Source organism: Helianthus annuus, chromosome 13 (genome assembly GCF_002127325.2).
Source record: "Helianthus annuus cultivar XRQ/B chromosome 13, HanXRQr2.0-SUNRISE, whole genome shotgun sequence".
In the NCBI taxonomy this organism is placed as follows: Eukaryota; Viridiplantae; Streptophyta; class Magnoliopsida; order Asterales; family Asteraceae; genus Helianthus; species Helianthus annuus.
In genome coordinates this window covers 172,920,724-172,992,107 of record NC_035445.2, presented here as the reverse complement: position 1 = coordinate 172,992,107, position 71,384 = coordinate 172,920,724, and the positions used below count along the sequence as shown (strand labels likewise).

The window sequence follows — 71,384 nt, the reverse complement described above, 5'->3', positions numbered from 1 at the left end:
AAAGGATTTATTCAATACATGTAGAACATATATATTTTTTATACATGGTATATTTAGAATCCTATTTCTAATAAAGGATCCCACTATCCCGTTTTACACTCCAATGAAATAATTAAATCATGATATCCAGCTTATCTCTTGTATATTTAATATTTTTACTAAAATATTTCTTTTCTTTTTTTTTCTGCTGATTATCCAACAAAGTAAAATATTATAAACCATGTAATACACAACTCTCTAACCTAATAAAAAATAAAGTGAGATGTTACAATAAGTAAATAGCACCTCAAAGTTCTTTTTGTTAGAAAACATATTTTGATGACTAAATGTTTTAACGGATTACATTATTTGTGTAAGACATGTGTTCATTCAAATCGTGCAATACACGAGTTTTTAAAAGATGTAACTATTTTATTACTTAGTATATAAAATTATATTTATTCAGCCCGTGTAATACACGAGGTTCTAACCTAGTCAGATGGGGGCCCACCAGTTAGCCCCGTCTCCATCGTCCAAATTGTGACGGAAGTGCCACGACGGGCCCTTGAGGGGCGGTGTGCGACGGCCCAAATAGGGGGGGACGGTCCAGCGACGGGGCCTGTACCCAATGGTCTAATGGAGATGTACCATATTCCAATGATTAAAGCTGAATATTCCCTGCAACATTCCTGACAAAGGCTACTAGAATAAAATCGCCATTCAAAATGGAGAAAGCATTGCTTGTGAAATTGTTTTTAGCATGGCATTATTTGTGAAAACTCTAATAAACATCCATTTTTCTATTCTAGTTTCTCCAAAAAGAAAAGAATGTTCACATCCAAATTGTTAATTGGTAGAATAGAATATATAGTGTTTGATTGGTGAGTCATAAGAATGTTGTTTGATGAAGCAGGAAAAGCAGGTGGTCATGGATTCAAGATCTAGAATGAAGAAGATGATACTTATTTCAGAAAACAGATTATAATCACAAAATCAATAATACACCATGGCATACAAAAACGAATCACACAGCAGCGTAAATCACAAAGGTTAGGTAAAACGCGAAGATTTATATAAATTTAAATCGAGAATTTTAAAAAATGAAGATTGACAACAATCACCTGCTTGACGATGAAATCAAGGGCAAGAAGGGTGGCTGCAACGCCCCCCACGACAGTAGCAGGACCCGTCAGCAAACTCCATTTCCTGTAAATCATCCTTCTTTTCTCTTCCAAATTGTTCTATCGATCAAAAATATATAAAAATGGATCACCTGGGTGGGTTACACAAATGTGCCCTCAATAACAACCACCTTTTAATTTCAAAACAAGCTAACTTTTGTTTTGGTGTAGGTTTATTTTAACAATTTTGCTCCAATTATTTAAAAAGTGTCATTTTGATGTTTCACTTTTGTCGTCATTCAGTTTGCTCCTTGACTCAAACTCAATTAAAAATTTTGGTAATTCAGTTTGCTCCTTGACTCAAACTCAATTAAAAATTTTGGTAATTTTACTTGTAATCAGAATGGTACTTTTGTAATTTTATACGTAAGCATATAAAAGTTTGATTATTTATTTATCACCAAACACTCTCTCTACATACTGTCTTCTCCATCATCAAACACCACCACCACAACAACGTTCCCCTCGCCTGAATCCAAACTAACCCTCGTCCACTTCTCCCTTGACCTAAAACCTCCATCACCTCGCTTAAACCAAATTACAAGCATGTATGGCATATAAGCAAATCATAGCTGTATTTATTATTTTGGTGTACTTGAAGTAAAAAATAAAGCTAACAGTGATATAAACGAGTTTTTAATTACAAAAAAAAAAAAAAAAAAAAAAAAAAAAAAAAAAACTATTTAGGAATCATACGGGCTTATTAAAAGTCGAGTTAAGTGATGTAAGGCTTTCATTTTTCTTTAGAGATGCAGGTTCAACTCTCACTTGATGCAGAGTCGGGTCACAGTAACTAATTTATGTAGCCCATTACAGATCCAATTTCTTAATTTGATTTACTCATTAATTGGCAGCTAAAAAACCCACGAGGAAGCCGAAGAGAAAACAAAATTGAATGGTTTGGGTATTGGACTATTACCATATTATAAATTAGGAAAACGTTTGTGCATTATGACTTATACTTTTAAGCATGGGAGGCTTTCAAAAAAATTTTTTGATTTTTCATTTCTAACCTAGAGGTTTTACTTTTTGCATTTTAACTTTTTTGTTTTTTTTTACTTTTAACCAAAAACTTTTCATATTTTGCAATTTAACCCCAACACATTTTTATTTTCAACTTTGATCCATGTATGTTTCATCTTTTTCAAATTCTTCGTTTTACGTTTTGTTCTACTTTTGCGAGTAAACACGCTGTAACGTACGTGTGGGTTTCAAACTTTTTTCGACTATTTTTCCCGTTTGACAGGACGGTCACAACGCGTCTATTTTTCCCTGTTTGACAGGTTCGTCGCAACGCGCGTGGTATTAGATTGACTTAGTTATTCTTTTCTATTTTTACATTTCAGTCTTATTTCTTCACATTAACATGTCGCAACTGACATACATGGTTCAACGATTTTACGTATGCTTTTCGTTCGATGTTATTTTTTCCTTTATATTTATTTTATTTTTACGAGCTTTTTCGGTGTTGTTGGTCGCTGGTAGTTGTGTAGCATTAGTGCTACTTGGAACAGTCTATGCCCCCCCCCCCCCCCCCAAACAGCAACGCGGAGGCCTTAATACTAGTTATAATAAAAAGAAAATATGTTGGGCTATGAGTTGAAGTGGTGTAGGCCCAAAAGCAAGACAGACAGACGGCTAAAAGAAAACGGCAACAGTTGGATCGCACAACAGATGAAGAACGGCAAGGGCCTCACAGTTACCTTGGGAGTGAAGATGGCTGGAAGCAGAAGATAGTTGTTATTTTGGTTTTTCTTTTTATTTTATAGTTATCGATCAATTAATTAATTGTTGTGTTTTTCTAATTACAAGCAAGAGTGTAAGTAAGATTTGTGGAGCCATTATCACTTTTTAATATGAATATATTTTTGTTACTTTTACTAGCTAATAATTTAAGTAAATTCATGTGTTTGATATGTCTATGTGTTTCTCAAAGACACTAGGATCACTTTATGTATATATCGGTGTTCATTTAAGCTTATCACGTTCATTTAGATCTTTCTAGGCGAATTAAATAATTTATGGGTATCTAGATGCTAGAACAATATTAAAGGTTTAGTCGGAAATGGTCTTTCGATCAGATTCTGGCTCGACCCGTGGGTTTGTAATCAGCCGCTTAAAGACCGGTTCCCCGCTTTGTTTCGTTTGGAAACTCAGAAGAAGTGCTTGGTGGCAGACCGATTTGATGAGTCGATACAAGCTTTCTTAGGAAGATGGGTGTGGAGTCGAACCCCGGATTCTCAGGTAGAGCTAAATGAGTGGAATGGTTTGATCCAATTTCTAGATCAGGTGGTGCTTTCAGATTCGAGTGATAGGTGGGAATGGATTGGGGGCGATAACAAAGATTTTTATGTAGGAGCTGTGAAGTGCTTTCTCAGAAGTAGTGAAGACTTCAGCAACTGCTTTGTTTTCGAGTGGTCGAAATGGACCCCGAAGAAGGTGAATATTTTTATGTGGCGTGCCCAAATGGGTCGGATTGCTACGTTGGATGCCCTTAGCAAGCGAAATTGTTTTAATGGGGATGAGACATGTGTCCTGTGCAACGATGGTAGCGAGACCGTGGAGCACCTGTTCTGTTCTTGTGCGGTGGCAGCTGAGGTTTGGTTTCTTTTAAGCCGCTGGTGTCGCATCGACCCGATATACGCCTTCTCATTGAATGATCTTCTGGAGGTGCACAAGTTCGCAGGCCTCGCTAATAAAGCCAAAGAAATCCTCAAAGGCGTTATTATGGTGGGTTGCTGGTGCATCTGGAGAGCGAGGAACGAAAGAAGATTCTCTAACATTCAAAGATCGGTCGCTAATATAGTTATGGATGTCAAATCTTTAGGCTATTTATGGTACAGTAATAGGTCCAAAAAGAGGGATATCACCTGGGATAGTTGGATTTCTTTCTCTGGTGTGTAAGGTTTTGCTTCTTTGGTTGCTGCCCTTGGTTTGAGGGTGGTGTGTTTGTGAATAATAGTTACCTTTCAAAAAAAAAAAAAAAAAAAAAAAAAAAAAAAAAGATGCTAGAACCATCGTAAAATAATGTTGACCAAGTATATAAAATAGTATCATTCTAGCTCATTTAATGTATCATCAGGAAAGGGTTTCTTATTTTTTTTTTTTTACATAAACGACAAGTTTCTTTTAAAACTCCTGACATCATGTATGCCCGGTGATGGGCTTGTCGCCTTGTCTTCATTGTTGTTTGCAATAAGTTACATACATAAAGGACGATTTTTGTAATTTACTCTTGTTATATTTGTTCTAGTTTGAATGCTTCAACCTCCAAGGGTATAATATACATACATAATATGTAATAAAGGGTTAAGCCATTTATGGTTAAGTAGTTGTATATTTGATTGTTTAACACATACATATTATAAAGAGTCTCAGATTTGGTGAAGAAAGATGGATACTAGTAGCCCTACAAATGAATTTTATTTAATTTGTTGGCAACATACAATTATCTTGAAAAATAATTTACATTCAAGAAAAGAAAAGAAGATAGCAGAGTGCATAAATTACTACACTAAACATATCATCTAGAAATTGCTTGCAAGTAACCCAACCAACCAAACCAACAAAACAAAAACTTGTACATCCTCCCTCCCTCCTATCTACTCTCTTCTCTTCCATTAGATGAGGTAGCAATCTGAGTTCTACACGAACATCTCAGAGTCCGAGACATCAAAATCCACATGTTCAAAATCCAGATCCAAGTTCAAATCGCAACCCCCGAAAGGCGAATTTGTGACCGAGTTTGGTGTTGAGTTGATGATGTCACTAAGATCAGAATCTGAAGTCTGCAAATTGGGGTTAAAATCACAGAAAAGGTTCTCTAACTTCTCTGTTTCAATTGGCGTGGAGGCAAAGGAAAAGCAAGGGAACAAGCCTTCCTCTCCCCCTTTATAACCCGCCTTAAAGCTAAACGCGCGATCCATACACTTTTTTTCTTCTTCTTCTTCCTCTTTCTTGGGCTTTTTGTCCAACGCTTTTGATAGTTGAGTGGCCTGGATGCAAGTATGTCTTCCCCTATAACTTACTTCAAACACCGATGAATCTTCATCCGATCGTTGTACTTGTTTTGTTGCTAAACACCCTTGAACGTTTCGATGAGTGCATCGGTAATAAGCCCTACAAATAATTCATCCAACAATTCATTTAGTGCCAATCATAAATTTGAAAGCCAACTTTATGTGTAACAACAGAACATCCATCAACTTGCTTTTTCAATTATTATTATTATTATTATTATTATTAAATTACAAAAGGTTGGTTTGTTGGTTGATATATCTATATTGAATGAATATTGATGGGCCAAGGCAGTGAATATAAACAAGTGGCAGATTCCATGTAGATAAGATCAAGTACTATGAGACTCTAGTGTAGATAATTCAAATAAACCTAACTTTTTATTTTTTAAAAATAATAATAATTCTTTAAGCTCCCTCCCTCCCTCCCTCCCTTTTAATCTTAAATATTTAATTATAGTTTGTAAAATTCTAACCTTGGATGACTAGCACCTAAGATATCTTTTTGTCCATATTTCCTCCAACTGTAGCCATCATTAAGAGGAGCTTCCACCATGTTCCCTGAACATACTTTCACTTGTTCACTCCATTTATCCATTGTTTTCCTGTAAAACAACAACACCAAATCTAATCAAAATTAAAATCCAAATCCTCAAAGTGTAAGAAGAGAAGAAGAAAAAGAAACTGACCTTTTCTTGGTGCTGGTGCAGTGATTAGGGGAATATGAATCTGCTGCAGCAGGTGCTTCATCAAAAGGGTTGTTGAGCATAGAAAGTGCTTTCTCATAGGAAGAAAGTATCCTTTCAACAAGAAACTCACAGGTTTGAGCTGCTGATAAGGTTTGATCAAGATGGCCTTTAAGTTGGTTAGCTAGATCTCTGCCTTGAGTTAGCTCATTCATCAAAGGCCTTTTTTCCATTTGGTTAGGAAGTGAATGTGTGCAAGTGATGTTGATCTTCCTTTGGTTTTATTGTTATTGCAAAGCACAAATGGACAATAAGCATATATCTAAAGTTGAGCTTTTTTTTTTTTTTTTTAATATGGAATTAAGTAGTCAGATTGGATTGGTTGGATGGGTTTATATGGTTGGTTGGTTGGTTGGTTGGAAGAGGAAGTTGTTGTATTTGTAAAATGAGGGAGGGAAAGAGAGAAGTATGTAAAGTGAAGGTGAAGATGAAGGTGAATGTGAAGGTGGGAGGAAAGAGAGGAGAATAGAGATATTTATATTATAATACAATCAGTCAGTCATATAAGGAGTATGAAAGGAGCCCCAACATTATTTTGACTCTTTCACAATATAACTTCATGTGCTTTTGTTATAAAGTTTCCCAAAAAACAATCCTTCTTTCCTTTCAACTTTAAGCAAGTGTGAAGTGTTCTCTAACTTCAAATATAGGAGGTTATGCTAAACTACCTCCTGTAATTGTTATTACTAAATTAGTCACATTCTATCTCTACTTATGGAAGCATTTAGCATCAAAGGAGTACGTTTAGTCAATCCCTTTTAAAATCACATCACCTGACTGAACATTACTTCACAAAATTTATTATGTAAACTAGTTTAGTACCCTCCCTATAAGTAATATGTTTGTAAGATTAGGCATAAGGAAAATGGAATTAACACTTAATTGATTGATGTGTTTTAATTAAAACCTGAATGAAAAGAGGATCTTGAATGTAGACCATTTCAAAAGATGTATTATATCATATGGGGGCTAGAATTTAATTTGATATATGTGTGGACATTTGGGTGGCAAAAGTGAAAGTGCACTAACTTTAACGTTATTTTACTAATTTCGTGAAAATAACGTTAAAAGAGGGGGATGGTTAAACATGCATCATGTGGTGGCGTTAATAGTCGAAAGACAAAAGGGTACATACACTAATCGGTCTTTGTCCCGATTGTTGAGTGTTATGTGCCTTGTTTCCAAGGCTTGATGCAAAACTACTATCAAGCCGGGTGTCTCACTGGAAGTAGCCTCTTTAATCATACGGGATAGAGGTAAGGCTGTCTTTGCTATTGATGGGATTTATACGATGATGATGAATTGGGTAAATGCAAACCAAGTATTGAATAATAAAAACGAAAACAACAACAACTAGATCTTCTTCATCTTCATCAGTTTTCCCCAAACTTAAAACCAAAAAGCTAATCTGATGGATGACGTAAACTCACTCCATCTATCTAGAACATGACGTCAGACTCAAACCCACACATTGTGCAATAATGAAATTTCCAATTATTATTATTTAATTTAATAAATGAAAATATTGGTGAAGTCAATGAAGATGTGAAGAATGTTCAAAGGTGCTTCCGCGTTATTGCGTTCATCAATATCACAAAAAAAGCTGATAGAGATGTCATCATCAGACCCGTTGCTTACGCTCCTTTTAATTTAATTACTTAAATATTTAAAATTAACAAAATAATAATAATAATAAACCTAGCTTGTTTGTATATGACCTTCTCCACGTGGCAATAACCCACTTGGTGAACAAACAAACAAACAAACAAATGTAATTTCATTTAGACTATCTTTAAGGCATCCGAAATCAGGTCATCCGAGCCACGTCGGAGTCGTCCGAAGTCGGGCGTTGCGTTGGAGCCGGCCGCCTGAAGATGTCCGAAGGTGAGGCGTCCAAACTTAAGGGCTTGGGTTGCCTCGGTTGTTGAGCCATTTCGTTTTCTTTTTCTATATTTCCAACGAAAATCTTTCAGTTTATATATGAACTTTTAATGGAGAAAAAACTGAATATTTTTCAGCTGTGAAGACATGGAATTATGGAAAGCTTTATTGGTGAAAATTGCGAGGAAGATGAAGTGTAAGGGTGTCCGGGGCACCTTAGGTGACCCCTTTAGGTGACTCCATTCACCTATTAGGTGAGCATTGCCAACACTTAGGCGAGTTAGAGAGAGAGTAGAGAGAGAGGGTGAAATAGGTGGGGAGTTGCCGAGAGAGGGGAGGAGAGAGGGAGGAGAGAGGGAGATCTTGACCAATCAATGCTTTTCTTCTTTTTTTTTTTTTTTTTAAAAAAAAAAAAAACCAATTCACCTAAGAGGGGAGTGCCGCCATCAAAAAGGGGTATTAGGGGAGTGTTAGAGGGGAGTTGACGTGGCATTTTATGGTTGGTTATGTGTAAGAGGGGGACTCACCTAAGAGGTGAGCACCCCTTACACCCTAAAAGTCAATAAAGAGATAAACCTTTAATTTTAATATTAAAAGTTTTATATTCACCCCTTTAATTGCAGTAAACTAAATTTTAAACCTTTAGGTTTGATTTAAGTTAAAAAAAACCATTTTAAATAAATTACAAATTCTGAAAAATCCCATTAAAAAGCAAATTCGAAAAATCCGATTAAAAAAAAACCAATCTATTGCATGTATCCTGCAGTTCAGATGTATTAATATTTTTTTAAATCTAGTTACTATTTTATTTTAGATATCACCTATTTACTTGTATTAACTATTTAATTATTTAAATACATTTTAATAATTTAAGTAATTGAATTTAAAGAAAAAATGGGTGATGATGTGGAAAACGTAAGGATGTTTGTATGGTTGGAGGTGAAGTTGGGTGATTTAAGGATTTGTAACGATTTTTAAGGATTTGTAAGGATTTATAAGGATATGACGTGGCGTCTGATTAGGCAGCTAAGGGCGCCTAAGGGCGCCCTTAGCATTAGAGATAGTCTTATAACTGTTATTATTATAGTTACAAGTATGATCAACTGAAGGAAAATAAAAGCAATGACCCATTCAAGTACCAGGCACATCGAGTTAACTTATTTTGAAGCCTTATTGTGTATTCATTCTTTAATTACTTCATCTACAAGTCAATGTGTTTAAACGTAACTGAAAAAGATGATTACACAAAATTCGTCAATGGTCGTGCGATCAATGTCCAGCAAGTTGACGACGTTTGGAAGCGTTGGCAGTTAGTCTGTTGAAAGTCATTGGTTGTTCGTTGACTATACACTGTTGGAGGTGGATGCACCACTCGACCATTGTATTGTATTGTATTGACCATGGAGGTGGATGGATATATCTAATCTCTGCTTTGGTTGGTTACCCAACCCATGACAGGAATTTGACTAAGAACATATGTAGCTTGTATATTCATTATTCAACTCACATGTTTGTATTTTATCATCATCAAAAGATATATATATATTATAATTGGGAACTAATTATATATGTACCAACAACTTACAATACAAGTATCAAAAAGTATGGAACAAGTAAGTAAGCCAAATACAATGCCAATTAACAGTTTAAAGGCACGTGCTTGCTTTGGCTTTCATCACAATATACATGAGAAGTACTTCAGAACCTCTTATGTCTTCTCCATGCAGACCATGTGCAGACGTTTGAGTCTGCAGCTTGTTTATTTTTTAGAAGAGGTTTCATTAAAAAACCTCTTCCCCACCTCTTCTCCACGCAGACCTGTCCTATGTCTTCCAAACAAGACTCTTCTCCCTCTTCAAAACACCCATCTGGTCTCAAAACCCTAGCACCTCCACTTCTCTAGCCAACACCACCTCCTCAACCACCACCACCACCACCTCCACCTCCACCTCCACCTCCGACACCACCTCATCCGTCGCCCACCCCTGCTCCGCCACCTCCGACACCACCTCCACCCCCGACACGACCTGCTCCAGCCCTACTCCACCTCCACTCCGCCACCACCTCCACCAACGACACCCATCTCCTCCGCCACCATCCTCCACCTCTGCTCCAGCCGCCACCTCTGCTCCGTCCGCCACCCCATCTCCTCTACCCACCGTCGACCCCTCCACCATCGATTTCAGGCACGATTCAAGCATCATCGATTTCAGGTACATTTCAAGGCATGATTCAGGGCTGGATTTGGTTGTAGTGGGAGAGGATTAGATTTTGAGTTGGGGCAGTGGCGGAGCTTGACCAAAAGTTTCGAGGGGGCGTAAAGTGATGAGACCTAAATTTTTTTTCCTGTCGTTATGTTTCGGGTCGGGTTGGCTATCGATTTGGGTCAGGTCAAATAATAATAGTTCCAAATAAAACTAAAAAATTTCATTCATTCAAAGGAGCCGTTCTTAAATATAAAAACTTGTGATTAAGTTTATTGTGTGGTAGGTAATCTAGGGTTAAACAAATAAGAGTTAAAATATATTTATAAAATTATCCATCACTTATATACAAAGTGGTAACAAACTTTACTTTTATTTATATATTGTATAAATATTTAGGATATACAACGTGATAACAAACTTTATTTTAATTTATATAATGTATAAATATTTAGGAAAAATAATTAGGGGAGGCGATCCTATATAATTTTTAAAATTTCCGGACGAAAAATCGGAACCTATACACTTCTAACCGAAACATTGGGGTGGGCGGGTGCACCCCCGGGCACCAACTAACCTTCGCCTCTGAGTTGGGGTTTTGTGATGGGCTGTGGTGGAGATACGGTGGTGGGTGGTGGAGATACGGTGGTGGGTTGGGTGGAGAAGTGGTTGTAGGAATTAGGGTTTTGGCAAGAAAGACAGTGCAGACGTTTGCAGATGTTATATAATCAAACACTCTTTTTATTACACTCTACAGACATTTGATCCACCTCTTCTCGTGCAGATGTTTACAGATGTGGTCCGCAGACTGCAGACCTTTTACATCTGAAAAAACAAACACCACCTTAGAAAGTATACATCAACAATTGATACTGAATATATGGGGGTTTATAACAACAACAACATAGATAATAGACAATTAATCTAAAGATTACGCTAAGCGTACGATAGTTGCATATACTTATGATTTTATCAATTTTGTTCTCTGAAAGATTAATCTTACCAACTTTTCTCTTATGTCACCCTTAATGATACTTTTAAATTTATTATTTTCTCTTTTTTGTATTCAATTGAATTGTTTTGTTTTTTCCCTTCTGTTTTTTAATTTTCGAAGAAACTCCAGCAAGGCCATAGAGAGAGGCCACAAGTCTCTTTATCGCTTTACTCTCCTTTTTATATTCAAGGGGCCATTAGTGTATCATCATGTCTCCCCTAAAACAAAATAAAATAAAATAAACGTACAAGATGACATATATCTTCTTTGACGGGACAATGACTTTACGCTTTAAGTGCTACCCTTCACAATCAACCAATTCCTTTGGGGTCTTAAAAATATAATAACTGCTTCTTTAAAAAGAAACTAACTTTTTTTTTTTTTTAATTTGATCTATTTAAACATCTCCATTAATACACAAAACCTTAAATTACCCAATAAGAAAGCTTTGATCATATCACCATATAAATTGATATATTACATGGTACATAAAATCAATTCAGAGGTGTTATGAAAATCAAATCTTAGCTTGGAATGACTTAGATCTGTGAGATGTAAATCTTCCTGTTATTTTTAGTAGATTTGGTTAGACGTCACTATCCTTCATGTGAGATGGTCCCCATGGATCTAACAATTTTGGCGACAACTATCATGCTCCTATAGGTGGACAACACTCCATGCCCAAGGTGTGCATGGGTGTATCGACGTCATCCTTGCCCTGATTGGTGGAAAAGGGAGCCACACTCAGGATGTGCATGGGGGATGATCATCTGTGCACGGGACCATCGTAAGATAGAAAGTGTGACACTTCCTTTATCTTCGTATGACTAACCTTTTGCCATGTGTCTGTGGTGATACGATCATGCGATCAACGGCCTATTTCGGTACATTCCTCTACAAGTCCCCATAGTCTTAGTATGTGTACACCTTTTTGCGTGCGTAGGCCGAGACTATTGATTCAGGGGAAAATTGTGCTATGGAGGATGACGTGTGCTAATGATGACTAAGGTAAGGATAGTGTAAAAAGGGCCTAAAGTGTGAGAAGTGTATTATAATACTATATATAATATTATATAACACCATACAAACACCGTATAACAATATGTAACACCATATAATACCATATAACACTATATAACATTATATAACAAATATAACACTATAGTTTGTCTGATAGCATGTCTATGATAGATGTATAGTGTTATATTTGTTATATAATGTTATATAGTGTTACATAGTGTTATATGGTATTATATGGTGTTACATATTGTTATACGATGTTTATATGGTGTTATATAGTATTATATATAGTGTTATAATACACTTCTCACACTTTGAGCACTTTTTACAGGATCCTCTACCATGATGACCATATTAAATGTTTTTTTTGGTCACTTTGTGGTGTCAAATTGTAAAAAAAAACATCTTTTTTGGTATTGCGATTATGGTTATGGCGTTTTTCTCTGGCTAAATTTTCGTATAACTTTGTGGAACATGATCTTTCCAAAGATACTTGTGAGTTTGAAGAGTTGAATATAGCAGGTTCTATTCATAATCCTTCTTACAGTAATTCAAAATGTCGAAGGCAACCTTGTTACGATTCTTAGCGATGACTATGCAGAATCCGAAAAATACAACATTTTCATCCAACGTGTTAGACGTCGTCAGAGTGTGCTTGTAGGTGCTGAGGTTAACCAAGGTCAGACAAAGGTAGTTGATGTGAACCTCCCCCGTATTCAAGTGTACCCAGTTCTTCTTCATCTTCAGAAGAGACATGGGTTGGGGTCGCTGATGAGACAAGCTTAGGGTTGGTACTCACGATTTCTTAGAAAAAATTCCACTATATACTGAAAAGACAGTGAGTTGCTCGTTCTAGAAGAAAGTCGATGGCGTCAATGAAGAATCAAATCTTCAAATCTGTTCCACCAGCAGAATACTTCTAAGATGGGTTCTGAGAATTGTTCACCAGCAAATCTCCAAAAGAAGAACACGGTTAGGCTCATCACAGGATGAGATTCCTCCCTGTAACCACCCTTGGGCGTGAGAATAAGTATTCGTTCAAGGAATTAGGGTTTTGAGTAAAGTCAGAGAATGAAAGAATGTCTACCTGTGAGATGTAAATCTTCCTCCTATTTTTAGAAGATTTGGTTAGACGTTGCCATCCTTCATGTGAGATGGTCCCCACGACTAACCGTTTTGGCGACACATGTCATGCTCCTATAGGTGGAGAACATTCCATGCCCAAGGTGTGCATGGGTGTGTCGATGTCACCGTTGCTCTGATTAGTGGAAAAGGGATCTACACTCATGGTGTGCATGGGGGATGATCATATGTGCGTGGGACCATCGTAAGAAAGAAAGTGTGACGCTTCGTCTATCTTCGTACGACCAACCTTTCGCCACGTGTCTCTGGTGATGCAATCAACAGTCTATTTCGGTACATTCCTCTACAAGTCTCCCCAATTTTAGTATGCGTACACCTTTTTTGCGTGCGTGGGCTGAGACTAATTTGGGATGTATAACACATAAAGCACACAGTGCGGTAACTACATAGTAAGCTTTTTTGGCATATAAATCCACAAAGTTAATTATCCAACTCACATCTTGGATGTGACCTTATTTTCTAATCTTCTTCACCTATTTTTGGAACAAGATTGTCTTTGGATATTACAATTACATTGTTAATGTTATTATGTTAAACATAGGTATTTTCATAACAAAATAAAAAGTTTTGGAATGGTGCGCGTAACCTATTCCAATGTTGATGATAGATTGAATTGCTTTTTTTTAAGTAGATTACCTACCATTAGAAACTTTTGGGCACACACTAGTTACTAATATATATAAGAAGTGAATTATATATAATTAAATTAAAAATTTTGTAATATTGAGAAAATAATATACAAAGACCCATAGGGTATAAAGAAATAAAGATTAAGTTTAGCAGTATGAAAATCAATACCCAATATGAATATGTGCGTGATGATTATGATGGATTTTCTTGATTTGGTCCAATTTTTCTTCCCACGCTTTCAAGAAAATTTAAAGGCCTAGGGAGGGGTCCACCGTAATTGCACGGAAATATTAAAAAGTTGCATTTAGTTAAGAAAATCCATTTGACCCTTTTAACTTTTCAATTCATGAATACGTGTAAACTATGTTTATATTTATAAGTTCCTATCTGATAAAATAAAAATAAAAATAGCTATTCTTTTATGTCTTATACATGTATGATAATGTCATAAAAAATTGATATATCATTCGCGTTAATGATTTACCACTTGTATGTTTGGTTTGTGCATTATCATTTATGCCGTGTTGCCGTAGATGAACAAATTTGATTCACGTATAATAAATTATACGGAAAAAAAAAAACCAAACACTTTTAAGAATGCATAACCATCAGGGCCGTCTCCAAAAATCACAAAAAAAATTTTGGCCCTGTTCGAGATAAAAAATTTGGGCCCTATTCGCAAATCTTCATATAACTGAAACTCATCAATCATTCAATCATATATATATATAAATACTAAAAATTGATAATACTACGATAATTGTTATGAAATAGATAAAACAAATTAACAAAAATAGTGTAGCAAAAATGATCAAAGTATCAAACTTACTTGCTAAGCAAACAGTGTGGTTCTCCTAGCGTTTTTTGAAGCAAAGCTCTCGATCAACTCCTTGTAATCCATAGTATCTAATATTTCACTTTCAATAGATATTGTCGCCAACCCGGATAGGTGTTTGTATTTAGGAACGGGAGGCATTATTTCTACATATTAACGAATAAAATCCATTCAATAACAATTCACACGAAGTCTAATACATTTGAAGTATAATTAATAAAACATAAATAATTATTATTATCAAGATTTTACCAATTTACCTCAAGATGAAGTCACTTTAGGCTTCGGCAGTGGGCTTAAGAAGACGGATAGTCGGAATGTCGGATATCAACTGCAAAAAAAAAAAAAAAAAAAAAAAAAAAAAAAAAAAAAAAACAATTCACATCATTCATATTTGATATTTCATAACAGATGACAACACTTGGGTGGGCTTAAAAGTGGCAAAAGTCTAGAAAAAGATAACCGGCTATGAAAAAACAAAAAAAATCAATAGACAACAAACAAATACCGTGGTTGCAATCAAGATGTAACTCAGTAACTCGGAACCGTAAATCGGAAAAAACAAACATCATTCATCTTTGTTGAAATCAAGATGTAACTCGGAACCGTAACTCGGAACCGTGGTTGCGACTCGTAACAGATAACAACAAGCAAACATCAACAGACAACAAACAAATACCTCGGAACCGTGCAGCGGTGATTCCGTGATGATGATGACTATTATCTGCGAGAATGATTATGATGTCCTGAATCGCGATGATGATGACTATTGTTGTGTTGAATCTCGATCGATGATGATGACTATTGTTGTGTTACACAGTGTTCGATCAGAATTCAGATTTCAGAAATCCCTAGCGCAGAGAAGAACCGCGTCGTTTGATTTGCAGCGAAAATTGTATTTTTGACAAAGGATGGGGCCTGTAATCTGTTAAGGGTTTGGGTTTGTACAAAGCTTTGGGCCTTTAAAAAATTTTGGGCTATATATAAAGAAAACTTAAATTTTTTTGGGCCCCTTAATTATTTGGGCCATGTTCTCAAGCCCACCCAGCACTTGGGTATAGCCGGGCCTGATAACCATCAAAACTAGATTTTTGCCCTCGGCCGCGCGTTGCGGCGGCAACGGCTTAGTTGTTTATAGGTGGCAACACATTATATAATCCATTAACTATACGAAAACGCGTGTGTCGATGTATCCGGTCTAAAGCATTGCGTTTACAAAAGAAACGGAATCAAACCCGGGTTGGTTCGTTTAGTGAGGGTTCCACCTAACCACTACACCGCCCTTACCTTCAAGACTTAGTAATGTCAAACGTACAGGAACTCGAATTTGTAGCGTCGAATGAAAGTGTATTATATTTGACCCGACTCGTTTGCGAACAAAGTTGACTTCAAAACGTAAACCAAACGAAAACATACGTAAAAATAAGCATGAAAGCATATTATATTTGACCAGACTCGTTCCGAAAAAAAAAACTATGTTGAAACATGAGTTTTGTATCATTAACGCAGAAACGTGAAGCATGAAAATGCATTATATATAGACTCGTTTTCGAAAAAATTATCAAAATGAAAGAATGGAGGGTTAGTTCTTTTATCAATGAAAAATTACAAAATATTTAAAAAAAAAGAGAATATGGAAATTGAAAGAATGCAACCATTTGACCATATCAACGTCTCATTTAGTAACAGCAAAACAATTGAATATTAAAAGAAAAGGGATGCTGAGGGACCAAGGCTAACAATCAATGGAAACTATGATGGCCAAAGTGTAAAAGAAAAGGAGGATCAAAAAGGTAAAAGTCACCGACCTTTAAGTTTAAGATTATATAAATTAGATACCCAACAGAGGAATACATTTTTCTAAAGATAGATGAGTCTAAAATATAAATACTTGAACCTGATTCTCATATCATATTTATTACGATTTAATTATGGGTGGGCAAAAAAGTATTTTTAGGTAGGGCTGCAAACGAACCGAACGAACACGAACAAGATCTTGTTCGTGTTCGTTTGTTAAGAAATATATGTGTTCGCCAACCGTTCACGAACACTTATCGAACGAGATTTTATGTTCGTGTTTGTTTGTTAAGGAAATGAATTTGTTCGTGTTTGTTTGTGATTGTTTGTTAATTGTAGGCAATGAACAAAAACAAACGTTGACAAACACAAATGAGCACAAACTAATGTTCATGAACACAATGGAAACAAACGAATAAAAACAATCGTTCATGAACATAATATATAATACACTAACACTTATTAGATATTTAATTTGTCAGAATTTTGAAGTATTTAAATAAATATAAAAACTAAAAACACTAATGAACTATCGAACACAAACGAACACGGTACCGAACGTTCACGAACATAAACGAACGAACACGACCTCTGTTCATGTTTGTTCATTTAACTAAACTAAATGAACGAAATTTCTTGTTCGTGTTCGTTTGTTTATTAAACAAACAAACAAACGAACTTCCCGCCGAACGGTTCACGAACTGTTCGTCGAACGTTTGATTCGTTTGCAGCCCTATTTTTAGGTATGTTGAGTATAGAAAGTATAATTTTGTTATCTCTTTTATGTTTAGGATAACTAAAAATATATTACATAATGTACAAACTTTATCTTCCACACTTTTAACTTTCGAAGGTTTTGCTTAACATTCTGTAACAGATAGGTAATAAGGAATTAACAACAGAAAAGTAACAATATCAATGGAGGGAAGGATTGGGTAATTTCATTAAGAACGGTGATGAGAAACAGAGGATTGGGTGGGAAAGAAGAAACACAATGCTCATACAATTCACATAATTAATTAAATAATTCTACTCCTCTTTTATAGCCCTCAAGAGTTTGTTAAGAGTTTGTTGGATCTGGTGCTGAGGTGTCATTCCATTCATAGCCTTGCATTCTTCTCGAAGGTTGTCTAACTCGTTGACTTCTCCTTAGCTGTGTTGACCCGATATCCGTAACAATAACATCCCCTTCGAGAGTCACCTTGTCCCCAAGGTGAAATTCTGGAAATTGAAGGTGTAGTAAGCAATCATCTTCCCAGGTAGCTTCTGTAGAAGGAAGGCCATCCCACTTAACCAAACTTTGGGCTACTGTTTGGCCCGAGCGAATGATGGTGCGATGATTCAAGATCTGCTGAGGCAACAAGAGCATAGTGCTGGTGGAGTCAACCAAGTGTAAGGGAGTGACTTGTTGTGTTGGTTGATCGAGGCATTTGCGAAGCAACGAAACATGGAAGACCGGATGGATGCGGGCTGTTGGAGGTAAGTCGAGCTTATAAGCGACGGAACCAATCTTTTGCACTACCTGAAATGGGCCAAAGTAACGACGACCTAGTCTGTGGTGTCGTTGCAAGCGAATAGAACCTTGACGATACGGTTGCAGTTTAACATAAGCCCAATCCCCTTCAGAAAATTAAAATCCCGGCGATGTTTATCAGCATTCAGTTTCATTCGTGTCTGAGCTTTTGCGAGGTTGATTTTTAGTGTGGCCAGAACATTATCACGATCCAATAACTGTTGTTCCAGGGCTGCATTAGTTGTAGAATTCCGAATATATATCTGTGTATGGTGGGCGGTTTACGGCCATAGACAACCTCAAATGGTGTCATTTGAGCTGATGCCTGATAAGCGGTATTATACCAAAATTCAGCCCAAGAAAGGTATTGTACCCATTGCTGTGGATTATCCATAACATAAGCCCGTAAATACATCTCGAGACATTTATTGAGAGCTTCCGATTGGCCATCAGATTGAGGGTGCTACGCGGTACTAAAAGAGAGGGTAGTGCCCTGAAGACGGTGTAATTCCTGCCAGAAGGATGTCATAAATCTAGCATCACGGTCAGTAACGATGTTTGTGGGCACACCATGTAGGCGCACGAACTCCTTGATGAAGGCCAAGGCGACGGTCAAGCTTGTGAAGTTTGTAGGAAGACCAATGAAGTGGCCTTGTGAAGATGGTAAGGAAGTAATGAAATCCATGGCTATCTCATCAAAAATCAATTTGGGTATGGATAAGGGTTGTAGCAAACCTGCTGGTGATAAAGGTAGGACCTTGGTTTGTTGACAAACCTGACACTCAGCCACAAATTGAGAAACATCAGCTCATATTCGTGGCCAATAAAAATTGGAGCTTAATCGGTGAAAAGTACGGCTAACACCTGAATGACCTCCGACCACCGAAGCATGAAATTCCTGTAGTAACTGAGAACGGAGGTTAGAGGTGGTTGGCACAAATAAGCGATTGTTGTAAAACAACAATCCATCCCGAAACTGAAAGGAGCTCGAAGATGATGAATTAGATAGCTGGTGAATGGTAGTTTGAGCCTCGGAATCAGATTTATTGGCATGCCGGATGTCGTGGAGCAATGATGGCTCTTGCGAAGACAAGGCTAATAGGTGAGAGTCCGGTATCCGAGACAAGGCGTTGGCTGCCGTATTCAGCTTTCCCGGTCTATACAGAATGTCGAAATCAAAACCCAATAACTTGCCCAACCATTTTTGTTGTTCAGGTGTTTGAATTACTTGTTGTTGTAAATTCTTTAAAGATTGTTGATCTGTCAAAATGGTGAATTTATTGCCCAGTAAGTACTGCCTCCATTTGCTAATGGCTTGCATGATTGCATACATCTCCCGGTAATATGTAGATGCTTGTTGCATCCGAGGGCATAATTTCTTGCTGTAATAAGCCAAGGGGTGTTTGTCTTGTGATAGGATTGCACCAATACCCACCCCGGATGCATCCGTCTCTACGGTGAATGGCTTAGAAAAATCCGGAAGACGCAATATCGGAGTAGAACTCAAAAGCTGTTTTAATGTAGTAAAAGCTAAATGAGTTGTAACATTCCAAGTGAAGGCATCTTTACGTAACAAGTCAGTTAAAGGACCGGCAATAGTAGCATAGTGACGAATAAAACGCCTATAATAGCCGGTGAGGCCTAAGAAGGCACGCACATCTTTAACAGACGATGGAGTTGGCCATTTCAAAATAGCATCAATCTTTGAGCGATCGACCGATACACCTTGAGCAGAGATAATATGGCCTAAATAAGCCACTTGAGACTGGCCAAACACACATTTGGACATTTTGGCAACCAATTGGTGATCACGAAGTAGTTTGTAAGGTTAATGCCAAGTGCTTTAAATGATCCGACCATGATGAGCTATACACAAGAATATCATCGAAAAAGACGAGAATAAACTTACGAAGATGTGAGCGAAAAATGTCATTCATCAAACGTTGAAATGTGGAAGGGGCGTTAGTCAAGCCGAACGGCATGACCAAAAATTCGAAGTGACCGTCGTGTGTTCGAAAAGCCGTTTTGGAAATGTCATCCTGGGCAACCCGAATCTGATGATATCCAGCTAGTAAGTCTAATTTGGAGAATACTTTGGCATTATACAATTCATCAAAGAGTTCATCAATAGAGGGTATCGAAAAACGATCGCGAACAGTGATGGCGTTTAAGGCACGGTAGTCCACACAAAATCGCCACGTGCCGTCTTTCTTCTTTACCAAAAGAACCGGAGAAGAAAATGCACTCGTGCTAGGACGAATAATTCCCTGAGCTAACATTTCAGAGACCAAGCGTTCGATTTCTTGTTTTTGAAAATGAGGGTAGCGATACGGCCGAACGGACATCGGTTTACTCATTGGCAGAAGGTTAATACCATGATCCTGAGCACGAGTGGGAGCTAAACCTTGTGGAGGTTGAAACACATCAGTAAACTGATCCAGCAAAGCTTGTAAATCAGGTGGAATGTCAGAACAATTCGGAGATGAGGGACTAATAAGCTGGAGATGAAATAGTTGACCAATACTTTGTGTATGAAGTAATTGCTGAAATCCATTAAACTGAATTGGTTGAATCACTGGAGAAGAATCTCCTTGCCAACAAATACGTTTACCCTCCGATTGAAATTCAAACGTGCCAAGTTTGTAATCCGTTATCACCGGACCAAGAGTGGCTAACCAAGAAGCCCCTAATACCATGTCCCATCCTTGAAGGGGAAGAACAAACAAATCGATGGTGAGGGTCTGATTCTAAATCTCAACTTCCACTCGTTTAGCTATGCCGACACACTGTAATTGCTCCCCACTTCCCACCAAAACGGAAAAAGGGGAAATCGATTCGATGGTTAAACCCAGGAAATGAGCAACACGTGTCTGAACAAAACTATGGGTGCTACTGCCATCTAATAAAATCTGAATAGAATGACCCAAAATTTTACCAGAAAATCGGAGTGTAGTCGACAGAGAATCACCGGACAATGCATTATAAGAGACAGCGGAGTGAGTTTTAACCTCCTCCATTTGCAAGGAGTCTGCTAAGTTGCCATCCGAGACTGTAGAAGTAAGGGAAACCAATGAAGAATCGGAATCTGGTGGATCATCATCAAAAAACAACAATTGAGGGCCGGATTTGCATTTGTGATCCCAGCTATATTTCTCATCGCATCTGAAACATAATCCCTGAGAACGTTTGGTTGCTATTTCTGATGGGGAAAGCTTGCGAAAACCAATATTAGGGGAATGGGATTTTAATTGGGCTGGGGAAACAAAATTATTGGATGGAGTGGTTGTTTTTGGGGTGGGTAAAAGGCCTTTAGATGAGCCCAAGGAAACTCGGCCAACCCCTTTTTCTAGAAGTATTCTCTGTTCATGTTTCAAAGCAAACTCCATGGCATCATCTAGGGTTTGTGATTTGTGCACCAACACAGATTGTTTAATATCGGAGCGTAAACCGGATATAAAACAACTCACCAGAAAAGCACGAGGTAGGAGAATTGAGCGATTCGAGATCTCCTCAAATTTATTCTGGTATTCACTAACAGTGGAGGTTTGATGTAGCTTAGCCAATTGACCTTCAGGTTCTTCCAGATCTGGGGATCGAAATCGCTTCTGAAGAGCAACTGTAAACTCCGCCCAAGTGGTCAACAGATGATGGCGTTGGATCCAACCGTACCAATCAGAAGCAGCGCCATCCAAATAGAAAGAAGAAATCGTTAATCGATCTGCATCTGGAATGGAGTAAAAATCAAAATAACGAGATGCTTGAGCCACCCATTGTTCCGGATTTGCGCCGGAAAAACGAGGAAGAAGAACAGAAGCTGGTTTGTGGCGACCAAGGATACTAAAACCCTCATGTCCTGTTTTCTGATCGACATCTAAATAGGAATCAACCGGCCCTTTCAACGATAATCGTGCCAACTGTTGAAGGACCTCTGTTAACATCTTCTCTTGACGGTTTTGGGAAGTGGCTAGCTGCTCAATCGTCGTCCGAGTTTGGACCTGGTCAGTTTGTAATTGATGGATATTAGCTTCCAAAGTTTTGAGTCGAGTTCCCTCAGCCATCGTTGCGGAGGTACAATGAAAGCACCAATGTAACAGATAGGTAATAAGGAATTAACAACAGAAAAGTAACAATATCAATGGAGTGAAGGATTGGGTAATTTCATTAAGAACGGTGATGAGAAACAGAGGATTGGGTGGGAAAGAAGAAACACAATGCTCATACAATTCACATAATTAATTAAATAATTCTACTCCTCTTTTATAGCCCTCAAGAGTTTGTTAAGAGTTTGTTGGATCTGGTGCTGAGGTGTCATTCCATGCATAACCTTGCATTCTTCTAGAAGGTTGTCTGACTCGTTGGCCTCTCCTTAGCTGTGTTGACCCAGTATCCGTAACACATTCTTATATGTGTTGGAAGATATTTCAAAAGCTTAGAGAAAACTAATTCTAGAGAACGGTCTCAAAAAGTAAAACAGAAACTAATTATAAAAAACCGCATCCAAATGAGTGGAATTTGCTGTTATCCCACCTTTCACATATCGTAAAAATAGATTGTTATGAGTGAAGTTTTATTAAATATCGTACATCTCGAATTAAGCATAGCCCGGGTGATAAGGTTTGGAAGAAAATTGTCTATACACTTATACAGTGGTCCTTTCCACGGTTTGGAGATTGTGGAGCGCCCGAAACGAAAAGGCTTTTAATGATACTTTATTCCGGTAAGCAAGATGGTGGAGCTTATTAAAGAAGATGCGTATTTGTGGATTTGCAACAGGTCTAAGCTTAAGAGCCCAACCTGGGAAAAATGGAAGATCTTTGATGTTGTTGATCTTTTGTAATTTCTTTTTGTTGTGTTCGTTAGCTTTCTTCGTTTTTGTTTTGTTTCCAGCTTCTTGCTGACTCTTTATATAAAGTATGGTTGCGGTTCAAAAAAAATATTAAGTTAGTTGCACTCAACTTGTTAATAGTGAAAGTTAACTAGTGTAAATAGGTGATGATTTGTATGAAAACATTAAGTGACACGCAAATCATTTTTACATTCATTATTCTCTTTGGTTTTTTTTTTTTTTTTTTTTTTTTTTTTTTTTTTTGAAAGGAGAACTTCACAATTAAAACACACCCGAGTGTATCCCGATGTGGTGAATTTCGCCAGTAGCCCATTTGGAGGATTCGTTGGCCGTTCAAAAAAAAAAAAAACACACCCGAACCTGAAAATCGGGCCAGGCACAACCTGAAAACACACTACATAATTACAAATTTACACCAATCCGACCACGAGATCGAACTACCCTTAGCTCTATGTTTATACCATAAAAAACCTAAAGACCTGACTTCACTAAACACACCATCCTCCTTAACCTCGACATCTGAAAAAACCGCCCTGTTTCGAGCCAACCACAGGCACCAACATGAGATGAAAATAATGCCATGAACAACAACTTTATCCCCAGATTTAATGTTCCTAGCGTTATGAGACTCCAACAAATCTTTAAAGGAAAAAGCAAAGATGGGAGGAATACGACACCAACGACTGATTTTTTGCCACAAGACCACGGCCGTAACACAAGACCACAAGACCATTATTCTCTTTGTAGATTAGCAAAGAAGTAGTTAGGTTAGATTATTATTTTTCTTTATTTATATATATAAAAACCAATGGGGTGGTGGTCCATTGGTAAAGGTTAATCCTTTAAAACACCTAGGTTGAAAAGGGGAAGGTCTTGGGTTCAAGTACCACAGACGACAGGGGATTAAAGAAATTAGCCGTTCAAAAAAATTTATATATATAAAAAATAAAATTGATTATTATACATTTATTATGGTTAAATTCGGCTAATGGATAGCTATGCATTAAATGGATTTTGATTTAATTTGTTGTTGAATTTATTTGTATGTTAAAAGATTCATTCAACTATTTTTTTTAATGATTTGAATTTGAAATAGTAATAGAATAGAATAAAACGCGGTTTGTGGAAATTAAGAGTGTAGAAAACAAGGATCCTTCCTTTGTTGTCTTGTTTGTGAAAGAAACTAGTATATATTTTCCAGGAATATGCATACGTACGTACGTGTGGTCCAATTCATTCATGTCATGTTGAAGTCTAGATTACAACATGTGGATGCTTGCACCTGTCCACACTGTGTCGGAAGAACAAACACATACACATGCACTTAACCATGCCATAACGGATACGTTAACGGTGTTGCGGCTGGTCCCACACAAATCATTCTTGACCCCACAAATCTAAACCTTCCTTCCTTCCTTGATTCATTATGTTCTCCCTAGGCCAATCCATATATCTTCTTTCTGTTCACACTCTGTGCAATCTTCACTCACTCAACACAACTGATTTGTTTGTCCCTTCAGGAGAATTTAAGATTCTCCGTTTTTGGCTTCAATCCAACTTTGATTTTGCCGAGAGTTAGCGTTATCAAAGGGTAATGGACATGTGTGAACCATTAGGGGTGGGTCAAAATGTAAACAAATATGTAAATTTAGGAGTGGGATTTGAAGAGTGTGTGAGTTAGCCTGTTAATCGTTATTTATTGATTCACCATACAGATATCGAAACATTGCAAAATTTGTTGGAGCAATTGGATCAATCACCTCACAAACTTAGCACACAAGAAAAGAAAACGAGAATAAAGAAAGATATATCAACACGAAGTCTTTTTCTTTAATCAAAACCACAAATAAAACATTAACTCTACTAGTCTATTTATACTAAACTAATAACTTGAAAAATAAGCTATCCTAAAGTCCTAAACCAGTACCAACTCAAACTAAATTAAATAAAACAATTTAATTAAACTAACATTTAGTCTTGACAAGTTAGTCTAGTGGTTCGTCACTTGGTTTCTCTCCTTGAGGTCCCAAATTCAACTTCCACTAGCATCACTTTGAAGGATATTGGTGGTGACAATAAAGTTTAGAACTATGCCTCTCTGGAGGTTGCTAGTTCAAAACCGAGCCGAACCGAGTTTTACCAATGTAGGCCTTTGGGCGGGCGGGTTTTTCCCGGAACTGGTGGCTCGGGTATGCATCCAACTCTGACCGTTATGGAGGAGGGGATGCATTTGCTCGATTGACGGCATCCCCAGGGGCGAACCTAGGTGAAGCCTAGGGTGGGCGGGCGCACCTCTTAAAAAAAATTAGTGTGTTTTTTAGGCAAAAAAATCTGACCGCACCCCCTGAAAATATGCTTGAACCACTCATCCGCACCCCCAACAAATAATTTTTGGGTCCGCCACTTGGCATCCCAAGATGTTTATCCGGTGATTTAGTTGAGCGTTCAAAAAAAATTAAACTAACATTTATCTCTAACTAGTATTTTGACCCGTCGACGTCGAAACATAAAGTAACTCGAATTTGTATTGTCGAATATCTAACCCAACTCATTTCCGAACAAAAGTTACGTCAAAATGTAGACCAACTAAAAACATACATAATAAACACAAAAACATATTATATTTGACCTAACTCGTTACTGGGAACAATTTACGTTAAAACGTAAACTAACTTGAATTTATATCGTAATGTACTTAAATAAAGCACCTAAGAAAATAGTATTTTTTTAAGTTAAAGAATGGTACCGTGCGTTGCGGCGACGTTGAAAAGTAAAGTAACTCGAACTTATACCTCCGCCTTGTGAAAACATATTATATATGACAAAACGTAGTAGACCAAATGAAAACATACATAAAAGTAAGAATGAAAACGTATTGACAAAATGTAGACCAACAAAAAATATACATAAAAATAAACACGAAAATCAATTATATTTGACCCACATTCATAAACACAAAACCTGAGGTGGTCAAAATAATATTTTACAAAGATTTTTTTATAGCATAAGTGACAAATCTAAATATTGAGAATGAGAATATAAAATAAGAAAAATAAATAAATAAATAACAAAAAGAAAAACCCTTACAATATACATTCCCTACAGTGAAAGTGTGAAACAATGTTTCATAATTGTTATATATAATTTAATTCACTTAAATATATTAAACAACCCTTCAACTTTTGCCTCCTTACAATTTTAACCAAAGTACCAAACCTAATATTAAAACCAACAAAATTTACGTGTTTTAAAACTTTTAAAATATATTTTTGAACAAAAGAGATGTAATCAATAAAATTGTATGCGCTAATATGAGACCAGCTCCCTTGATAGACGTTACTGGTGAGTCTTGGGTTTAATTCTAAGCAAAGAGTAGATTAAGATTTATTTAGTGTAATTTAAGAGCAAGTAATATTAAAAAAAAAATGTATGCTAAATTATTGTTACCTTTTTTAAAATAGGTCCACATATATGAGCTGCTCAAGTATATGAATAGAGAAATGTTATTTGGGTTTAATCACACAAAAATAGAACGTAGCCCATTATAGCTTCTTGTCACGGGGTTAGTTTTCGACCCCGTGTGGCGTCCCCAAGTCCCCGGGGACAAGCCAATCCATCCCGCTTCTTTGTGTGGGTCACTGGTTTCGTCCTGCCTTGGACTCATCAGGAGAGCGGCGCCAGCTCTCGACCAGTGGTGCGTTCGTCGTTTGCATGACTAGGCACGTACACCTCTTCATTGACACTGACTCCGTCCCCCGATAAAGTCCAGGACTAGCCAGTAACCCAAGCGTTCAAGCACAGCCCATAGCATTGCGATCTTCAAACATTTGGCCCGTGACATTCTTCTCACTTTTGAAACTTCAAGTAGCTTTGCCTGCCATTATTAACTTTATTTATACCCACAAACACGAGCCCATCTTATTATTCAGCATAACAAATATGAATACGATGGGCTCAAAAGGAAAAACAAACAACATGCTTATTTCTGAATATCCATCATACATTAAACAACTGTTGACACACACACACACAAATGATCACACTAATAAGCTATAATAATCCTTTTGAATACCACTACAACCACGTGACCTCCTGCTCTTCTTGTTTAGCTTCTTGCTTTTGGAATTGGAAAGCTTTTTCTCCAACTCCTTCACTCTTCCTGTCAGCTCCCTTATCACCTCCAACTGTTCATTCCCCGCCTTCATCAGTTCCTCCACCGCCACCCTAAGCTTCTCATTCTCCTCCTCCACCATGCTTTCCACATTCACCAACTCTTCCCTCTCAACTTGCTTCTTCTTCTTATTAACCTCCCCAGTGTACTCTTCAACCTTCATATCGTCGTTGCATTCTACACCACCGTCTCTAGATTCAACGTCACATTCACTTGGTGCCTGATCGGACTTCTCTTTATGCGACTCGCCAATGGTTGTAGCTTCCACTTCATGATCCTCCTTATGCAGCCTATCACATTCAGCTGGTGCCTGATCATTATGCAGCTCAGCACTGGTATTACAGCCTTCTTGTGAGACTGTAGCTTCCACTTCATCAAATTCAGTTGGTGCCTCCTGATCTTTATCCGATTCCAGTTGCGGAGTATTACAGTTACAGCCTACTTGCGACTCTGTGGCTTTCACTTCATGACTCTCACACAACCCAACACATTCAGTTGGTGCTTGACCAGTCTTCTCTTTCTGCGATTCCAATAGTGACTCTGTGGGCTCCACTTCATGATTCTCTTTATGGAACTCCTGAGCTTCCTGACATTCGGTTGGGGCCTGATCAAACTTTCCTTCATGCGATGGCTCCTCACCAATGGTATTACAGCCTTCTTGTGATTCTGTAACTCTAACTTCATGATTTTCACACAGACCCACCGCTTCATCACATTCAGTTGGTGCGTGATCGAACTTCTCTTTATGTGATTCCAACTGCACCTCATCCAGTTGCCGCTCACCAACGCTATTACAGCCTTCTCCTTGCGACTCTGAAGCTTCCACTTCATGATTCTCGGCTTCATTACATTCAGTTGGTGCCTGATCGATTTTTCCTTTATGCGATTCCAATTGTGGCTCACCAACTATGTTACAGCCTTGTTGTGTATCTGAAGCTTCTACTTCATGATTCTCACACAACCCAAGAGCTTCATCAGATTCAGTTGGTGCCCGATCAATCTTCTCTTTATGTGTCTCACCAATGGTATCACATCCTTCTTGTGAGACTGTAACTTCCACTCCATGATTCTCACATATAACTGAATCAGATTCAGTTGGTGCCTGATCGAATCTATCTTGAATGGAACCACCTTCAGTGCTCTTCTCCAATTGCTGCTCAACATTGGTGGTCTTGCAGGCTTCTGCATCATCGTTGTGTTCACGATTCTCACATAAACCAGTTTGGGCTTGTGCCTGATCAAGCTTCCCATCATCTTCAGGATGCATACTTCCCTCACTTGGGGTTTCAGATTTCACAGATGTTAGATAATCAAGCTTCTCTTGTAAACCCACGAGCTCCTTCGCAACCGACTTCCTAACCTCCCGTACGAATGGATGCAGACCCTGATAAACATCATATCATAAAACTAGTATAACATATCTTTTTATTGAACAAAATTTAATTAACAAAATGTCAAATCGGGAGAAATATATACCTGGATGGTGTCTAGCTTTAGCAGAAGGCTCATTATGGTCTCCCCGATAATAACGGCTTTCTTACTATCAAGGCATGTTTCCATGTCTTGAATACGATTTGTCAGGTCGGCAACCATTTTTCTAACTTCATAAATTTGCCTTAGCTTCTTCAGCGGCTGTGATTTCCTCACTTCAAAACCATGATACACAGACTGTATGATCAAAGCCGCTTCATGTTCTGACATATTCTTCTTCTCCTCTCCTTTTTCCCTTGGTACATCGCCAAGATCAGCGAGATTAGCTTGTTCGACCTTATTGGCAGGATCAGCAAGATTAGCTGGTTCGACTTTATTGACATGATCAGCAAGATTAGCTCGTTCGACATTATCGGCATGTTCAGCAAGATTAGCTTGTTTGACCTTATTGGCATGGTCAACGGTTTTGATATCACCTTCACTTTGCTCCTCCTTGCTCTTCTTTAAGACCTGTGCCTGCTGCTGAGAAGATTTTGGACTGTTAACCGGCGACCCGTTTGATCTTTCTTTATCACCAGGGCTAGGTGAGCGTGAAGTTTTCTTCTTTTTTGGCAGGGGGTCAATACGAAGACAAACAGGTGGTAATTTGGATGCCTTTGGTGAAGTCTTGCCCCCATTATCAGTTTTCTCCACAGAATCTGAATTGGTATTCATACTTCTCGGGTTCTTCTTTTCCTCATTTGTACTCGCTTGTTTCACCGGAATCACCTTTTGGATAGCATGCTTACTACTAGCCTCCTCATTTGTACTCGCTTGTTTCACCGGAAAAACCTTTCGGGCAGCATGCTTACTACTAGTCTCACACTCACCCTCACCGCCTGAACCCTTTTTGGTTGCCTTTTCATCTAACAATCCCTTGTTAGCTACCAGATCAAGATTGTTCTCCTTGGTATCCTTTCCCACTTGATCATTCTTAGAAGGCAACCAAAATATCTTAAACGGGAACCGATTCCCATCCCCAGTCCCACCCTGTTCATCTTGGGCCAGTTCACCATTCCCACCCCATTTCGACGGTTCCGGATGCTTTACTAAAACAGGATCATTAGAATTCCTTCCCTTGTCATTCGCTGATGATTCGGTGTACCCACGAGGAACCCACATGATCGGATAATCAGGTAGGTCTTTTGACGGTTCAAGACGCTTTACCGAAACAGGCTCATTAGAATACTTGTCCTTGTCGTTTGCCTTCGATTTGTCGTACCCACTAGGAACCCACATGATCGGATAATCAGGGTGGTCTTTTGACGGTTCAAGATGCTTTACCAAAACAGGTTCATGAGAATACTTATTATCCTTGTCACTTTCCTTGGATTCATTGTACCCAGGAGGAACCCACATGATCGGACGGTCTTTCAAAAACAAAGGAACCAGAGAGTCGCTTGTTTTGTTGTCAACCTGTGACTCCTCCTCCTCGTTAACTCTCGGTCCCTTGTCATCCTCCTTGTGATTGCAGGCAGAACAAGGATGGTTGTTGTTATTGTGGTAATTGTAGCTGGGGTGGTTAACCGAAGAATAATAATAATGTTGTGGAGGAAGGGAGTAAGGAGCTGGAAAGGGAGAATATACTCCATGAGGAGGATAGTAAGGAGGGTAGTGAGTGTAATGTGAGTAAGGACAGCCACCATAATAAGGAGTATGGTTGCAACAACCATAACCATGATGTTGTTGTGGGAGAGGATAAGGGGGGAGCATATGAGATGGGTGGGCATGATGAGGATCTGTCCACATGTATGCAGGATACATTATTCTTGAAGAAATAGAGGATTGACAGACAGACTGATACAGTTATGAAAGTAAAATAGCACCTGGAAGGAAACGGAATTATTAAACAACTGTCTGTCAGCAGCTAAGGAGGAAGGAGTCATAGATTTAAGAATGGGAGTGTACCTAACTTTCAAGTTAAAAGTTTGAAGCTAAAATCACAAGTATAATGATCAATCTAAATAACAGTAAAAATCATGCAGCAGCAGCAGCAGCTTACTAAGAAGATATCATAATTCACAGGATAACCAAACCAATTTTTTTAATAAAAAAAAAAACAAGCCTTCCATAGTCAAGTTTTATTTTAAAGCCAATAAATAAGAAAAAGATTAAGCTCCAGCCAGCCAGATTCATGGTCAGAATTCAGAAATACAGTGATGAATGAAACTAGCAAGCAGTATAATTATTAATTCTAATCTAATGCTCAGTAGCCAAACAACCAAGTTCAAAATCCAGCAAAGTTGAAGTAACAAACAGATCAAAAAGGAAGAGGATGTTAAAAACAATAATAAATTCGAGACAAGAGAATTATTGTATTATATGGAGAGTGACTTACAGCAAAATAATAATGTACCACCAATCGATTCCGCAAATCCAAATAAGTCCGTTATCAGTTCAACCTTGATCCACCAACCCAGACGATTGTCGACTTCTGTTTTCGCTTCTTCTTCTTCTTCTTCTTCTTCTTGTTGACAACCCATTGGAGCGGAGCCTTATTTATACTAAGATACTGCCTGCCTGACTGCCGTTAGTTGTTTGTTTGGTTGGTTGGTTCATCTCTATCTACGGTTTTCCAGAGGTTTCTCTCTCGGAATCGAAATGTCTGGATATTTCTTGCCACGTGTGTGTGTATGTGTGGGTTGTTATAGATATTATTTGACTGGGCCGCTAGATACCAGCACTGAAGCCCAAATTACAAGTCTGCTTTGCCCAAATCGGAGGTGGTTACCAGATGAAATATTATTCCAAACTAGAATTGAGACCCGCCGCAATGCGGCGGGGATTCTTTAGTTATGACTAAGTAGATCTAGGACTCGCACATTATGTTAAATCTGTCAAACGGGAAAAATAGACGATGTAAAAACATTCACCCACACACGCATGTTGCGTCATGTTAACTCGCAAAATTTATAACGAAACGTAAAAAAGTTAAACAAAAGACGCACGTTGCGATGTGTTAAGGCACAAAATTTAGAACCAAGCATAAAGCGAAAAATTTGTGGAAAATGAAAACTGTAAAGGACCAAAGTTGAAAGTAAAAAATTTATGCGGATAGATTGCAAAAGATAAAAAGTTTTGGGTTAAAAGTAAAAAAAAAACAAATAGTTTCAGGTTAAAAGTAATTTATGAAATACTTTTGGGTGAAAAGTAAAAAAATCAATTTTTTTTGGAAACCCCCAAAGCCAAGGTTACGACAACCAGATGCATAACGATTTTTTCTTTGGAAAACCCCCAAAGCACACGCCGCGTTGCGACGGGGCGTAAAACGGTGTCAAATAGTACTAATGTCACACAACCGTTATCGACCACCAACACTGACTCGACCTAGGGTTTGCGTGTTGCGACGAACCTGTCAAACATGGAAAAATAGAGGTAAAAACGTTGAACCACACATGTATGTTGCGTCGTATTAACTTGCAAAATTTGAAACAAAACATAAAAAAGTTGACCCACACTTGTACGTTGCGTCGTATTAACTCGAAAAATTAAGAACTATACGTAAAACGAAAATTTGCCAAAGATGAAAAGTATAAGTGACAAAAGCTGTGAAGTTAAATTGCAAATAATGAAACGTTTTGGGTTAAAGTTAAAAAAAACATATTATGTAGGGTTAAAATTGCAAAAGGTAAAAACTTTTAGGTTAAAAATAATGAAAAGTTTGGGTTAAAGTTAAAAAAACAAATTATGTAGGGTTAAAATTGTAAAAGTTAAAAACCTTTGGATTAAAATTAAAAAAGGAAGTTTTGTTTTTTGAAAAACTCACAAAGCACATGTTACAAGTTGTTATGCACAAAAAGTTTGCTTATTTATATATGGAATAATTATTTTTGAGTCCATGTTTTATAGGTTTTAACTAGCTGAGTCTAAAAGCAAAAAATTTAATGACTTGAGTCCCTATAATCATTTTCTTTAACCATTTGAGTCCAATTTTCTAACACTGTTAAATTTTTTTAGTTAAATATTGTTAAATGACCAAAATACCCTCCACATCTTCCCTATAAAATCCCTATCATCTCCTCTATCCTTTTAATCACCCCCATTCCCTAGAAATCTATCACCAGCCCCACCACTACACTACCATCATCCCCACCACCATACCATTATCCTCACCACACCACCGTCATCCTCACCACCGCACCATTATCCCCACCACACTACCATCATCCTCACCACCGCCACCATCCCCACCACTATCACCACCACCGTAGACAGCAAGTTGCAAGGGTCCCACACCGTGATTGACGGCGGCAGCGAAAGAAGACCCCGACTGTTTCCTGCTGTCCACCTTCTCAATCAAATAAAAAACCGACATGATTTGGTTAGGGATGTCCTTTTTGACATATTCAGGTGCGCTGGCATTTCTGCTAAGAAAGAGGCACCCGTTAACTTCTTAACAGACCCGTTGGAAGGGAGATCTACCCTTCGACCAGCTGACATTCTGGTCTTTGGATGGGTAGGAGGAAAACACGCATGTGTGGATCTAACAGGGGTTTCTCCGCTTGTGGGCTTAGGGAGTAGTGCTTTCACAGTGGGTCAGGCTGCTTTAAATGCTGCTTCGGGTAAGGTGATCAAGCATGAGAAAGCATGCCTTGACAACCAGCACGTGTTTATCCCATTTGCTTTTGATACTTTTGGTTTTCTGGCGCCAGAGGCTGTGGACCTACTTAGTCGAGTTCAAAGGGTCATGCATAGTAATGTTATGACCCCGAGATCTATGGACGTAGTTTTTAAAAGGCTTAGTTTTGCTATTCAAAAAGGGGTAGCGGCGCAGCTTGTAGCCCGTTTACCAACTATCTCGATGTAAATTATTATTCTTACTAAAATACATACATACATACATGTATCTACACCACGTATGTCTGTATTAGAATATGGATCGTATTTCTTCTCTAAAAAAAAAATCTTCATCAATTCCCCAAACTCTCACATACATCACAATGGACTCATCAGACGACGAAGGAGAAGAATACCTCTTCAAAGTCGTCATCATAGGCGACTCCGCCGCCGGAAAATCAAACCTCCTCTCGAGATACACTCGTAACGAGTTCAATCTGCACTCAAAGGCCATAATCGGCGTCGAGTTTCAGACTCAGAGCATGGATCGACGGAAAAGAAGTTAAGGCTCAGATTTGGGATACCGCCGGTGAGGAACGCTTCTGTGTGGTTACCACTGCGTACTACCGTGGTGCTGTTGGTGCGTTGATTGTTTATGATATCTCCAGAAGCACTACGTTCGATAGCGTCTTGCGGTGGCTCGAAGAGCTTAACAGTGACTTTATACTTTGTTAGACTATCTGCATCAGTGAAAGGCTATCCTTTCTACAAACAGCCTAATCAGCATGCTACATCAGCTTTTCACTTATTCTTCCCATAAACACTTTTTACCCACAACAATAACATATATATCCATCCCACAAACAACCTTATAAAAAAAGGAAAGGACCCACCATTAGGCCATTCTTCACCATTCTTCCCCAAAAATTATGAAGAATGAACACCCTCCATGTCATCCTCTACAACACCCACTAATCCATCCCTCTCGCAAATACCCTCCACATAGGAATGAACACCCTCCATGTCACCTACAAACATCCTTGATGTGGATAGTCTTATATACTTGTGTTGATCTGATTTCAATTTGTTTAGGTTAATTTGTTGATTTGTGATTTAGAATTTAGATCGGTCATTTAAATTAGTTTTTTTAATTTTTTAATAAAGGGGTAATTTGGTCATTTAACAAAACTTGACAACACAATTTTAACTGTGTTAAAAATTTGGACTCAAATGGTTAAGAAAAGTGGCTATAGGGACTCAGGTCGTTAAACTTTTTGCTTTTGGACTCAACTAGTTAAATCGTATAAAACACAGGGACTCAAAAAATAATTTACCCTTCCATATATAAATAAGTAACTTTTTCATACATAAACACTTGTAACTTATGCTTTGAGGATTTTTTAAAAAAAAACTTGATTTTTTAGTTTTAACTCAAAGGTTTTTACCTTTTACAATTTTAACCCTACAAATTTTTTTTTTCACTTTAACTCAAAACTTTTCACTATTTGCAATTTAACTTCACAACTTTTGTCAATTATATTTTTCGTCTTTGGTTTAACGTTTTTACGTTCCATTACGTATAGTTCTAAATTTTTCGAGTTAATACGACGCAACGTACGAGTGTGGTTCAACTTTTTTATGTTTTGTTTCAAATTTTGCAAGTTAACACGGCGCAACGTGCATGTGTGGTTCAACGTTTTTACCTCTATTTTTTCATGTTTAACAGGTTCGTCGCAACACACAGATCCTAGGTCGAGTCAGTGTTGGTGGTCGATCACGGTTGTGTGACATTAGTACTATTTGACACCGTTTTACGCCCCGCCGCAACGCGGGGTGTGCTTTGGGGGTTTCCAAAGAAAAAATGGTTATGTATATATATGGTTGTCGTAACCTTGGCTTTAGGGGTTTTCCAAAAAAAAAATGATTTTTTTTTTAATTTTTACCCAAAAGTATTTCATAAATTACTTTTAACCCAAAACTGTTTGTTTTTTTTACTTTTAACCCAAAATTTTTTATCTTTTGCAATCTATCCTCACAACTTTTTTTACTTTCAACTTTGATCCTTTATTGTTTTCATTTTTCGCAAATTTTCCGCTTTATGCTTGGTTCTAAATTTTGTGACTTAACACATCGCAACGTGCGTCTTTGGTTTAACGTTTTTATGTTTCGTTCTAAATTTTGCGAGTTAACACGACGCAACGTGCGTGTATGGGTGAACGTTTTTACATCGTCTATTTTTTCCCGTTTGACAGGTTTAACATAAGGTGCAGGTCCTAGGTCGACTTAGTTATAACTAAAGAATCCCCGCCGCATTGCGGCGGGTCTCAATTCTAGTTTATTTTAAATTTAACCTTCAACAACCTCCTTTGAGTCCAATTATCACGACCGACTTGTAATACTTCGTGTAAATGCTAAATGAACAATTATATTATAATAAAGTGAATTACACAAATGGCCCCTAAAAGGCTATTTTGGTCATTTCATTTCAATTTTTTTTTTAATTTAACAGAAAAGTTAACAAAAGTTAAACTTAAGGCCCTAGGATGTTACAAAATTAAAAGTTAAAACCTCATACTGTTACTTTATACTATTAGTACCCGATGTTGTTACTTTCCACAAACTACGGAGACTAACAATGTAATTAACTCTAAACAATAGATACTAAAATAATTTTATCAAACTATAAAAAGTTAATTACATAGTTAGTCCCTGTGGTTTGCACAAAGTAAAATGTATAGGTACTAATAGTTTAAAATCACATTCTATGGTATTAACTTTTCATTTTGTAACGTTTGGAGGTATTAACGTTATTTGTAGGTTTAAAATCACATTCTATTAGTACCTAAGTATGTTATTTTGTGCAAACCACAGGGAGACTAACTATGTTAATACCCAAGAAGTTAATACCTCCAAACGTTATAAAATGAAAAGTTAATACCCTAGAAGGTGATTTTAAACTATTAGTACCTAAGTATGTTATTTTGTACAAACCACAGGGACTAACTATGTAATTAACTCAACTATAAATTAACAATCTATATAAGTTCAAATTTAATTAGTGTAAGAAGTATGTTCCAAACAAGTTAAAACCATTTTAAGACTTCTGATCGAAGTGAACACTTTAAAAAATTTTAAATAAACATAAAAAACAAACAAAAATTTTGAAAAAAGAAATGTTTATAATATTTTTTAACACTTTTGAATTTGTTTTGTAACAAAAAGAATACTGTTAAAAAATGATGACATATATAGAGGGTATATATGATAAGTTTAAATGTGATTTTACGGGAAGGGAGTATGAAAAATAAAGAGAGAGGAAATCTGAAACGAACTACAGCAATTCGTCAACTTGGTGTAGTTTGTTTGTTTCTCTAACCCTTCCACACCAAGTAAAGTTACTAATCTAGTCCCTAGTGTTTTAATAGTATCGATATTTCACCTCGAGTATGATAAACATTCCTCCTATATTTGTGACTTGTGTCATAAAAAGTTTTAGTTAACCCCAACCAGTCATCTTATAACTCAATTTCATTTTATACAACATATAAATTCCACAAATCCTAAGTATATATAGATCTTTCATTATCCCCCTACCTAGCTCTTACATGAGTTTTAACTAATTTTAAATATACTTAATAATCTTTTATAATGATAACATCACCTGGGCACCATATATCATTGCATTATCTTTAACAAAAACCAGAAGGAAATCAAATAAACAAACCATAATGTACGAAATGGGGACCAAGAATCCATGTTTGCCGTAGGAGTTGGGGTCACAAAGAACTAGATGCCCTAAAAAAGTTTACATTTTGGAATTTCAAAATTAAGGCTATTATATTGCTTTACTAGGTTTAAGAGCCGGTATTTACATTTTATCACCTACATATCATCATATCACAGTTGTTTAAGATAGACGACTCAAATGTAACGTTCTTTTCTTCTCAGCTGATTCATATTATCTACAAGTTTATGACGAGTTACCTTTTTTAGAGTGACAAACTTACTCTAGTTACTTTTTTAAGAACCGACACTTTTAATCTACACGTACCTTTTGTTCACGACTAGTTACCTCAACCTCGTTAGGGGAGTTACTATATTATATATGTATGTATTTTTCATCCTCATGTAACTAAAGTAAAAGGCATATATGAAACCTTTAGGAAATTCCAACCACATTTTTGGTCAATGGCAAGTCAAGTTGATGAGTTCTATAAATAGGTAACCCTTCCACACAAAGAGAAAACACAAACACAAACACAAACACGAACACGAACACGAACACAAACACAAACAATGGCTCTAAACTTTATCTAGTAGTGTTTGCCCTTGCACTCTCACTCTCACTAGCCCCGATATCCAAAGCCGGGAAACTTGTGGTATACTGGGGCCAAGATGTGAGAGAGGGTAAACTTGTCGATACATGTAACACCGGAAAATATGGCATCGTTAACATTGCATTCCTTTCTCAATTCGGCAGAGGCCAACCTCCTCTAATGAACCTAGCCGGTCATTGTGACCCTGGGACACCACACGATTGTGACAAAGTTAGCACCGGCATCCACCATTGTCAAAGCCTAGGGGTGAAGGTCTTGCTCTCCATTGGGGGCGCCACTGACACCTACTCATTGTCCTCAGCCGATGATGCCAGAGGTGTAGCCAATTACATATGGAACAACTTCCTCGGAGGCCACTCAAACTCTAGACCACTTGGTGATGCAGTTCTAGACGGCGTTGACTTTGATATAGAACAAGGTGAGCCTCATTATGCAGCTCTTGCTAATAGGCTACGTGAGCTCGGGGGGGACAAGATTTACCTAAGCGCAGCACCACAATGCCCGTTTCCAGATGCAAAGCTTCAAAGAGCACTCAATACCAACCAATTCAACTATATTTGGGTTCAGTTCTATAACAACCCTCAATGTGAGTTCAATGCCAACAATGTCGCCAGCTTTATGAAATCGTGGCGTCAATGGACATCATCATTTCCTGGTAGTAAAATATTTATCGGAGTACCAGCATCAAAATCTGGGGATGCAGCATCAAGCGGTTATATTCCTAAGCCACAAATGACCTCCAAAGTTATACCTTTTGCTAAGATGTCCCAAAACTATGGAGGTGTCATGCTTTGGAACCGGTATTTCGATGGTCTAAGTTATTATAGCGATGCCATTAAGAGCAGCGTTTAAGACATATGCATCGTTTATATATTCTCGATGTGCTTTCTTATTACTTAAATAAAAACTTTTCGTTTTTTTGTGGTTTACTAGTAGAAGTCGAAAGTGTAACATGTATTGGCTCGAGTGGTTACAAAATCCACTCATGTTTATGTAATTTGTAGCTTTTGGCCAGGCTAGTGTCTTGCGAGTCAGGTGATCTCTTTAATAAATCAAGCCGTATTAAAAAAAAAAGTGTCTTGCGAGTCGGGTGTTCTCTTTAATAAATCAAGCCGTATTAAAAAAAAGTTACATAAAGACAATGCTTTTTATGTCCCAAGTCTTTTGAAGTGATCTATTATCACTTCTTTGCTATGTTTAGTGATTGCAAAAACAATGTTTAACCTCTAATCTTAATCAACAAATAATCATATCTATATTTTTATGATATTTCCTGCAAAGCTAAAAACTATAATAATCATATTATGTCAAAACACTAATAACACAAGCATTAGGATTCAGTGGCGGACCCAGAAATTATTTGCTGAGGGTGCGGATGAGGCGTTCAACCATATTTTTAAGGGGTGCGGTCGGTTTTTTTTGCCTAAAATATACACTGATTTTTTTTTCAAGGGGTGCGGCCGCCCACCCTGACCACTATGTAGGTCCGCCCATGTTAGGATTGTTTCTCTTCTATATGTTAGAAATTAAATAAGTAATTAACATAAACATACAAGTTTCTTCAATAACTATCTTGACTTGGTTAAACAAATTAATGAACAAAACTATACAAGTAATAATTAAACTACACAAAAATAAACTACAACCGGAAAAACAATAGCTTAAACAAATAACCAAAAAGCCACTTAATAGCTCCCTTGATTCTGATGCATTTTTTCATAAAATAGAAAGACTAATGATATAAGTTAAGCCACTGGTTTAAAACGAAAAAATATACATAAAGACATTTTTAGAACTACAAAACATAATAATAAAATGTATTAAAAATAACAAGTTTGAACGGTTTAACATAAGCTTCTCAGTATACAAAAGAACTTGGAGCTGGTAAAATTAGCATCAGTATCATCATCAAAAAAAAGGATGCAATTTACATACAAAACGATTAATGAAAACCCCTATGCATCTTCATCTCATCTTATCCGAAAGAGAAAAAAAAAAGCTATTTTTTTTTCACAAAGAATTGAAGTAATCAAGCTACAACTACACTGTTAAGCTATCAAGAATCACCGTCGGCTACCTCAAAAGCCTTGCTGCTGCCACTGTATGATTTGTGTCGGTTACCTTTCCAGTTTCTCTCTCCGGCGGAGGTTTAACATACTTCCCAATCACTTTCTGGTGGGTCCGGTTCTTAATTCTCTGAATCTTGGCTCGGGTTTTTTGCTTCTTGGTTTCTTTATCTTTTCTGAATTGGATCCTTTCTTTCTCATAGACTCCTTGCCAGAATACCTCACCAGTTAACGGCCATAACCACCTTCTTCCATCGTGGTCCAAATCGGCTTCCTCAGCAAGATCTTCATCCATGGCCTTGAGGGTGTTGTAATCAAACCATTTGATCCACATTTTGCCCGCACGTTTCTTGAAATCGTGTTGTTCTTGCATTGCTCCCGTGTTTGGATTTACGTACACTATTCTTCTTGCACTATGATACGCCCAAACGTTTACAACCATCTCCAGAACCCGCGAGTAACAGTTCTTGTCCTGCCAACAAACCACAAGTGTAAGTATATACCATCCTACCTATACGTATAGCTGAAGAAAAAGCGTACCTTTAACAAACTTAGGTAACACAAACCGCTCTGACGATGCTCTTCGTACACTTGTGCGTCTAATGCGTCCACAAACATCCTGCAGATATCATCTTCATTGCTTGATTCTTTTGTATAAATTCAATAATATAAAACAATCCACAAACTAACCTTGAGAACATTACAAACTCAAGGAACGATTTTGTAGGCATGGCCCAACTATTCATGACGGACCATGTGTCTCCATCTACAGGCATCGGAGGTAAAACCGTCGAGTTATTCTTTATCCCGTAGATTTTCTTAAAAGCTTCAGAGTATGCAAACCTTGTACAAATCATACACATAAGATTAGATCAAACATTCAATTTTGCCGAAAACTAGGTTAAAAGTGATTTGTTCGTGGGTGAGTTCAACATCCTTACTTGCAATTACCGGCATTTATAGAATCACAAAAAGACCAAAAATCATGTTGTGTCGGATTTCTTGGGTCCTTATCCATACGAACCCAAAAGTAGACAGCATCACCGTGTTTCTGAGCTTCAATGTCTTCTAGTAAAGCAACCACAGCCTTTTCCGATAAAGATTCCTGCTTATTACAATAAGATCGACATTTTTAGTATAAAATTTGGTAACTTGAAGAAACTGTCTAACAAACTAACTTGCCTTCCTGCCTGTCGCTCGCCATGATGAAAACCCAATCCAAGCGTTCTTGTGTATGCGGTCGATACGGTTAGCAATGGCAAAAAAAGCTCCAAAATCACCAAGGGTATCGCGGTAATAAGGCGTGTTAAGAAGGGCAAGGCGAGAAGGTGCATCAATGTCATCTTTTTTTGGTCTTCGGCCCTTTGTGGACTGCAATATCATCGAATCAGTAAGTGTTTAGCTTAAAGTTACTAAATAATGATTCGTTTTTGTATAAAGGGCGCTTCAGAAGTGAAAATCTTGATTTTCCATGATAAAAACCAAACCTTGACTGAAAAGTCAAATTTGAGCCAAAAAAAAAGTCAAAGGGACAATATCCTTACACCAAAACACTCCATAATGCATAATCATACAAAAAATGCCTAAATATATCATGTAAAGAAAAAGTCATGCAAGAGAACGTTATATCTATCCCATAACACTACAGACCAAGAAAAGTCAACATTTGACCGACAAATTTAAAGCTATAAAAACCATGTAACCATGCAAGAAAAACTCAAATATAGATGCAAAGTGTGATAGTCCTTTACATATAAGCAATGAAAACAGAGTGACTTACAAGTCCAATACCACGATATATTGACTTGTTGTGCAGGAAAGGCCAAGATCCTTGACCGAAGTACGGTTCATAGATGCATAGTGGTTGACCTGTCCTTTCGAGTTCTCCATCATCCCTCTCATGCAAATCATTCTTACTTCTATCCGCTTTCTTTGCATTTTTGTATACTTCCTCCCATGTTCCCCTTGATTGCTCACTTCTATCCCTTACCTACACAACACATATACACGAATAAATAGAACCCCAAATGTCTTTAAAAGGTCAAGTGGCGGATTTAGCTATTCATTCGTTGTAAAGACCATGGAAAAAGAATAATTATTTACATTACCTCATCGTCTTCTCGTGCCTTTCTAGCTTTCATCATCTGGTTTCGTTTTTCTTCTTCCCATAAACTGTATACAAAAGTATCATTGGCTGGAATAGCACCTGAACTCTCTTCTTTCAGGGTATGATTCCACTGACTTTCAACCCGATCTAAGAATTGGTGAATCCTCAAAGTTCTATTAACATATCCATGATCCGCAATAGCCTCAAAAAGACGCCATTGCCACTCTGTTTTGGCATATGAAGGAATTTCCGATATTGCCCTTGGATATGCAACTTCTGAAGGAAGTTTCATGACGTTTTCTATCAACGAAGCATGCCCTTCAACAGATTCCAAAACCATCATGTTTTTAGCGGTATTTTTGCCTGTTGACACAATATTACGAGCCAAAGACGATAGCTTTTCTTCAGACACCACTTGCAGCATTACGCGTGTTAAATCCTTAATATTCTCCTTTGAAAAAAGATATCCATTTACCCCATCATTGACCTGAAATATGTTATCAAAATTATTAGTTTCCAATATAAAAATGAAGACATATAGAAGTCAAAGAATGAGGTTGTAGCTTTTACATGTTTTTTTATTACTGATAGGTCAGGAGCAATTATTGGTTTCTCGAGACACATTGCCTTTATCAGAACGTCGGGAAAAGATAGTTCTTCAAGGAATGACCCGTATATCACTAGATCCGTTATGCCTAAAACACCACTATCTTCATCAATGGCAACATGCTTCACAGTTCCTCTTGGATAATTAAGGTTTGACGTAATTTCCTATGAGATTAAACATTAACATCAAGTTGGTTAAATAAAAAAAAGGAATAACGTAAATCTTTATGGAACTAAGAGAGCAACCAATGAAATATATTAAAACATATTTACCTCCATGGCTGCACTGTAATTATCGGTCAAATCTTGACTCAAAATTATAATCTTTAGACGAGGACTTGAGGAATCACCATCAGGAAACTTCGCTAAAAGTGGCGATAAAGCCTTTAAAACAAGAGCATGCTCCAGCCATATTCCTTTATACAGAAACTCGCTACCCACTATACCAACAACAAAATCGTTGAGCCCAATATCCATATTTACACGCACATTTTCTTCATGAAAGATCGTTGGTTTATCTACTTTGCAAATTTCAGAAGGAGTTCCAGGTACCACGAAATAGTTTCCAGCATCAAATGCAGAATAGAACATCTGAAAATGAGTAACATAAAATACATATATCTAAAGCCGGATGAGAAAATCATTAAAGAGAGTATTAAGTTATACATACCGGTAGGGCATAATTTGGAAAGACGACAACTGTAGCCCGATTAAAGATTGCTTTCCAATCATCAATCAACTCAGCTTGGCCATTAGAGACGTATCTTGCAGCCCGTGTAGCGAGTGATTTTTCATGAACAGTCCATATAAGAGGTACGGATTTAAAAGGTTCCTGCAAAAGGCTATAACAACTAAATTCAGTCTCTTGCAAGAATAGAATCACTGGACTAAACGTGTTAAAATGAAACCAGAAATGACAAGATAAATATGTCCATGTACCATGAAACGACATCCTTTGCTGCAAGAGAGTTCACGAGTACTCCATCATAGCTACAAGATCATACAAAATTGTTAAAACACAAAGTTGATCAGTATCTTGTGATATGATCATTTATGAAACCAGAGTTTGTCAATTCAAAACGGTTGGAACCAAGCAGGGGTGGTTCAGTTAGTTATTCGGACCAAAACCATACTACTTACAGTCCTAAAGAATATGCATTACATAACTTCATGTAACTAAAATCTAATACACATGAAAAACAAACATACTTTAACCAGTCGATCATAATGGCTGATTTATCACTAGCATCCATAATATGAACTGGAACTCCAATAGTTCTCCAAATATGATGGACAGGCCCATCTTCAAGTGAGTAAACCTGCACAAGAAGTTAACCAAGTGGATGATTAACTAAGCTTTTTAACCACTTCTTTTTAACAACTCTATCTCTACATTCAAAAAGCAAGCACTTTCCTCGAACCATTGATGAAATTATATAAATGTTTACGATACCTGCATATTTCAACATGGAAGGGGCAATGAATCTATCAATGTGTGTCGTCTACTCGGTCCATGTTGACGGGGATGTTTAAACTGACTATTATATTTTAAGTCACAATGATCAATTTAGAGTGTTTAATTTATAATTAGGATCTTCTGATTATTTAGGGTCAAGTTATCTGACAAAGGGAAGCAGGTAAGGAGTTGCTATTAGAAAATTGATTATTGATATAAATGTAAAATTAAATGTGTACCATAGGCCATAGCTCCAAGCACCTTATTTTTCACATTATATATATCTGGTTCTTCAAATCATTGTAATCACTCAGAAAATGCATATCCAAACACCCCTGGTGCAGTGATGCTAATGAATTGCATTTCATGTTTCATTACCCATACAATTTCATAGGGGAGCACATGCCCTTAAGTGATTATATGCAATATATCATCCTCTTCACACATACATCTAAGAGAATCAGTAGAACTCACAAGCCATATATTACCATTAATGACAAGGGGTGTACAGTACTGTTGTGATAGTTGTGACTCGTGAACCCCAAAGAGACCTAATCCGATATGAACTCTTATTGCAGAAAGGCATCAATGCACAAAGCTTGGTTTAAAAAGCGCGAAGCGCTCCGAAGCGTTTTGGTTCCAAAAGCTTTAAGCGAAGCTTCAAGCGCGAAGCGAGAGCTTCACGTATACGAAGCGCTCAAAATTAAAATATATATATATATACACACACACACACATATTGTACACATCAATATGACCTATTCTACTTGCTAATCAATAACAAACACAAAAACATGACTAAAAAACACACTTAACACATAAAAAACATAGTTAAAACATAAATTAAAGTCGAAACACACTTAGGGTAAAGAAACAGGCCTCATTTAACCCTATTTAAAGACTGTTGGGCTTAAAAAATGGCCCAAATGTGACCTGATTGGGCTGAAGTGTCGCTTCAAACCATCATCGCTTCGCGCTTAAAGCTCGCTTCACAGCGCTTCACGTAATGTAACGCTTCAGACCAAAAAAGCGATGTTTCCAGCGCTTCACGCTTAAAGCTCGCTTTAAGCGCGCTTTTTTAAACACAGGCACAAAGATATGTCTTTTGCTTTAGCTTCATGGCTAGAATATCTTAAACTACTTTACCATTTATCATTCCTATGTCCTGACTACCAGTTAGAATAAAGTCGCTTGACAATACACAGGAAGTAATAAGCCTTAAAATCTAACATGACATTAAGCTAAAAGTAGAGGTTTAATGATTTATGTACGAACTCTGCTCAATCAATATCCAATCGTCAATCTAAATTTGAGAGCCTAATCAATCCTATATGAGACTGAGCTGTATACAAGGTTAGTATTAGAAGAACAATGTAAAGCATGACCTTACCTGAACCAATATTGTTTGCATGCTTACATAATAATCACAGTACATCATCATCATCATCATACTCAGTAAATCCCACCAATAGCAAAGCTAAGGTAGGGTCTGAGGAGGGTAAGATGTAGACAGCCTTACCTCTACCCCGTAGGAATAAAGAGGCTGCTTCCAATGAGACCCCCAGCTCGATAGTAGTTTTGCATCAAGCCTTCGACATAAGGCACATAACACTCAGCAATTGAGACAACTGCCGATTAGTGCATGTACCCCCTGTCTTTCGGATATCAACGCCACCACATGATGCATGATTAACCATCCCCCTCTTTTAACGTTATTTTCACGAAATTAGTAAATAACGTTAAAATTAGTGCACTTTCACTTTTGCCCCCGAGCGCCCACACATATACACATTATATGCGCCCACACATAATCACAGTACAATGACCTCAATTGCTTATGATAACTCACACATAAATGAAACAAGCAGGTACCTCAAATTCATAGCCAATCCCCCTCAAAGCAGCTGCAAGAGTGACCATCAATATCTGATATGGATCATCCAACAGATCTGCAAAAACCTACAAAATAGAAAGCTATAGAAACAGAACCCAAAACAAACATACCAACAAATGGGTACTCACCAAAGCAAGCTGAACCTTCCTATTCCCAAATCTGGTGACTGTTCTTGAGCCACCAAACGAAACATTACTACTTTTTTCTCTCAGGAATTTCGTCGATAACCTGGTGGGCACAAACTTAACATCTTCACCAAAATCCAAAGTGGAAATTTCTTTGAACAAATCTTGTAAACCCTCATCAATATTTTGTTTGAAGAAATCATCGTTGACAGTGGAAAGAGGGAGAAACAATTGAAAGAGGAACATGAAGAAGATGAATACAGCCAAAGCAGAAATCCATTGTAAGTAATCAATCTTTTTGAGAATCAGAATCCTTGATCTGGGTCTTTGTGGGGAAGACTTAAGTAAAGAGTCTCGTTTTAACGGCAGCACCGGTGGATTAAGAGAGCCCATTTACATTCCGATGGATTAATGAATGTTTTCTTGAGAGGAGAAAAGGGGATCAATTACATCAGGGGGTATTTGTTTGGTTGTGTGTTTAGTGAAAAGAAGAGATAAACTAAACAGATCTTGTCAAGTGAAGTGGTGCGAAAGGTAAATGAGTAGTTGTTCTAGTGAGAGAAAGAAGAGAGAGAGAGAGAAATATCACCGGCGGTCAACTCAGCTGTACTTTTGATTATTCGTTTGTAAGTGATTATGATGAGTAAATCTAGAAATTCAATCTACAACATTTTTTAAAGGTGATTTTAGGGGTGTTTCCAAAAGTTATTTATTTTTTATATAATATAAAAAAATAACTTATTTTTTTATTAATTAGATAAATGATTTTAGACAAATGAATCTAAAAATCAATTGTTAAGTTGTTATTTATAAGAAAGTAATAATAAACAAAAGAGTAATAGAAACAATTCTACATTCCTAAGACTTAAAATACAAGTATTATACCTTTAGTCCTAGATTTATAAGTTGAGTATTCAGTTTTTAACTCTTGACACTAATTGATATTATACAAATTGTTTTTAGATTAAATATACCTTTTATGCTTGAAACAACAAATAAATCACATCCCGTCGTAGTTCGTTTTCTCAGTAAACAATCATGCCATCTCGTCATCCCTTGCCACCACATATCACATAACTATGCCACCAATAGATCAACCATTGATGTGTTGTTCTTCCCAAATCGGTTAGAGGTAACCACTATTTTTCTTAAGAAAACCAATTGTAATTTTATGAAACCCAAATGTTTTTGTGTCGACTAGGGTGGGGCGATGAAGATTGAAAGTAAGTGTTAGGTCCACAATGGTGTTTCTATATGTACATAGGAAATCGTAGAACTTTACATTTTATGTTGTTTGGTCCATGATAGAATGTCCAGTTATAGATCAAAAGTAGGTAAATGTGAAGGGAATGGCAGAAAACGAGGATGAAGAAAGGAGAAGGGGTCTCAAGTTCGTGGTGGTTGGAGCGGTTCGTTGAAGAAGACGAAGTGGATAAGGGTTTGACTCTAGTGGGTGAAGAGTTTTTTTTTTATAAAAATATACTTCTACCAATAAGTAAGGGTATATTAGTCGGTTCATGAAAAATATAAAAGAAAATATAATGTCAGTGTCCAGGACCAAAAGTGTTACAAGTAAGCAAACAATAAGTACATAACCTGTAATTTCAAAAGTGACCAAAACCATATATGCATATATCACAGTAACCATACTATGCATGTAATCAACTCTATTTTATATGCATATATCACAGTAACCATACTATGTGTATAATTAACTTTATTTTTTTTTATAAAAAATTGTGTCCTATTCCTCGCAAACTTAATGGATTTGCTTTATCTATACTATATAATAAAAGAAACCTGTTTTTGGACACTTGTCATTCTCTCATTTAATTGATTAAAATTATTAAAAATACTAATAATAATATTTAATCTAATCTAATACAAATAATAATAGTATTTAATCTAATCTAATACAAATTCTTATTATTAATTCAATAACCTATTGTTAAACTAAAACTTCAATAGAATCTTAAATCCTAGCTAAACAAGTTTCGAAATTCATAATAATATTAACTAGGATTGCGACCCGCCGCAATGCGGCGGGGATTCTTTAGTTATAACTAAGTCGATCTAGGACTCGCACGTTATGTTAAACCTGTCAAACAGGGAAAAAATAGACGATGTAAAAACGTTCACCCACACACGCACGTTGCATCGTGTTAGCTCACAAAATTTAGAACGAAAAGTAAAAACGTTAAACCAAAGACGCATGTTGCGATGTGTTAAGTCACAAAATTTAGAACCAAGCGTAAAGCGAAAAATTTGCGGAAAATGAAAACTATAAATGACCAAAATTGAAAATAAAAAAGTTATGAGGATAGATTGCAAAAGATAAAAAGTTTTGGGTTAGAAGTAATAAAACAAATAATTTTGGGTTAAAAGTAATTTATGAAATACTTTTGGGTGAAAAGTAAAAAACAAATCATTTTTTTTGGAAAACCCCCAAAGCCAACGTTACGACAACCATATGCATAACCATTTTTCTTTGAAAACCCCCCAAAGCACACCCCACGTTGCGGTGAGGCGTAAAACGGTGTCAAATAGTACTAATATCACACAACCGTCATCGACCACCAACACTGACTCGACCTAGGGTATGCATGTTGCGACGAATCTGTCAAACATGGGAAAATAGAGGTAAAAACGTTGAACCTCACATGCATGTTGCGTCGTATTAACTCGAAAAATTTAGAACTATACGTAAAACGAAAATTTGCGAAAGATGAAAAGTATATGTGACAAAAGTTGTGAAGTTAAATTGCAAATAATAAAAAGTTTTTGGTTAAAGTTAAAAAAAAAAAACAAATTATGTAGGGTTAAAATTGGAAAAGGTAAAAACCTTTCGGTTAAAACTAAAAAATCAAGGGTTTTTTTTTTTTTTTTGGAAAATGCCCAAAGCACAATGTACAACTCATGATGCACTAAAAAGTTGCTTCTTTATATATGGAATAATATGTTAGACTAAATATATTATTGATATATATATAATATTATTTATATATATAACTAAAATTATTATCAATAATATTAATAATAGGTTTAGAATCAAATACAAAGATTCAAAAAATAAGAAGTCGTACAAAGGGTATCAAATAGACTCTGATTGACCTCATTCAACCGACATTAGAGCCGTCTTATCGAACTCTACGACATTAATTAATATGTACGAGTTGATGGGTTACATTTATATTAACTCATTTATGTCAATATGGTATGTAAATGTCTCTGTCTTTGTTTTGCATTTACAGGAAATATCTATACTATATAGTTTAAATTGTTCAACCCGTGTAACACACGGGAAACTAACCTAGTTGTGTTAATAAATAAATCTATGTATCTTTGTTTTATTCATGTTGCTCGATTGATCTCCCTCGTGGAGGGTTTGTATCTCCCCCTTGTTTTCGGTCTTGGTAAAAAGCTTTACATTTTAAAAGTAGAGAAAAATGCCCGGATAGTCCCTGTGGTTTCGCCTTTTTTCACCTATAGTCCCCAACTTTCTAAAACTACCTGAATAGTCCCCAAGTTTTCATTTTTTGTTCCCGGATAGTCCCTGAGTCTAACTTCAGTTACTTTTCTCTGTTAAAATGATGTGAAATGACAAAAATACCCTTTTCTTAAAAGGCCAAACCACAGGGACTATCCGGGCATTTTTCTCTTTTTATTTATAAAACCCCACCACCACACTTCATCTTCAACCTCCACCCACCATCACCCTCCTCCACCCTCCACCATCACCCTCTCTCTCTCCCTCTCCAATTCCGGCGAAAGTCCGGCGACTCACGGTGGAACCAGGGTTTTCCGGCCGTTTTTCATGGTGGAACCAGGGTGTACCCCCTTAAACCGCACCTCCCGAGACCTTTTCCAGCGTCGGTTTTCCTATTCGAGCTGCGGGGATGACACTTTTAGCTCCGGCAGCCGCGTTTCAACAGGTTCACTCCGGTAACATCTGAACTCGTCATCTTCTTCATCTCGTTTTTCATTAGATCCTTTTGGATCCACCCCTTTTCTGGTTCCTTACGTGATTTACAGGTGGTGTCAATAGAGGTGGTCGATGGAGACGACGATGGTAGACGGTGGTGGCGTTCCGGCAACAGCAGCGCCGCTCGCGGCGACTTTGGTTCATACGGGCTTCAAGTTTTGGTTTCATCTAGTTCAACTCAGGGTCTTGTCGGTCCAGGTTTGGAGTCTCGGCTCGTGTCTCGGTTTGATACTAGGTTCAGTTTCTACTCAGATCAGATTCAATGTTCGGTTCCAGTTCGAGTCTCGGTTCAGTTTCTGAAAAGTGATTCCGGTGCAGGTTAGTCTTGGTTCAGGTTTCAGTTTTGAGTTTACTCGGTTCAGTCTCCGGTCAGATTCATTTTAGTCATTTTTGTTAGATTCGTTGCAGTGGTGGTGACTCCGGCTCGAGTGGTGATTCGGTTCAGTTTAGGTCTTGGTGCAACTCGGTTCGGTTCCGGCTCGGGTTGATGGTGGAGGGTGGATGAGGGTGATGGTGGGTGGAGGTTGAAGATGAAGTGTGGTGGTGGGGTTTTATAAATAAAAATGAATAAGATGCCCGGATAGTCCCTATGGTTTGGCCTTTTAAGGAAAGGGTATTTTTGTCATTTCACATCATTTTAACAGAGAAAAGTAACTGAAGTTAGACACAGGGACTATCCGGGAACAAAAAATGAAAACTTGGGGACTATTCAGGTAGTTTTAGAAAGTTGGGGACTATAGGTGAAAAAAGGCGAAACCACAGGGACTATCCGGGCATTTTTCTCTTAAAAGTATATATACAGATGAGATGAGGTGATCTATTTGTATCAAGATTTCTACTAGTTACACCAACTTCCTTTTATTTATATATATTTTTCTTTTCCTTTCATAAGTTTTAACGTATGATATTTTATTATGACGTTGTGATATGGTCTATTTTCATGTATATAAATGATATGAATATATAAAAGACAGAGCCGCATCAAATATTCATATTGAAATATCACTATATATGATCTGGCTGCGTTTTTTTTTTTCAAGTTTTATGTGGAAATATAGATATATAGATATAACTAAACACATCACAATACCATACTCGGATTTCTTTTTTATAAAAGATCATATATTAAAAAGTTATAAAATAAAATAAAAATACATGTAAAGTCAAATTAATTGGTGCAACTAATAAAAACTTGGTGTAAAAATAGTAGGTACGAGTTAGTCAAGACCGTGACGTATCGTGGGGCGTGGGTTGGGGGCATGGTGCGACACGTGGAGTATGGGGCATCCAAGACCAAAAGCCAATTTCAAAGGGGTATGGTGAGGCGTGGCTGGGGTGGCGTGGAAAAAAAGCAAATTTCAAAGGGCTAGTGCTCTTGGCCAATGAGATTCTGCCATGTCATGTGAGTAGCCCCGCCCAACGCCCGGGCTGAAACCCCCGCCCAAAGGGCCACGCCGAAACTCAAGCCCACCCGAGATGGTGACGTGGGCGTTTGTACCCAACCCCCGCCCCATACCCTATAGTCTAATGTAGTTTTACTTTTCCTGTTGTGTATACATAAAAAAAAAATAAGTTTAAAAATAGACAAATATTTTATACCAAAAGATGAAGAATTATGTCAGGATCACAGGATGAGTAGTTATTGTGTCATTTAAAAATAACAAAAAAAGGTTAATCATATTTTTGTTCGAAACTAATATTCTAGGGACTGAAAGGCTCAATATTTCCTAATGTAAGGGTCAAAAACTAAAAAAATGTGTATATAATATTATGATGATAGATTAACCAAACAGCTTGTACGCTAGAAGCTTGACGGTATAAAGAAAGGTAGTAAAGGTGTGCCTCATCAGGTTATTGAGGGTTCCGATTATATAAGTTACTTAAAAAAACTGTGTTAGCTTATATCGCTATTCTTTTCAACTATATGATATACGTAAAAACAGTACCAAAGTATACATTTTTAATGTGACAATACAGATAGTTTAAGTGGCTCAATATGGGTTTAGATTTGACAATTTTTTATATAATTCACAATAACCAAGCAACACGCCACCAATTGTATGTTTCTCACTCAATTTATATAAATAAAATATGATTAAAAATAAGTAAATAATTATTTTAATATATAAATTTAAGACGATCTTCTTTTTATTTAAATATGTTTCGGTAACTTCACATGTTTGATCCAATCAACTTGTACGAACCACTTTTTATTTCGTCAAGTTTTTAAACAATAAGAAAAACATTAATGTTGTGTATCATACTACTGAAATCATCTTAACTTAGGGGTTTTTTGGCAACAACTTAAGAATGGTTAAGTGTTGAACCTGTAAGAGATTTAAACCATTAAGTACTAAACCAGTAAAAGCTCTGAACCATTAAGTGCTTAACCAGTAAGATATCTGACCATTAAGAGTCAGTATAATGCTTAATCATTTAGAGGCAAATGTCTAACCAATTCAGACTGGATGTATTAGCCATTCCGACTCAGTATAATGCTTAATCATTCAGAGGCAAATGTCTGAACTATTCAGACATCTGCTCGCGAAACAAAAAGTCTGAACCATTAAGAGTAAGAGGTCTGAACCATTAAGAGCTAAACAACACATTAAGAGCTAAACAAACAGCCTCTTACAGGTTATGTGATATGAATCAGATACAATGTACGTATGAGTATGCATGCTCCATGAATCAGAATTCAGAAACGAAGAAGAAAGTCCTGAGAACTTGGTCTAGTGGTAATTTGGTATGTCCTCCCTAGTGGAGATGTAGGTTCAATTCTCACTTAAGCCACTTTCAAGGAACATCTGGGTGAAGGGACGAATCGGGACTTTAATCCCGGGTTCGAACCTAACGGGGGCAAGGGTTTACGGATTCCATCCGGTTCCCGCGCATCAGGGGGCACGGTCTCATGGCGGTCGAGGAGTCGCCCTTGGACATAGCCCCACGCAGGGTGGGTTTACACGTGAGATTCTTTGCCGTTTAAAAAAAAGAAACGAAGAAGAAAGAGGGAACATTTATGGTAGATCCTTTTTATTACACACATTTTATGCGTTTCTTACAACATGTACAACTCCAGACTACAACCATACTTGGCACTAGCATTTAGATTCCTAAACCGATACCGACTACTCTTTCTGCATTCTCCATCCTACACACTTTTCAAATTATTTGTATTAATACGAAAAGCTTCGAATGCTAACAAAATAAAACGCACACAAACGTGTTTCAACTTTCAACCCTTTTCTTGCTGCTTTATATTATGTTTAACCTGAATGGGGTTAAACGTTTGAAGAACTTAAAAGGTAACAAAGCCAAGTGCGTCAAAAGTCGCCCCGCTTTTTTAAAAAAATGGATGAATACTATTTAGGGTGACCAATTTTGTGTTGAACCCTTTTGACCCATTACCCGACCCACCCCTTTAGGCAACTCTTAACTAAGCAATGAAAGTTGTACCTTGCACTTGGATATGATTAGGCCGACCCCTTCAATTGCTTGCTAGTCTTTTGTTTCACAAAGAAAGCCGATAAGAGACTCTTGCTGCGGACAGGTGTACGTCTAGGATTATCAAATGATCGGAATGGTGTCATTGGCTTGGGACCCTCATCCGGATCCTGTCATTCCATCAATTGCATATTACCAAATGGTTATAACACCCTTTCAGTTGTCGAGCAAAGCAAAACAAATCAATATCATGAAGACCAACTAAGTTTTACTTACAAGTTTGTTAAAAAAAGCATAAATCTAAAATTTCCTGAAGCACTGTAATGTAACCCATCTTTACAAGGATAACATGGGTTATGCACTTATGTGGATACCATAATTCAACGGTTATACAAAAGCGAGTAAATGGGGGTCCGTTTAATATTTGCTTATGAAATTGGCTGACTTGGGCTATGTTCTTATCACTAATGGGTCAAATGTGTAACTTTAAATATGTTGCTAAAAAAAAACAGGTCAAACTAGTTAAAAGTCACCCAAGGTGTATTTAAATAATGGCATACAACCTCTTAAATGTGAGAATAGTAGAAGTAGATTATTATCTCAGTATATAGATTTTGTAATCATATTCATTTGCAACCTCTTAAAATGTTTTATGCCCCGCTTGCGGTGTGCACATATAATGCATATATGTGTGGGCGCTTGGGGGGCAAAAGTGAAATGGTACTAACTTTAACGTTATTTTACTAATTTCGTGAAAATAACATTAAAAGCGGCGGATGGTTAATCATGAATCATGTGGTGACGTTGATAGCTGAAAGACACGGGGGTACATGCACCAATCAGTCTCTGTCCCGATTGTTTGAGTGTTATGTGTCTTAGGTCCAAGGCTTGATACAAAACTACAATCGAGCCGGGGGTCTTACTGGAAGCAGTCTGTCTATTCCTACGGGGTAGAGGTAAGGTTTTCTACATCTACCCTCCTCAAACCCTACCTTAGCTTTGCTATTGGTGGGATTTACTGAGTATGATGATGATGATGATGAAACAGCTTTTGCAGGCCAACCCAAGCCATGGTAATAAATTACCAAGTACTAAGATGCTCAAATGAAGTCATTGCAGAAGCTAGAATTCGAATAAAAGTTTTGTGGATTCCGACATACCCGTTGTGTGATGCCAAGTGTCTGCATTGCGGTACTTGAAGCGGGCCCTACATTCGACAACAGAAGATGACGTGTTGGTGTCTTTCTCCCCATGTTCTCTTCATCATCTACATAGGCATGTACCTAAATTTCAGTATTCAGCAGCTAATATCTACCTAATATAGCAAATTAAGTAAACTCAAGCATACTTGACGTGTGAACAGATATAGGTGTACGCCGAGAAGTTTTGGAATCTTCAATGCTGCATCATATTAAATACAACTGTTAATTCCCATTTCATATTTTGGCTCATAATTTGTTTACTGCATGTAAAAAAGAAACTGAACAGGCAAAATAGAAAATGAAGAAAGCCTAAAATAGTAATGCTATGAGAAAATAGAAACTTATGGATCACCTCATCAATGGCCGTGAACTCCCTTTCAAAGTAGACTTGGTTTCCGTTGCTAAATGCCAAGAAAGGGTATTTGCAACTGGGGTACCTGGATTAAACATAATGTATAAGTATATTTTATTTGGGACTCAGATGTGAAACTTGGTACAATACCAATTTGGAGGACCCAAACGGTTAGTCTGGAAAGTATAAGGGTGGTTCAGTTTTGGTCTCAAGATCAAGGATAATAATAATTAATATAATTATTATTATTATTACTACTATTATTGTTATTATTATTATTATTATTATTATTATTATTATTAATTTAGAGATAATGATTAGTTTTAATTTTAATTGTTTAAGTATATCTAATTAGTTTAAAGAGTTAATTGCCAAAATCGTCCCTGAGGTTTGGGCGCGTTTGCCATTTTCATTCAAAATGATACTTTTGTACCAAATTGCCCCCAACGTTTGTAACTTTTTGCCATTTTCATCCAAATCACTAACTTGGTTTATTTTTTCTGTTAAGTTGAGGATATTTGGATGAAACTGGCAAATATAAAACCACATGGACGATTTTGGCAATTTACCCAAACTCTTTTTAATTTCTTTTATTTAATTATTTTTGTTACATATATAATAAAAAAGAATATAAATGGAGTTTTTAGAAAAAAAAATTAATAGTTTTGTCACATAATTTTTATAAATTTTCATCCAAATCACTAACTCAGTTTATTTTTTCTGTTAAGGTGAAGAATGTTTTAAATTTTATAAATTAAGATAGAAATTCATTTACAGCTTCTTTATATAAATCAATTTTATAAAGAGAAAACGTCATTGGTGTGCAACACATAACAATCGATTACAACTTTTAGTATTTATCAGTTGTAGAGATAGAAAAAAATTGTAAAACGTTACATATTTTTTAAATGTGTTGAGCACCTAGGAAATATGTTGGTAGAAATAAAATATTTATTTAATTAAGATTATGAGGGTAACTAACTAATACTTATTCTGAGTGGCTTGAGTAAAGAAACTTTTTGTTCATAGCATTATAATTACAATTTGGTGAGTACTTTTAAGGTTTGGTAACGATACGTTGTTTGATTAGGGGGGGGGGGGGGGGGAGCAATGACTTCTGTTTTTCCTTAGGAGCGAATTTAAAAGAGTAGAAGATGAATTACAAACTTGGTACATATGATAAAAAAATTTTATTTGACCTTTTTCAATAAGCTCATCAGCATTTTAGTTTTATAAAATTTAGAGGTTTAAGTAGATTTTATTTTTATAAAACTGATATATATATATAGGGTGGGAGTTGGCTACAAAGTCCATTTTTCCTACAAAGTGTACAAAGTCATAAAAAACCATAATGAACCATAAAACACACTCAAAACCCACAAATAACATAGTGGAGGTTACTAAAACACCATATTTGTGGGTTTTGTGTTGTGTTTTGTGTTTTGAATGATAAGGCTTTGATTCTCGAATGACTAACATTAGTGTGTTTTATGTTGATTATCATTTTGTGTTTTATATTCATAGTTGTATGATGGTGTGTTTGAAGTTTTCAAGGAATGTTAGGGTTTGGATATTGTGTTTTAGTGATCTTTACTATGTTATTTGTGGGTTTTGAGTATGTTTTATGTTTGAAAATGTGGTGTTTTAAGACTTTGTACACTTTGTAGGAAAAATGGACTTTGTAGCGGAACCTCACCCTATATAGGTATATAGAGTGGGGATCCTACGGAAAGTGTGTTTTTCCTAAAAAGTGTAAAAAGCCATAAAACAAAACAATTTCAAGCATAAAACACACCTAAAACTCACAAATAATAGAATGAATATTACTAAAACACCATATTCAAACTCTAATAGTCCATAAAAACTTCAAACACACCATCGTAGAACTATGAATATAAAACACACAATGCTAAACAACATAAAACACAATAATATTTGTCATTCCACAATCAGAGCCTTAGGGTATAAGGAGTGGTTAAACACTTTAAAGTGGCAAACCAAAAAACCGACCAATGAGAGCGCGCCATGTCAATTAGGCAAAAGTGTTTAAACTTTGGTGAAAAATGTTGGCAATGGTTTAAACATTTGGTGTAGTGGTAAACTTTTTAAATAAAAAAAAGAAAAAAAGATGTGATTGGTTGAGATTGGAATGGACCCCACCCCACACCCCTCTCTCTCTCCTCTTCTTCCCTTTGCCGCAGCGGTGTTCCATCACCGATTTACCCCCCATTTCATCAAACACCCACGCGGCAAACAAGTTGGCAATGGTTTGCCGTGCTCTTGCCGATCGGTGATGGGAGTTTGCCGCTCCCCACTCCCTATGCCCTTAACATCTAAAACACAACACAAAACCCACATACATGATGTTTTAGTAATCTTCATCATATTATTTGTGAGTTTTTGGTGTGTTTTATGGTTGACATTATGGTGTTTTATGACTTTTTACACTTTTTAGGAAATTTGGACTTTCTGGCCAACTCCTATCCTATATATATATATATATATATATATATATATATATATAAAATTAGAAATTAATTTCTGTCTTAGTTTATAAATATCGTTCGCCTTAATAGAAAAATTAACTTAGTTAGTGATTGGATGAAAATTTATAAAAATTATGTGACAAAGCTATTATTTTTTTTTATATAAAAATTGAATGTATATTCTTTTTTTATTATATATGTAACAAAATTAATTAAATAAAATAAATTTAAAAGAGTTTGAGTAAATTGCCAAAATCGTCCCTGTGGTTTTATATTTGTCACTTTCATCCAAATATCCTCAACTTAACAGAAAAAATAAACTAAGTTAGTGGTTTGGATGAAAATGGCAAAAAGTTACAAACGTTGGGGGCAATTTGGTACAAAAGTGTCATTTTGGACGAAAATGGCAAACCTGCCCAAACCTCAGGGACGATTTTGGCAATTAACTCTAGTTTAAAATTAGTATGTTTTATTTTAGTATTTAATTGTTTCCTAGTTTGAGTAGGTTAGAACATACTGTATTATAAAAACATGTTATTGCATCTTTGTTTTAGTGAGAATCGAATTTAGCAGTACAAAAGTTATTTGTTTACATCAGTTTTGCAATTTCCATGCGTGAAGAGAGTATAGGTTACCTGAAGTAAATTGACGAGGCCGTGGTTGAAGATGACTTTCTCTTGCATCAATTTGGATCTGTGGACTAAAGTGAACCTTTTTGCTGACAGAATCTAGTTTGAAATTAAAAAGGGGCATTAAGTTGTTGCATATCTATTGTACATAGCATTATTTTAAGTATTCAGCATATCAAGAAGAAAGAATTCTTACTGGGTAAAATGTAATGCTTGTGATGCCTTGGTAAAACTGCTAACAATTGTTGCTGCCTAATAGCTTCTCTATCCGTATATGTTTGGCATGTAAGAAGTTGCTTAAAAACAAAAAAGAGAATCATATTACATAGGTTGAACAAAACTTGAATATTAAGATGCCAAAAAAGTATTGTAACCAGCATTTTTGTCCAGAATCCTCGTTCTCATAAAGTGTAGTTTTTTTCCTTCTTTTTTAACATATTAGCAAAAATGGTGATTAGCTTGCAACAAGAGGCCAAATCCAGTGGTTTGAGAAGGCAATAACTGTATTATGATGAGATCAGTGACCTCTTAAAAGGGAGTTGAAGATATCTTACCTGATGTAAACATGTAACATGTAACTCTGTTGATGAAATTTCTAAAGTCTGTTGGTCTACAAGGTCTGTTAGTTTGTAAGCAACAGTGCCAAGATGGTCAACAGCATTTACAAGCGCTCGAACGGCATAATCTTTCAGGTTATCAAGGACCCTGCAAAAACACATATAAATGGATAAATCTATATTGAAACTTTGCTTAAAAGGGAAACTTGTTTGTGTGACATCCTAAAAGAATTATGGTTTAAAGTTTAAATTTTAGAATAGAGTTGGTAAAATATTCACTATGACCCATAGTGTCGATTGCAACTCCAATCATGCAAAACGAATGAACCATATCCTTGATGTGGATATGTTGATATTCAATACACATAATGCAAAACGAATGAAACCTATACTGAACTGTTCTTTCTCTATATCCATCAATGGAGATGGCATTCTGAACCATTTAATTTGGTTTGTCAATGCCAAGTAACAACCACCAATCCTCCAATTCCAAAAGACCAAAGAAGCACTGTAGTTTGCAAGAATAACAAATAGTGGACAATTCGTGCAAAAGTACTTGCGATTCTGGCAAAATCTAGGGTTGTTTTGGCTTTTTCGCAAGAACAATACTTTGTTTACATTGAAAAAGCTAAGTATGATGGTTTGAAAAGTAAATTACTCATAAATCTACAACTGACCCTGATACTAAGCTGGTAATGTGATAGGTAGTTAGTAAGACGAGTCTTACATCTGTTTTTGATCACTGTGCAGATAAGATTTTTCACAATATTCTGCTGCCGAATATAGCTGAGGCCTTAGGTTCTTGAGTTCCTAAAACATCATACAATAACTAAAGCCGATTAGCAATGCAAAAGATGGCTAATTTTGGTATCACAAAACAGCCTCCAGTAATCACCATCAAAGCACAAACACATCTCTAGTTTGGCAAAGTAACAATTTGGATATGTTACGAAGACATAACTGGAAGAAAACCGTTATAACCAACAAACGTAGCTATGAAACATTGGTCAATTTGTGCACCAAGATATAACTCAGCACTAACAGCAAACTTCAATAACAACGCCATTAACATATAGAGTGTCAATCCAACACCATGTAACTTTCAGTAAGACTCATCATATACCAAAACAAACAAGATTACATATACAATCAATATACATTTAGAAAAAACCCACGGGAAACTTTTTGCATTGTCCTTTGCGCCATTTTCCTCCTTTATTTTTCTCTCCGTATTTCAGGTCCATTTATTTCTCCTTAATGAACGCATTTATCACATGTTCACCGAATAAACCGGTTTCACACGAAGTGGTAGAAACTAGAAGCACCATTAGCTTATTTTATGCAGTGATCTTATTGCATAAACCAATGCTTTGTTCATTCACTTATAGCATATGATACGTGAAGTGAATTAACCGAAGACATTTTCTATTTCCACATTTGTTTTCACACACATAAATCTTTTAAGTAATTTATATTATTATTTAGTTTATAACAAAAATTTGTGAGAGATTATACTATATTGATTAGCATTTGCGTTCCCTAATATTAGTACTTGTTCACATAAATGATTCACACAATGAGCGATATCGATTCATTCGACGCCACAATGAAATGGTAAATGCTTATTGACCCAAACCAACAGGACAGTACAAGCAATTCTAGTATCACACAATAGTTAAAGCCGATTAGCAATAAAAAAACCAGCTACGATTCTAGTATCACAAAGCAGCCTCCAATAATCGCCATTAAATCACAAACACGTCTCTAGTTTGGAAAAGTAACAAGTTGGATATGTCATGAAGGCATAACTGGAAGAAGAACCATGATAACCAGCAAACATAGATGACACATTGGTAATTTTGTGCACCAAGATATAACTCAGCACTAACAGCAAACTTCAAGAACAACATTATTAACATTTAATGTCAATCCGACACCAAGTGACTTCCAGCAAAACTCGTCATGTCCCAAAACAAACAAGATTGCATATACAATCAATATGCATTTAGATGAGAAAAAAAACATATTTATCAGGCATTATTATTCACGCATTCACCACAGAAACCAGTTTCACACAAAGCGGAAGAAACTAGAAGCACCATTAGCTTATTTTATTCGGTTACCTTATTGCAAGAACAAATGCTTTGTTCAATCACTTATATCATATGATCAGTCAAGTGAACAAACAGCAAACATTTCTACTTCTACATTTGTTTCACACACATAAGGCAAGCAGTTTGTTACTATTACATAGCTTATAATAAATTTGTGAGCTTATATTATATCGATTGCCGTCTGTGTTCCCTGATATTGTTCACACAACAAGGGCTATCGATTCACTCAACGTCACAATGAACATGTGAAATGCACCAGTACAGTACAAGCAATTCACAAATTCAACTACTATTAGGGTTTTATTTGACCTAACATCAAATTATATTGACAGAAGAACAGAAATCACACTTAAACCTACAACGGCAAAGTCAAAATCGCATAACACGATTCAAATTCAATGCGTAAACATGAGTTGATAGAATAAGTAAGATCTGACGTCACATGAAACGGTGAAACTGAATTGAATCAGTACCTGTAGGGCTTTAACGAATCCAATGCTTTGCTCCATTGAGGCCTCATCAAACGTCATTATCTGATTGGATTGCTCCACTTCCATCGCTTTCAAGCAGAAACCGAGAAGTGTAAATTGAAGAACATATGAAGCGAAACCCTAGCTTTGATCGTAAAACGTAAGTGTGTTGAGTGGATAGAAGTTGAGAAAGAATTTGGGGGAAGCAGAGCGAGCGGGGAAGAGTTAATTGCAAGTTATAATATTGAATGCAAGTCGTGAAAGGTGGTTGAGTCTCATTTCACGGGGGACCTTCAAGTAACATATAATTGCATCAACACCCCCTAAGACTAGTGGGTATGGGGAGGCTCATCCCCATGAGAACGGGCCGCCACGTCAACGCCACGTAGGAGGGGCTTGTAGGGGATGGACCTAGAGGTGGAGGATGGGGCCCCACAACAATTAAAAAATATAAAACTTTATTTGATTTTAGAGAGAGATAGAGAAAGAGGAGAGACAAAGATGAGAGAGAGAGAAAAAAAGCAGGCCCGTCATCAACGGCTTCTGGCAGCCGGGTATCACAAGGCGGGGCAAGGGGGCGGTGTGGGGGACCGGCGCCAGGCTTCGTCGGGCCTAAGCCAGCCCCCATACCGCTTGGTCTAATAGGAATCATGTATGGGAAAATCACGAAAATGACATCTTTTTTTGAATAGCCAACGAATCTTTTCATTGAAAACCAAATCCAAAAAAAAAACAACCCCAGCCAGAAGCTGGCTGGACAACAAAAAACAACAAAGAAAAGTGAAAGAAAAAACAAATTGACTACTTACATAACTATATTAAAATATAGTTACAAAACTAGCAATGGCTCAGGGAGCCTCTTCACGGAAAAATATGGCACTTAAACATTTCTAGAAAGCCTCTTCAAATAAACCAACCAGGCTCCGCCATGTCTCAAAAAATTATTATAGAGACTTAGAGCTGTTTCAGCCTCTACAAAAAAACTGAAATGGCTCTAAACCTCTACAATCATTTTTTACACATGGCGGAGCGTGGTTGGTTGGTTTGAAGAGACTTTTTGGAAACGTTTCAATGCCATGTTATTATGTTAAGAGGCTCTCTGAGCCGCGACAGTGGGCTAGTTTTGCAAATTTAAATGGTCAAAGGTCATTTTCGTGATTTCCCCTATATCTATTATCCAAATTGGTTTTCGACCCAAAATCGATACTCAAACTTAGGGTTTGTAAAAAAAAACAATTTGTTTTTCATTATGACCGAATAAAATTCAAAACTGCAAACCCAGTCGATGAGACATGGAGGCCTACCGAATAAAATTCAAAATCGAAAACCCATCTGGTGAGACATGGAGGCCTACCGAATAAAATTCAATATCCAAAACCCATCTGGTGAGACATGGAGGCCTATAATGTTGCAATGACGTGGCATATGGTTTCTCTTTTAAAATTGTTATTTTTAAGGAAATAAGTAGATGTTAATCTTATTAACTCTCTAAATGAAAGTTACATCGAGAGTGACTATTATTGTTACGTGACAGTTCATAACAGTTAGTTTGCCAAGACACCTAATTATTATGAATCAACGACGAATTCAGGTTTTTTTTTTTTTTTAATCTTTTGCGTGGACAAAAACGGGTGTTGTTAAATAAACTAGATAAGCAAGAATTCATATTTTTTTCAGAACTGACATGCTGTTGGAAATCAAGTATTTTTCAATATAATCAAACAATGGATTTAACAAGAAAAACTATTTGATTAAAATTGACGGTACATAAACTAAACTATAACTCATATTTATACTAAACCACCATTAGAGAACAAGTAACCTACTCCTATAAGGAAACCAAATAAAATAAAACTAGTATAAATCCTAAATTTTCCTACTAAAATAAAATACAAATAAAAATAAACCCTTTAAAACCTCCAACTTTTGAGTATTAACAAGATTAGTTCCAACAATCACCCCCCCTAATCTTGTAGAGTTCCTCCTGTGTCACATCCCAACCGATGACGAAAATATCAGAGTGAGACAAAAACAAGATTGCTCAAGACTTCATAACTTGCTATTTGTGACAATATTTAAATAATGATTTTCATTTCATTTCAAAATATCCGAATACATTGTTTGGAAGCAAATAACAACATAACAATTAAAACAACAAAACAAAATTTAAAATAAGACGCGTTTCTAGTCCATCCTACTAGATTTCTTTTCAACAGATCATCATCATTTTCCTGCAATATATATTAAAGTAATAGTCAACACATAAAGCATTGGTAATCATATAAGTTTGGTTTACTATCATACGTATAAAAGTTTAACAAAATCCACATGGCAAAATCGTATACTAAGGCATAACTTATCATGAACTAGCATGCATCACATATGTGTCAACCCAAAGACTCCACTAGCGCAATCTCGTCATCAAAATGACAAGGCTGTTAAGATTGAATACTTAACAATGACCCATCAAACGGGCGGGTTGCTACTCCTACAATGCTATACATGTTAAGGTTGGCTCATGAAGTTAATGACAAGTATTCGTGCAAGAATGGCTTCTAGGATGCAAGTATCCTAGTGTATAACGTATTAAGCATGTATGTACAGATTCGTTTGATTGAATCATATGGATTTTTTTTTGTATGTGTAAGTTTGACATGTATATATATATATATTGCACCCCAAAGTGTACTTAAAGTGAAAATGGGTCATGTATACTCGCGATTTGCAAAGCTTCCAAAACGTGAGCGGATAGTCTTGAGAGTTTAGGAAAATGCCGAGATTATCCTACAAGGATGAATGAGACATTTAAATTTATGGAGTTCGGAATTAAGTAGGGATTAAGAGTTTAAAGTAGTATATAAGCATGCATATCGCAAGAAAATACATCTTGTCTTAAGCACTCATATGGACACTATTTTAGTCATGTTTTCATGGGTACCGATTCACCCATCAGAATCCATAGTTTGAGGAACTTTAGTCCAAGATGAAAATGACCATAATACATAACATTCAACCATGAGTTTGGTTGGTGTTATGATTTGGTTCTAACATATATATATATATATATATATATATATATATATATATAGGGAGCCGCCAAAATAGGAACCACCCCTAGTTGTAAGAACCGCGAGAACCACTCTTAACCAATTAGATTCTGCCACTTAAAAAAGTAGTTTGGTCATTTTACCACCAAATGTCTTTTCTCTACTTCTCTCCTCATTTATAATGGCCAGACTCTCTCTCCACCTTTTTAAACCATCTCCTCCACCAAATATTCAAAACACACACTCATTCTCTCCCTTCAATCTCTCTGCATCCGCCATTTCCATTACTCATAAGCCCCAAACCCTAAAATCAGATGCTTCACTTCGTCTTCGGGTTTAGTCGGACCACCACATCTCAAACGCAAAAAAACTAGGTAGTTCAAGGGTTTTGCAGATTTGGGATAAATCAGCGGTGATTGTGACCGTCGGTGGTTCTAGGTGGTACGACGTGGAGGTGTGGGGTGGGGGTGTACGGTGGTGGTCGTGGAGGTGTGGGGGTGCACGGAGAGAGACGACGGAGGTAGGTGGACGACGGCGATCGAGGGGGTTTTCCGGTGACCCGCCGGAGAAGATGACGATGGTGAGCGAAGTTTAGTTGACAAGAATCAGAGGAGAGAGAGAACAGGAACGAGAGGAATGAGGAGAGAGAGAGACGGTTCGAGAGGAGAGAGAGAGAAAGGACGGCGGAGGAGGAGTGGCACCGCCGCTCACGGCGGCGGCAGTGAAGGCAGGCGACGGTGATGGTTGTTAGCTTGGATGAACACAACATTAGTGAGAATAGTAGGTGAAATATCGTCCTTGTTTGTGAATGCTCTCCTTTTATGTTTCTTTTCTTCTTTAGCTAAATTAGACATCTCATGAACTGGTGGTAATTGTCACATGATGGGTTAACAATCATGAAAAATATGATTAGTTTCTAACAAAGTCCAGTTTTGGAGGAACTTGCTGAGCTCCATAGTTGCTCATATGTTTATTAAAGTCATGGTTACTATGCTTCTCATCTGGTATGGGTTACACTATTCGTACAGGGATTTGAAGTTTGTTTGGTGGCATTAGTTTCTATTGGTATTCGCACCTTGGTGTAGGGTTTTTTAATTAGAATCCATATAGGCAGGGTTGTGTCCTGGTTTGGTTCCTATCTTCTTGGAATGTGTTATGGGCCTATGTTGTCAAAAGCGAGCGCCTAGGCGCTCGGGCGCAGCGAGGCACATCTATAGCTCCTGGTGGTAGCCTAGGCGCAAAAATGGGTTTTTTGTAAACGGTGTTGAGGCGCAAAAAGGCACGCGACTAGGCGCAAAAAACGTAAACAGTTTTACGTAAAACGTAAAAGTTTAACGTAAAACGTAAACAGTTCTACGTAAAACGTTAAAAGTTTTAGGTAAATCGTAAAACGTAAATTTTTTTTAGTAAAACGTAAAAACGTAAAAAACGTTAACGTAAAAAAATCGGCGCGTAAAACGTAAAAAAACGTTAACGTAAAAAACCGGGGCGTAAAACCAAAAAACCGGCGCATGAAACGTAAATAACGTTAATGTAAAAAACCGGCGCGTAAAACGTAAAAAAACGTTAACGTAAAAAAAACTGGCGCGTAAAACGTAAAAAAACGTTAACGTAAAAAACCGGGGCGTAAAACGCAAAAAAACGGCGCGTAAAACGTAAATAACGTTAATGTAAAAAACCGGCGCGTAAAACGTAAAAAACGTTAATGTAAAAAACCGGCGCGTAAAACGTAACAAAACGTTAACGTAAAAAACCAGGGCGTAAAACGCAAAAAACCGGCGCGTAAAACGTAAATAACGTTAACGTAAAAAATCGGCGCGTAAAACGTAAAAACCGGGGCATAAAACGTAAAAAACCGACGCGTAAAACGTAAATAACGTTAATGTAAAAAGCCGGGGCGTAAAACGTAAAAACGGCGCGTTGAAAAAACGATGCGTGAAAAAGTCGGCCGTAAAAACGGCGCGTCAAAAAACGAGGCGTAAAAAGGCCGGGCGTAAAAATCTTAAAAATTAAAAAAAATATAATAAAAATTTGATTTCAAAAAATTGTTTAACAAAAAAATCTGTTTATAAATAAAAAATCATCAAGTCAAAAAAGTAATTAATGAATATGACAAAAAAAGTAATTTAAAATTAATATATATAAAAATACAAAAAAGACAATTTTACTTATATACCCTTTAAGTATAAATTATTAAAATATAATAAGACAAAAAGTTTTTAATATTAATTTTAACTACTTTTAATCTCATCCATCCATCATCTTCATCTAATGGCCAGAAAGTGGTTCTCGTGGTTTTTACAACTGGAGGTGGTTTTCATTTTAGCGATCCCCTATATATATATATATATATAGGATTAGGTTCAAGAGTGAACACTAGTGTAGCTTGCGAACTCAGTGAACTAATCCTGGCCATACACGTGTGTAGATCAATGGCCAGGATTTGATGTTGAAATACACTAGTGTATTTTACGATTTGATTATGAGATCCTGGCCATACACATGTGTAGATCAATGGCCAGGATTTGTTCACTCAGTTCGCAAATACACTAGTGTTCACTCTAGAACCTCACCCTATATATATATATATATATATATATATATATATAGTGGAGAGTTCAAATGAGAAGAAATTTTTTGTAAGAAGAAAAAAGAACAAATTTCAACCAATAAAAATGCTTTATTTTACTTCATTTAATATAAGTATTTAATGTTACTATAAAGGTACATTGGTAAATCTACATAGGTCAATTAATATGTAGTCTTCCTCTTTAATAGCTAATACATTAAATTTTTTGTATCTTATCTTCAAAATATATATATTTTTTAAAAAATAAAATAAAATAATTTAAAGTGTATGATAAATTAGAAGTTGTGTAGGATAAATTACGAGTTGTGTAAGATAAATTTTCAACGTGTAGGATGAATTTCGAAATATGTAGGACAACTTTTTGATGTGTGTAGGCAAAAAAAGTTAGTGTGGAGGATAATAATCTTTATAACTAATTAATTAGTCAAAAATGATAATAAATGAGATAAGTGAAAAACTATTTAATGTTTTACAAAATTACCCTTTGTTCTTTTTCTTCTCAATTAATTTTTCTTCTCAAATGAACCTTCCCCTATATATATATATATATATATATATATATATATATATATAGGGTAGGGTTCCAGCGTGAACCTAATCCCATGCGTGAACTGCGTGAACTGATCTGGACCATTGATTTCCTTTTTAGTTGTTAAGGGTATGATTGTAATTATATAAAAAATTATATTTAAATCATTATTTTAATAATTGAATGAAGTTACATCTTTCCTATTTTAAATTCATTATCCACATTATCTTTTATTTCATTCTTATTTTTTAGATTTCGCCACCAAAATTCGGATTATGATTTTTAAGATTCACGTAACCTTCATATTTCAACGGTATACACATGTGTACTTTGATATGAATTGAACAGTACACATGTGTACTCAGCATGGTACATATGTGTAATTAGCTACATAATACATACATATAAACAAACAAAACTTGTAAACCTATTTTATATTAAGCAAATAACAATTTCCATAATGTTTGCCAAACAAAAAAAAAACATACAATTACAAGTTCCAGTTCCGTGAAAACAATAAACGCAACATGATCGGAAAAATAAAAAAGACATAGTCTTTTACAACTATTCGCCGCGTTGTATGCTGAATCATCCTTATCGACCAAGCAAACAAACATACGTGAATCATCCTTATCGACCTCATACGTGAATCATCGTTATCGACCTTCCATCTTCACTTTTCTCGTTAACGACATCTCCTAAAATATCACAAAAAACTCAGCAGCTAATATTTTGCATAATTCACAAGTGTACATCAACAACTTTACACATTCAATGCACAAAAAATTATTAGATATCACAAAAGCAGACGCTATACACATGTGTACATTGGGTTAAAAATTATAGCAAAATCAAAATACACATGTGTACATCGCATTAAAAACAGAGCAAAATCAGAATACACATGTGTACATCGGATAGACGCTCAAAGAAGGGTTTCAACCAGCAAGATACAAAACAAAACATCAACGCAAATGTGAAGTTGAAAGATGTTTAATTACCATTCATCAAGCTTTGGTTTAACTCGCGAGGCGAGCTCGAGCTAAAATAAGTAGGCTCGAACCGAGCCGAGCTCGAGCTTCATAACGCCCGGCTCGTTTACACCTCTATTGACTAAAACATCTAGCAGGATTTTCAAGGCATTCAATCTTTACAATCAGTTAAGCAATTAATATCATCCAACGTATTGTCAAATTCAAATTAAGAAATTATTTAGCACAAGAGCAATAACAAGAAGTGCAAATAAAAGAATCCAAAACCATTCACCTCTCTCATCGAGCTCGAGTACATACGGTTTCGCATTCAACTCCTTGAATACACCTTTAGCCCTTTTACAATACCTGATGATCAACACAATATTAAAAAAACATTTTCAAACATTTATACCAATAATAAACAAATCAAAAATATAAATAATTTCTTAATACACAATTAAACGAATGCGGAACTGATAGGGATATCATATGAAATGAAAAATACGTACGGATAGTAAGATTTGGAGAAGATGACTATGGAGTGAGAAGAGACTATTTTCTTGACGAAATCGACGGATGATGCTTCGGTATTGGATGTGAAGAGGGTGGCAATGGTGAAGAAGAGGATGAAAATGGAAGAACTGGTGGACATTTTTGCGACGGTGACAAGGGTTGTTGGGTGTTAACATTAGATCTGAAATTGGGTCTGAATGATGATTTAAACAACAAAACCCTATATTCTATTGGAAGCCACCCGTGAGTCGCCGCCGTCGCCGCCGTGCGACCCCCTCTTTCTCCCTCTCATCTCTCCCGCTGTTCTCTTTCGTTCTTCATCTTCTGCCGCTCGATCTCTCTCCCATCATGGTTAAGAGTTTTGTGTGTGTAGTATAGGAAGAAGGATGGTTGGGGAGACGGCAGTTGATGATTCTAGATCTAGGGTTGAATATATTGAAACTGATATAGGGATTTTAGGGGATTACAATTTAATTAGTTTCCATATCTTTAATATGAAAGTTCCCTATTTTACCCTTTTGATTAAAATTTAAATTAAATTTATTAAACCTTTAATTACAATTCTTCCATTGATCTAAGATCTATCATCTACGAAATCAAGGGCCCAGATAAGTTCACGCAATTCACGCTGGAGAAAATGTTCACGTTTGAACCTAATCCTATATATATATATATATATATATAGGGGAGGGTTATCTTGAGAACAAAGATTTTTGTGAGAACACTAGGAACAATTTTCATCCATAGATCATCATAAATTAAGGGCTAAGATTAGAAGGGGTTTGAATGAGAAGAAAACTTAAATTAAAAGGCTAAAGGGGCTTTATTGTCAAAACCCTTCCAATCTTCCAGTCTTGAACACCTATCTCAATCACCAACACCTTCATCCCTAATCGAACATCATCATCGTCATCTCCAATCATGCCACCTTCTGCATCATCAGTGTTAATGAACTCGATGGATTGTCTTACCAAACTATCAATGATTTGCATCATCCATCGATTGAAGAAGGTAGAAATTTCGAGACTAAACCATTCCTACCTAGGGTTTCGAGACACAGTAACGTTCACGAGATTGTTCTTCCGTTAGTTATGGCTAGTTATGTTTCTTATCAGCAACGTCGTCGTCGTGTTGTAAGTGATCGAATATGTTGGATTTGGTTCTCGAATCTGTGTGGATTTGATGTTAGATTATCAGGTTTTTAAGCAATTTATTGGCAGAATTTTTTATTTATGTTTGATAAGGTCTTATTTTTTTTATAAACTATGTTAAATGTAAATGCAATTTTAGCTCTGTTGTGTTTTTTGGTAGACTATAGCTTGAAATTATCATAATTATACGTTCATGTGAGCCTAATTGGTGCTTTGATGTGATTGGATTACTATTGTTTGTAGCTAGAACAGAAATTGATGTTTAATTTTATGCAAATCGATGGCTAAAGTTTTGATTTTTTTAATAGGGCTCTGTTTGCTCTGAAATGTGCTATGTTGGTGATTAATTATTCTTAAGTAAATCAATGGCAAGTCTTTTGATTTATTTATAATCTGGTTATGGATCTCCAAATTGTATTGATTTGAGATATGGTTTTAAGCAAATTATAGGTAGAAATTTGATTTATTTTTTAGTAAAGTTTTATTTTCTATGAACTTTGTTAAGTGGATATTAGCTTTTTTTTTACAAATCGATGGCATGAATTTTGTCATTGTTTTGTAATTCTCAGATATCTTTTATATTATTTCTATGATGTTATGTTGTTGCTCTTCAGTTTGGTAGACTTAAGTTTGGACCATTGAATGATCAATATATTCAAGTTGTAAAACTGAGTGTTTTTCACATTGTGTGTTTAGTCATAACTTTCTCTCTAACCATTGGGTTTGATCAATCTTTACGATTGTAACAGATATGTGAATCGTTTGGGTATAATTTCTGCATATGTAGATTAACATGGTGAGAGAAGTAAGGTCAACAAAACTTCAAGAAAGCACTACACATGAAGGTACGTATTATAAATTAAGTTTTTAAAAAGTAATCATATATATGTAGGTTTACACATGTGTACATCATCATAATTAAGCTTAAAAAATCTGTCAGCTTAGTAACTATTACACATGTGTAAATAAGATGTGCACATTGACACGACGGTATTAGAACAAATAAGTATGATTAAATAGGTGTAATTATGCAGTTTACACATGTGTACATCATCATACTTCAGCTTAAAATATCTATACACATGTGTAAATAAGCTTAGTTACTATTGCATTTGTGTATTTAAGCAATTTACACATGTGTAAATAAGATGTGCAGATTGAAACAACAGTATTAGAGCAAATGAGTATGATTAAATAGTTATAATTATGGATTTTACACATGTGTACATCATCGTACTTAAGCTTAAAGATCTCTACACATGTGTAAATCAGCTTAGTCACTAATGCATTTGTGTAATAAGCAATTTACACATGTGTAAATAAGATGTGCACATTGTAACAACGACATTAGAACAAATTAGTATGATTAAATAGGTGTAATTATGTAATTTACACATGTGTAAGCAGGTTGTTTACACATTGTAAGTGAGCAGTTTTGCTCATTTACATATGTGTAAGTCAGCCCGATTCTGAGAATTACAAAACAAAGAAGATATCTGAGAATTACAAAGACGTATGATTAAATAGGTGTGATTATGCAATTTACACATGTGTAAGTAGGTTTTTTACACACGTGTAGGTGAGCAGTTTTTATCATTTACACATGTGTAAGTCAGCCGGATTATTTGTTTAGGATAACAGTAAAAGCAAATGGCTTAACGGTATTTTATTTTTTTCACTTTGAACAGGAACATTTCAGAAAAAATGGCACATTCTACTGTTGGTTATAAAATGACAAAGAGTGCTTTGGGAGGTCAGTTGTAGAAGACC

General features: G+C 36.4%; 5 protein-coding genes and 3 long non-coding RNA genes across 11 annotated transcripts in view; 2 read left to right on the top strand and 6 right to left on the bottom strand.

Annotated features, from left to right (window-relative positions):
- Positions 1 to 1,273, bottom strand: part of LOC110864504 — a 3,232-nt gene extending 1,959 nt beyond the window's left edge. Inside the window, exon 1 of the long non-coding RNA XR_002549860.2 lies at positions 1,101 to 1,273. This is a non-coding gene — a long non-coding RNA (uncharacterized LOC110864504). The remainder of the gene's footprint in view (positions 1 to 1,100) is intronic.
- A 3,285-nt stretch (positions 1,274 to 4,558) lies between these two features.
- On the bottom strand, positions 4,559 to 6,369 carry LOC110864505 (probable WRKY transcription factor 41). Its single transcript, XM_022113584.2, has 3 exons — positions 5,866 to 6,369; positions 5,653 to 5,781; positions 4,559 to 5,279 (listed from the first exon to the last, which is right to left on the bottom strand). Exons 1-3 carry the CDS (start codon positions 6,093 to 6,095, stop codon positions 4,805 to 4,807), a joined length of 834 nt encoding a protein of 277 aa, XP_021969276.1. The 5' UTR covers positions 6,096 to 6,369; the 3' UTR covers positions 4,559 to 4,804.
- An 8,146-nt stretch (positions 6,370 to 14,515) lies between these two features.
- On the bottom strand, positions 14,516 to 15,568 carry LOC118485565. Its single transcript, XR_004876669.1, has 3 exons — positions 15,309 to 15,568; positions 14,890 to 14,960; positions 14,516 to 14,775 (listed from the first exon to the last, which is right to left on the bottom strand). It is a non-coding gene; the product is annotated as an uncharacterized LOC118485565 (long non-coding RNA).
- Positions 15,569 to 26,742: 11,174 nt separating this feature from the next.
- Positions 26,743 to 31,054, bottom strand: LOC110864506 (BAG family molecular chaperone regulator 6). 2 transcript variants are annotated; one of them, XM_022113586.2, is made up of 4 exons: positions 30,765 to 31,054; positions 28,433 to 30,252; positions 27,510 to 28,340; positions 26,743 to 27,326 (listed from the first exon to the last, which is right to left on the bottom strand). In XM_022113586.2, the coding sequence occupies exons 2-4, from the start codon at positions 30,188 to 30,190 to the stop codon at positions 26,823 to 26,825; spliced, it is 3,093 nt and encodes a 1,030-aa protein (XP_021969278.1). In that variant the 5' UTR covers positions 30,191 to 30,252; positions 30,765 to 31,054; the 3' UTR covers positions 26,743 to 26,822. The 2 variants fall into 2 exon arrangements, with proteins under 2 accessions (XP_021969278.1, XP_021969277.1); XM_022113585.2 differs by having other exon boundaries at positions 26,743 to 28,340.
- Positions 31,055 to 33,366: 2,312 nt separating this feature from the next.
- LOC110944314 (basic endochitinase) lies at positions 33,367 to 38,394 on the top strand. The gene is made up of 2 exons (XM_022185976.1): positions 33,367 to 33,544; positions 37,205 to 38,394. Exons 1-2 carry the CDS (start codon positions 33,367 to 33,369, stop codon positions 38,170 to 38,172), a joined length of 1,146 nt encoding a protein of 381 aa, XP_022041668.1. The 3' UTR covers positions 38,173 to 38,394.
- A 718-nt stretch (positions 38,395 to 39,112) lies between these two features.
- On the bottom strand, positions 39,113 to 46,194 carry LOC110864507. The gene is made up of 14 exons (XM_022113587.2): positions 45,578 to 46,194; positions 45,428 to 45,514; positions 43,309 to 43,418; positions 43,039 to 43,089; positions 42,770 to 42,941; positions 42,373 to 42,690; positions 42,064 to 42,264; positions 41,495 to 41,980; positions 41,167 to 41,376; positions 40,569 to 40,757; positions 40,328 to 40,491; positions 40,077 to 40,229; positions 39,927 to 40,005; positions 39,113 to 39,858 (listed from the first exon to the last, which is right to left on the bottom strand). The coding sequence occupies exons 1-14, from the start codon at positions 45,965 to 45,967 to the stop codon at positions 39,394 to 39,396; spliced, it is 3,075 nt and encodes a 1,024-aa protein (XP_021969279.1). The 5' UTR covers positions 45,968 to 46,194; the 3' UTR covers positions 39,113 to 39,393.
- A 6,356-nt stretch (positions 46,195 to 52,550) lies between these two features.
- On the bottom strand, positions 52,551 to 61,053 carry LOC110864508 (protein ABIL1). Of its 3 annotated transcripts, none has more exons than XM_022113589.1 (10): positions 60,814 to 61,053; positions 58,954 to 59,036; positions 58,224 to 58,374; positions 57,866 to 57,965; positions 57,676 to 57,768; positions 54,555 to 54,639; positions 54,349 to 54,401; positions 54,161 to 54,267; positions 53,013 to 53,170; positions 52,551 to 52,707 (listed from the first exon to the last, which is right to left on the bottom strand). In XM_022113589.1, the coding sequence occupies exons 1-9, from the start codon at positions 60,895 to 60,897 to the stop codon at positions 53,030 to 53,032; spliced, it is 897 nt and encodes a 298-aa protein (XP_021969281.1). In that variant the 5' UTR covers positions 60,898 to 61,053; the 3' UTR covers positions 52,551 to 52,707; positions 53,013 to 53,029. The 3 variants fall into 3 exon arrangements, with proteins under 3 accessions (XP_021969281.1, XP_021969280.1, XP_021969282.1); XM_022113588.2 differs by having other exon boundaries at positions 52,551 to 52,714; positions 60,814 to 61,052; XM_022113590.2 differs by lacking the exon at positions 58,954 to 59,036 and having other exon boundaries at positions 52,551 to 52,714; positions 60,814 to 61,051.
- Positions 61,054 to 69,314: 8,261 nt separating this feature from the next.
- Positions 69,315 to 71,384, top strand: part of LOC118485564 — a 3,524-nt gene continuing 1,454 nt past the window's right edge. The window contains exons 1-3 of the long non-coding RNA XR_004876668.1: positions 69,315 to 69,596; positions 70,364 to 70,459; positions 71,303 to 71,384. The exon at positions 71,303 to 71,384 is cut by the window's right edge and continues 1,454 nt beyond it. This is a non-coding gene — a long non-coding RNA (uncharacterized LOC118485564). The remainder of the gene's footprint in view (positions 69,597 to 70,363; positions 70,460 to 71,302) is intronic.

Bases quoted from the DNA above. Each gene is read 5' to 3' on its own strand.
- LOC110864507 (XM_022113587.2), bottom strand. From the start codon at position 45,967: ATGGGCTCTCTTAATCCACCGGTGCTGCCGTTAAAACGAGACTCTTTA. The intron at 40,758-41,166 runs GTAAGTCACTCT...ATGATATTGCAG, and splicing joins TATATCGTGGTATTGGACTT to TCCACAAAGGGCCGAAGACC. The intron at 40,006-40,076 runs GTTAGTTTGTGG...TGATATCTGCAG, and splicing joins GAGTTTGTAATGTTCTCAAG to GATGTTTGTGGACGCATTAG.
- LOC110864506 (XM_022113585.2), bottom strand. From the start codon at position 30,190: ATGTATCCTGCATACATGTGGACAGATCCTCATCATGCCCACCCATCT. The intron at 28,341-28,432 runs GTATATATTTCT...GATGTTTATCAG, and splicing joins TAAAGCTAGACACCATCCAG to GGTCTGCATCCATTCGTACG.
- LOC110944314 (XM_022185976.1), top strand. From the start codon at position 33,367: ATGGACTCATCAGACGACGAAGGAGAAGAATACCTCTTCAAAGTCGTC. The intron at 33,545-37,204 runs GTTAAGGCTCAG...TTCTATAAATAG, and splicing joins CATGGATCGACGGAAAAGAA to GTAACCCTTCCACACAAAGA.
- LOC110864505 (XM_022113584.2), bottom strand. From the start codon at position 6,095: ATGGAAAAAAGGCCTTTGATGAATGAGCTAACTCAAGGCAGAGATCTA. The intron at 5,782-5,865 runs GTCAGTTTCTTT...GTTGTTTTACAG, and splicing joins TGCACCAGCACCAAGAAAAG to GAAAACAATGGATAAATGGA. The intron at 5,280-5,652 runs GTTAGAATTTTA...AATTATTTGTAG, and splicing joins TTAGGTGCTAGTCATCCAAG to GGCTTATTACCGATGCACTC.
- LOC110864508 (XM_022113589.1), bottom strand. From the start codon at position 60,897: ATGGAAGTGGAGCAATCCAATCAGATAATGACGTTTGATGAGGCCTCA. The intron at 58,375-58,953 runs GTAAGACTCGTC...GTGTTTTTGCAG, and splicing joins CACAGTGATCAAAAACAGAT to GGTCCTTGATAACCTGAAAG. The intron at 54,402-54,554 runs GTGATCCATAAG...AATATGATGCAG, and splicing joins AGTTCACGGCCATTGATGAG to CATTGAAGATTCCAAAACTT.